The 72,089-nt window shown below is 36.8% G+C and overlaps 1 protein-coding gene across 1 annotated transcript; it reads right to left on the bottom strand.

The window, feature by feature from the left end:
- Positions 1-7,844: 7,844 nt before the first annotated feature.
- On the bottom strand, positions 7,845-29,664 carry LOC114648274 (zygotic DNA replication licensing factor mcm3-like). The gene is made up of 17 exons (XM_028797222.2): positions 29,469-29,664; positions 25,892-26,004; positions 25,600-25,808; positions 24,797-24,927; positions 23,027-23,265; positions 22,809-22,917; positions 21,719-21,872; positions 21,378-21,509; positions 20,017-20,225; positions 17,287-17,461; positions 17,074-17,200; positions 16,821-16,971; positions 16,477-16,617; positions 16,090-16,190; positions 14,217-14,296; positions 9,826-9,910; positions 7,845-8,952 (listed from the first exon to the last, which is right to left on the bottom strand). Exons 1-17 carry the CDS (start codon positions 29,541-29,543, stop codon positions 8,754-8,756), a joined length of 2,430 nt encoding a protein of 809 aa, XP_028653055.1. The 5' UTR covers positions 29,544-29,664; the 3' UTR covers positions 7,845-8,753.
- Positions 29,665-72,089: the final 42,425 nt, after the last annotated feature.

Raw genomic sequence — 72,089 nt, forward strand, 5'->3', positions numbered from 1 at the left:
CAGTAATTGTTAAATTCAGAGCAAACACTACACTAAATTTAGTAACATAACAGTAGCATTTCTAGCCAATTAAGCAATTCTACATTTTCATTTATCCAACAAACAAGAATGATAATTATAACAAAATGTTCACTTTACAAAAATTACTTACAATATTGATATAGTGTTGATGAAACAGGTGCCTCTAGCTCCCTCTGCTGCTCTGTACTGTTCTTAAAATTTTAATATGCCCTATTCACTGGACTAGTGTATGGACTACATGATAAGGGGGTGAGATAAAGTACAAGAGAAATATAATCACTCCAAAAAGGTTTTTTCTCCCTGTACAGAATTGCTAAGGATGTCTTATGGTTTACTATTAAATGTGCACTGCAGGTTTCCATGTTACATACAAAAGGCAAATAACTTAAGTATGAAGAGCCTATACTGAAAGCATTGTACAAAATGCACCAATCATCTTTGGGCATGGCACCAAACACAGGCCTTTCCTATGCACACAGCCACACTTGTTTGTACATGGTTAACCTAATAAGCACATCTGTGGGATGATTACAGAAAAAACACACAGGAACGACAAGTAAATTTATACTCCATACAGACAATGTTGTTACTAATAAAGACACCCTGAAGTCCTGACTTTCAGATTATATAACAATCTTACAAAAAGAAGTGGGGTGATAACTTCTAAACTAAACCAATTTCATCCTTTTATAGCTGCTCCTTACTTGGAGGGAAACTTCAAAAGTGAAATGTTTCCTCACTTAAGTAGTCTAGGTGTTAGTAGCTAAGTAATGTTTACTACACTATCCGTTACATTATTGACCCTTCCTTTGTAAAATTATACTTGTAGTTGCACATAGAGAAATTCATAATTCCATAACCAACCAAAACAGAATGTACCACCCCTCTCAGGTGCCAAAGTAAACAAAAAGAAGAAATACATCACTTCATTTATTAGAAAACAAAAATGAGCCTGCCCTAGGTACTAAACCACTTTTGTTCACTATACATATGCAAACCTTACGTCCAAACCTGCTAGGTGGGCTCATGTAAAATCAAGCCGTGAAGCTGTTCTACATGACATAACACTCCAACATTTCATTGTGGATAGGAATTGTTCAAGTGTATGCATATATGTACTGTATGTGAGCCCTGTCATGAAATGGCATCACATCCAAGCCAAGTTAAGGCTGCTGGAGCCCTAAAACGGCATAAAGCAAGTTCATATAAATGGATGGAAGATTAGATGAATGTTAAAATCCAAGTATAGAAGCATTGTTCTCATTATCCATAACAATTTTATTACCTTAAGTTGGAAAAAACACTAAATTGATTTGAATTTTTGTTCTTGGAAATATGCCCCTTTATTTCTGAATCCTTCCTTGCACAGGTTAATCAGGCATATGACGAGATGGAAAGAAATTAATCATATTGGTAAAAATCCATTTCAAATATGCTTTCTTTAAAAAGTTAACATTTACTAATAGACTCAATATGCCATAAAATTGTGTAAGCACAGTGAAGTTAAATCTATATATACACTGTATAGCTCTCCATCTATCTATATCTATATAATACAAAGTTGAGTCACTCATTCATCAATAAAAACACTATTTTCAGTTTAATTATAAACATGAAATTTGCCAGGATGGCATATCATACCTGTGTTTATCTGGTAAGAAAGGACATTTCAATATATTAATATTTAGGGTTAAACCCACCAAAATATAAAACAGCTAAATCTCAAAAATACTTTGGACCGATTTGATTAAAACTTCGTGACTTTATAGAAAAAAAGAAAAATAACCAAACTATATTGATAGCTACACTTTTTGTTAATACTATGCATTATTATGCTAACATAATTGCTCTGCTTTAGGACAAAATGGTCATTTGCTCATTCTGCTAGGCTTTAGTGGCACACCAGGCCTGTGAAGGCAGATTTAACAGGGATGAAGACATCCAGTTTCACCTTCCACTATTAATATTCCAAACTAAGTGGCTGACCTGCAGTTCATACCAATCTCAGCCTTAGTTAATCTGATAACAAAGGTGTCAATCAGAGTTGAACCAATATCTTTGCAGGGGCACAAACAGACGAGTTCCAACAAAGAGCTATCATTCAACGAATGGCAACTATGAGAGAAGGCACTGATTTTATAACTAGAAGTGACTTTGATCCATCCCAAGAGATTACACATTCATTCAAAAACTAGCTGCACTCGTTCTAGAAAGTTGATTCTGTCATCTGGACACACAATCAACTTTCTAGAATTTCCTTACCTGGATTATTGAGCATGCATCGAGACATAGATGCACTCATCCTCACATTGGGAAATCTGCTATTACTCTACAGAAAAGACCTCCTGCATTCTCTGAAACTCTCCTCTCTGAAACCTAAAAACTGATGAGCCACTTTCTCTTTGGGGAGCTGGAAGCAGATGATCTCTTCTCTTTGTGAATTACAAAGCAGAGAGCCACTCTACCAAGCCATGCTGTGCCAGTAACCGAGCACAATCAGAGAAGTAGCCATTACTTCAAAGGGAAATTCTGGCACAAGATGGTTGGTGCTGAAAGAGTAATGTTTTTCATTGTGAAGTTGCATATGACACAACAAAGGGCCAGAGAAGAATCGCAATCATCTGTGCCTGTAAGCTAACATCCTTCACCTTCATTTTGATTACAAATGCAACTACCTTAGATAACATTCTGGATCTACAGTGGGGCAAAAAAGTATTTAGTCAGCCACCAATTGTGCAAGTTCTCCCACTTAAAAAGATGAGAGAGGCCTGTAATTTTCATCATAGGTATACCTCAACTAAAAATCCAGAAAATCACATTGTCTGATTTTTGAAGAATTTATTTGCAAATTATGGTTGAAAAAAAAGTATTTGGTCAATAACAAAAGTTCATCTCAATACTTTGTTATATAACCTTTGTTGGCAATGACAGAGGTCAAACGTTTTCTGTAAGTCTTCACAAGGTTTTCACACACTGTTGCTGGTATTTTGGCCCATTCCTCCATGCAGATCTCCTCTAGAGCAGTGATGTTTTGGGGCTGTCGCTGGGCAACACGGACTTTCAACTCCCTCCAAAGATTTTCTATGGGGTTGAGATCTGGAGACTGGCTAGGCCACTCCAGGACCTTGAAATGCTTGTTACGAAGCCACTCCTTCGTTACCCGGGCGGTGTGTTTGGGATCATTGTCATGCTGAAAGACCCAGCCACATTTCATCTTCAATGCCCTTGCTGATGGAAGGAGGTTTTCACTCAAAATCTGATGATACATGGCCCCATTCATTCTTTCCTTTACACGGATCAGTCGTCCTGGTCCCTTTGCAGAAAAACAGCCCCAAAGCCTAATGTTTCCACCCCCATGCTTTACAGTAGGTATGGTGTTCTTTGGATGCAACTCAGCAGTCTTTCTCCTCCAAACACGACTTCTATTTTGGTTTCATCTGACCATATGACATTCTCCCAATCCTCTTCTGGATCATCCAAATGCTCTCTAGCAAACTTCAGACGGGCCTGCACATGTACTGGCTTAAGCAGGGGGACATGTCTGGCACTGCAGGATTTGAATCCCTGGCGGCATAGTGTGTTACTGATGGTAGCCTTTGTTACTTTGGTCCCAGCTCTCTGCAGGTCATTCACTAGGTCCACCCCGTGTGGTTCTGGGATTTTTGCTCACCGTTCTTGTGATCATTTTGACCCCACGGGGTGAGATCTTGCATGGAGCCTCAGATCGAGGGAGATTATCAGTGGTCTTGTATGTCTTCCATTTTCTAATAATTGCTCCCACAGTTGATTTCTTCACACCAAGCTGCTTACCTATTGCAGATTCAGTCTTCCCAGCCTGGTGCAGGTCTACAATTTTGTTTCTGGTGTCCTTTGACAGCTCTTTGGTCTTGGCCACAGTGGAGTTTGGAGTGTGACTGTTTGAGGTTGTGGACTGGTGTCTTTTATATTGATAGCAAGTTCAAACAGGTGCCATTAATACAGGTAACGAGTGGAGGACAGAGGAGCCTCTTACAGAAGTTACAGGTCTGTGAGAGCCAGAAATCTTGCTTGTTTGTAGGTGACCAAATACTTATTTTCCACCATAATTTGCAAATAAATTCTTCAAAAATCAGACAATGTGATTTTCTGGATTTTTTTTCTCATTTTGTCTCTCATAGTTGAAGTATACCTATGATGAAAATTACAGACCTCTCTCATCTTTTTAAGTGGGAGAACTTGCACAATTGGTGGCTGACTAAATACTTTTTTGCCCCACTGTATGTTCTTGTCCTGGGCCTACTTGTTTGTGTAGTTTTCGATTGAGGAGACTTCCCAATCACTTCAAATCTTCTCAGAGAAACTGGAACCTGGTAGGACAAAACTTTAAATTTCAATCAGAAGGCTGTTTACAGAGGTGTTAATTTCACTTACCATCATTATCTGCATTTATTGTACTGGAAAGTGTTTGGACTTTTGTCAGGAGTGTTTATTGTTGATTGTTTTTTGCAGTATTAGTTAAGTAATTAATGCCGCTAGGGAAACTTGATGGGATTTGCATGCACATTTTATTAATTGCTTCTTGTCCTCTTTATTTAACATATTCTTTTTTTTTTTTTTTTAATATTTTTATTTTATTAATTTTCATTGTAATCATTCCATACAAACAGATCAATTTATAACCCAACAAATTTGAAGACAAATCAAACCCCACCCCTGAGAAGGAGAGCTTAGCTAAAGGAAAATTGCTTTAAGCTTTTTAATAAGGCAACATTAGACAAAAGAAGGGGAGAAGTAAATATCTATATAAATAAGAGATGGAGAAGGGAGTTAAATGCAATAATAGTTAATTCTCTTATTCTAAAATAATATTGATTAAATCCTGCCAAGTTTTGAAAAAATTTTGTACAGATCCTCTAACTGAAAATTTGATTTTTTCCAATTTCAAATAATATAAAACATCAGTTTCCCACTGACTTATAAGAGGAGAATTAGGATTCTTCCAATTTAACAAAATAAGTCTGCGTGCCAAGAGTGTAGTGAATGCAATCACCGTTTGTTTGTCCTTCTCCAATTCAAGTCCATCTGGAAGGACACCAAACACAGCTGTTAGTGGGTTAGGAGGGATTGTGATACTAAGGCTGTCTGAGAGGCACTTAAAAATTTTTGTCCAAAATGATGTTAGTTTGGTGCAGGCCCAGAACATGTGACCCAGTGAGGCAGGAGCTTGGTTGCAGCGCTCGCAGGTTGGATCCTGGCCTGGAAACATTTTGGACAGTTTTAAGCGAGACAGATGAGCTCGATATATAATTTTTAGTTGAATAATTCTATGCTTTGCGCATATAGAACTCGAGTGAATTCTCTGCTTTGCTACCTTCCACTCCTTTTCTGATATATTGATTAAGAGATCTTCTTCCCAATGTCCTCTTGGATCTTTGAAAGGTAGGGACTCTAATAAGATTTTATATATTGCGGAAATAGTGTTTGTTTCCTCGGAATTGAGCAGTATTTTTTCCAGCATTGTGGAGGGTGCAAGGTGGGGGAAATCGGGCAATTTCTGTTTAACAAAATTTCTAATTTGAAGATAGTAAAAGAAATGTGTAGCTGGGAGGTTAAATTTTGAACGTAATTGTTCAAAAGATGTAAATATGTTGTCTATATAAAGATCTCTGAGCATTTTAATCCCAAAACTTTTCCAGGTATTAAAAACTGGATATACTTGCGAAGGTTGAAAGAGGTGGTTCCCTTGCAGAGGTGCCACTGATAAAAGATTTTCCATCTTAAAATGCTTCCTAATTTGGTTCCATATTCTGAGTGAGTAAAGCACAATTGGGTTATTAGTATATTTGCGATAACTTTCATTTATTGGAGAGCAGAGCAGGGAATATAAAGAAGTACTACAGGATTTTACTTCTATTGCAGACCAAGCCTGTGTATGTGCATTTATTTGTGTCCAGGTTTTTATGGCTTGTATGTTTGCTGCCCAGTAATAAAACTGAAAATTAGGTAAAGCCATGCCACCTTCTGCCTGAGGTCTTTGTAGGGTCGCTCTTCGGATACGTGGGTGTTTTGAGTTCCAAATGAATGAGGTTATTATTGAATCTAACTGTTTAAAAAACGATTTATTGATATATATTGAAATGTTTTGAAATAAAAAGAGAAGTTTAGGAAGGATATTCATCTTAACGATGTTAATTCTTCCGGCTAGAGTGAGATGAAGGGTTGACCATCTATGCAAGTCTTGCTTAATTTTTTCCATACAGACTCCAAAATTTTGTTGATAAAGAGCTTTATGTTTACTTGTGATATTTACCCCTAGGTATTTAAACTGATCTGCTATGGTAAAAGGTAGGGTGTCTAATTTATTATTATATGCTTGTGAGTTCACTGGAAAGAGTATACTTTTATTCAGATTAATTCTAAGACCAGATATCTTTTGAAATTCTGTTAGTGCTGTTAAAACAGCAGGGACAGTGTTTTCTGGGTCCGATATATATAAGACCATATCATCTGCATATAAAGAAATTTTCTGTTCCAGTCCTTCTCTGACAATCCCCTTTATCTGATGAGAATTTCGGCAGTGAACCGCCAGTGGTTCAATAGCGATTGCAAACAACAGTGGCGACAAGGGACATCCTTGTCTGGTACCACGTTCTAGTTTAAAGTAGTCTGAGCAAATTTTATTAATACAAACTGAAGCTTCTGGACTGGTATACAGTAGTTTAATCCAAGCACAAATATTCGGGCCAAACCCAAATTTCTCCAATGCAGTGAAAAGGTATCAGAAGGCTGTTTACAGAGGTGTTAATTTCACTTACCATCATTATCTGCATTTATTGTACTGGAAAGTGTTTGGACTTTTGTCAGGAGTGTTTATTGTTGATTGTTTTTTGCAGTATTAGTTAAGTAATTAATGCCGCTAGGGAAACTTGATGGGATTTGCATGCACATTTTATTAATTGCTTCTTGTCCTCTTTATTTAACATATTCTTTATTAATAATTCATTTGTGTCACTGTGTTACATGTCTCCATCTGTAAGTGTGCGAGCTGGGTCAAGGCTGAGTGCATTGTTGGGATCCCCAAAACAAACTAAACAAATCACCACTTTAGAACGCTGTGAATCTAAACAGCTTGTTACTGCTACATCCTGGACAGGAAAGCACAGATACAATCATGTTTGCTGTGTACAGTAAGATATGAAATGGAAAGAGAAAGTTCAGTGCAGCTAATTGAAGATACAAAGCTCAAAAGGTTAGCAAGTGTGCTACTAACCTTGAGGGCTGGTGCAAGACACTACAGCTGTGAGTGTTGGTGTTGCTTTGCTCCAAGCAAAAAATGCAGGAAGACAGATGGCTTACAATTAAAAGTTAACGGGTCACCCGTGAGCTTCTCCCCCATAAGATACAGCACATTCACATCTATGGACCTTAAAATGGGACTCCCACGGTGCCCTCAAACATTTATTTGCACATCTCATTACTGTGAATGTTGATTAAGGGGCCTTCAAAATTCTTTTCATATAAACTGATCAAAAGAATTAAAGGAACACTTTGAAAACATCAGATCTCAATGGGGGAAAAATCCTGCTGGATAACTATACTGATATGGACTGAGTAATGTGTTACAAACTAAATGATATCACATCGTTTGATGGAAATTAAAATTATCAACCTACAGAGGGCTAAATTCAAAGACACTCTGAAAATCAAAGTGAAAGAATGATGTGGTAGGTTAGTCCATTTTGCCATATTTTCATTGCAGCAACTCCAAATTGTACTCAGTAGCTTGAATGGCCCCCACTTGCTTGTATGCATGGCCCGACAACAAGAATATTACCACACACAAAAAAGGTACAAAATTAACCTTTAATTTACAAAAGCATTAGCATCAATGATGCTAAAAACTATAGTTTAGCTGATGTGAACAGAACTGTGCACAGCTAACAGTTACAAGATATATACAGACCAAGACTTTTAGTCTTGAAGTGATTTAACAGATCACTAAATGTTAAAAAAAAAAAAAGATATATAGGTCAATTAGGTCTCCTTGTACAGATCTAAAAATCAACCAGCTGTTAACTTTAGGAACAAAGAAACCACCTTTTAAAACAGATTAAATAATGTAATTTTGAATGCCTGTGATCTGTGAAGTTCTGAAACAGACAAGCAGGAGTTGACTATGAAATAAATGTTTTTTTACATTTAACATTTTGCATATTTCTGTTTAAGAATGTAAAAAAAAAAAAAAATCCTAACTGTCCACCATACATATCAATGCACAAAGCATGACATAACTTTAAAGAATTATTATAAAATTTAGTCAAAACTGTACATTTTACTAAAACTGGACTGCTTTAATACAAAACCACTTAAATCCACTGCCTTTTACTCAGCTTTTTTTCCTATCAAAGCCTATTTTTTAATGTGCAGATATGACAGAATGATACAGACCTCTCTCTGTAAAACCACATTTTAGATTATTTCAAACTTGAAGCTTACATGAAACCTCTGATTGGGAAATGCTTTTACATTTAAAGCAAACTGTTTCCTATATGAGCCAACTGAATTTACTAACTTGCGGTATTTTTTTTTTTTTCTTTACGTGGCTTGCATTTAACTCATAAGGAGACACTGTACAGTACACAGCACATGACTGTTAATTCAGTAATTGAACAGAATTATAGTAAATGCTGCACTGACTAATGAAAAACAATGATTCCAAAGTCTTAGCATTGCTCCTAGGTAGACAACAACTCCTAAATGAGAAAGATAATCTCATCAGAAACCATGACCTGGTTGTCATCCTGCATGCTTTCAAGGGCCGACTTGATCTCTTCTTGAGAAAACGGATTCAGATTATTCTTATTGATGGTGTCCTTTAAATTGCGCATACTGATGGACTGAGCATGTGCAGCCTTGAAAGCTTCAAAAAGTGCTGCTTTGAATTCTTTAAATCTAAAAATAAAAAAAGACTAAGTTTAGATTTTATCAAAGCATGAATGATAATAAAGTGCTATTAAGACTTAAATTTACACAAAGAAGAATGAACAAAATATTTAAAAAGCTACGCTTAATATCGTGTTGTAAGATACAGGAAATGCAACACAATAGTCCTGTTACACAATTTGATATTAATATCTCCTACGGGTCTCAAATGAACAATTCAAGCTTTGTGGATTCCTAGGAGAAGCTCTGTGTACAGTTGGCAGTGCTACTGAAGGCAAATAAAATATTGGTAGGCATTTACTTTTTAAACGTCATGGTATCCCTGACATAACAGTGTGGTGGCAACATTTTTCAAGGGACTTCATGTCTGCCATAAAGCAAACTCCTCACAGAACTTTTAATACTAACACCAGCTTGCCACAAGCTGGACCTATATTATTAAACACACACAAGTTATTATTAGTGGTCTTCAATGAACAAAGGTTCACAGTGCTTACACTGATTTACATATACAAAAAACAGTAACAGAAAAATATAAACCACACAAAATATTATATTATATATATATATATATATATATATATATATATATATATATATATATATACACACACACACATACACATAATATTATAATATATATATATATATATATATATATATATATATATATATATATATATATATATAAATTGGACATCTCTCAAATGCAAACAACATCCTGCCAATATGACATGGCAGACGATCTTCATCTTTACTGCTTTACTTTTCATTGTTGTCCTTGTACTGGTGAGACACCGACAGCCTTTCACCTATAGCCTCTCAAATCTCCACCACAATTTATTGCCCGTCATCTAGAATTTGCTTCACCACAACACTCACCTTGCATCTGTCATCTTAACTTTGTCGACTTTTTCTGACACTTCCATTTGTTCCTCTTGACGCTCTGGAGTCTTTGAAGCCAACACTTGGGGGGAAGGGGGGGACACACCATACAACATATTAGCAAATATGGCCATTAAATTATTTCATTCAACCTAACAAGAAAACAATGAAGACAGTGCAATATGCTAATCAAATTTCAACACAAAGTAGTAGAGGTTTATTTCAATATGGTGAACGGCTATCTGTGCAAATACAGCATATAGTTTTCGTTTATCATCTTTCACACTAGCCCTCCAACCCAGTTAAAGCATGCACAAGTGGAATCAATTGTACAAAAACAGTGCCTCGTTTGAACTTGCAATAATTTCAGTATTGTTACTTCAGCCATGCTATGCTGCAATACTTCTGTATTTTGCACATCACTTGCAAAAAGCGGTGTTTTCATACTTTTTATTGTTATAAAACAGATAGTACACCCATTGATCAAAAAGCATTGCAGTAACAGATTTTCAACACTTCGCCAGCACCCTAAAAAGTATCAATTTACTCCTGATCCTGTTTCCTTTTAGAATGCATTATAAAAAACAAAAGATAGTTTCCTTTTTAATTAAACATAATGGGGGGGTGCGGGGTTGGGGGGGAAAATCAAACATGGCGATTACAATCACAATTTTAAAAAGCATTTTCAATGCCATGGAAACATTTTATCTACCTCAGCCAACCTATGTCTTTTGGAGGTTGCTGACTTGAAAAATTTCCTAATATACAGAGAAAAAAAAAAAAAAAAAAAAGGTTAAAAGTATTATACTTTTGACTAATCTGTATAGGATTAAAAGAACTCCGGATGTTTTTGTTTGACAACTAAATCCACTCTGCGGTACTTGACTGGCTCTTCATCCTACAAATTTATCAAATCAGGCTGCTCCACCTTTCACAAGCTGCCTTTTTTGTTTTATACTATAACTTATGCTTTTTGTGAATTATTTTTAGACTTTACTGCATATTATTTCTTACTTAGCAACAGATTTAAGTTTCTGGCAATGAAAGTGTTTGCCAAATTAAAAAAAAAAAAAGAAAAAAGAAAAAAAAAAAAAGGAGGAAATACTTTAAGACCATTATAATGCAACATACACTAAAGTAGGGAGTGTGTTTAATGTGTTCAAGTAATCATAACCAATTTTGCAGGGGTTTCACGTAAGGAATTACAGGGATATGAAGTATCCCAGTTCAACTTTTCTTGTTGATCATGTCACTTTCCATGCACAGAAAATATGTTTTTGTGTGTGAAGAAAGGTATTTTGCAATTGAAGGCTGCATCAGTGGACAAGTCATACAGTATGTAAGCGCTTATGCTTTGCATATGTACCATTCCCAAAATACTAAAAATATTAATAAAAATACAAAGGTACATTAATTACAAGTATAAACATTGGCAAAAGCTCCAACTACAACTACATTAAATATATTCTAATAACTGATTACGTTTAGTAGGAGTATTCAAATACTAATTTTTGTATATATTGACAACTCTACACACACTTAAGTAAACAGTTGGCTACTGCCAATTCAAATTGTTACTTAAGCAGTTATCACATTTTTAAAGATTTATGTAGTTTTGAACATGACTTATTGCTAACAGTAATAGAATGAAATTACATGTGCTAGTATGCTACATTTAATGTAGAATGTAATGCTACGTATTTAAAATGTAGTCCAAAGAGGCTCATGGTGGCCCAATAACTTTCAATGACAACACACTCCAATTCAAGTGTAAAAATGGCATTGATTGATGTGTTAGCTGTATAGGAAAATCTTTGACCAAGTAACATTATTGAAAGTTAAAAAGAAAAAAATTGTTGTCTTAAGGTAAAATCGTCACTGACAGCTGTTTGGACCATGATGGGGAGCAGGTCCTGAACTCTGCTGTTGAATTAGTGTTAAGAGAATTACTGACTAATTACAATGTGAAAATGCAGCCATGAGGTTATTTTAATACAACATAAATACCATGTGCACACTGTACATGTTTACTGTATGCTTACAGAGCGACTTTTACATAAGTCCTTTCCTCTTAAAATCACTTCTAATGATATTTTGCATTTCCCCCTTTTATTTCTTCTGCAGTTAAATTACTTCAAGTAGTAGGGGAAGTGAACTCATTTAAAAGTGGCTTTTTTGCAAGCCAGCTTTCTGGATGTTTGACAAACTTATACTGGAGATTCAATTTTGCGGTCAAGAGTGGTTGTTGGATGACTAACAGGATATTTCAAAAGATTTACAAGGTGAAGTAACCTTTGTCAACACAAGTCTGAATCTGTAAATTAACCTGTAATTGAAGCTGTATAGAATGTTTCTCTGCTTTAAGAAAGACTAGTTTGTAAATTTACTTTTCAATAGTAGACTTCATAAGTGCAGCATTTGACACCATCGACCATTCTATTTTACTACACAGGCTAGAAAATGATGTTGGGCTTACAGACACCATGCTGGCTTGGTTTAGTTCTTATTTATCAAATCGATTCCAATATGTACAGAAATGTGCTGCCAGTACTCCATCATTATACACAGAAGTTCAATATGGTGTCCCACAGGGCTCAGTACTGGGACCTTTACTGTTTTCACTTTACATGCTTCCACTGGGATCTATCATTAGGAAACAATGTTAATTTTCACTCGTATGCAGATGACCCCCATTTATACCTTTCATTTAAATCAGATGAAATTTCTCCGATGTTGTCTTTAATTAGTTGTGTTAGCGAATTAAAGGAGTGGATGAATGAGAACTACTTGTCTTTAAATACAGATAAAACAGAGATGTTAATTGTTGGAGGGAATGACGCTGATCATATTTTGTCATCATTTAACTCGGTTGGAATCCCAATTAATTTTACTGAATCAGCCCGCAATCTACGAGTTATCTTTGACTCTAGCATGTCATTTAAAGCACATATTACAAAGTCGTCCAAAACATGTTTCTTCCATCTTAAAAATGTTAGGAAATTAAACCACTTTCTATATAAACAGGATTCTGAGAAATTAATTCATGCATTTATCTCTAGTAGGATTGACTACTGCAATGCAGTGTTCACTGGATGTTCAAACTGTTCTTTATACAGCCTCCAGTTAATACAAAATGCGGCTGCAAGAATTATTACAAGAACAAGAAAATACGAACACATAACTCCAGTTCTTAAATCCTTACACTGGCTCCCGGTTTAGTTTAGGGCAGATTTCAAAATCCTTCTTTTAACATATAAAGCATTAAATGGCCGAGGTCCAGCTTACTTGTCTGAACTTATCATGACTTACAAACCAGAGCACACATTAAGATCTCAAGATGCTGGTCTGCTTATGGTTCCAAGGATTAATAAAATAACAATGGGAGGTCAAGCTTTTAGTTACAGGGCCCCTAAACTGTGGAATGGTCTGCCTGCTACTATAAGAGATGCCCCTTCGGTCTCAGCTTTTAAATCCCGGCTGAAGACTCACTACTTCAGTTTAGCATATCCTGACTAGAGCTGCTGATTAACTACATACTGCATCTCTGTTAGTCATTAGCACTGAAACATAAGTAACATGATAGTTAGAATTGGATACTAACCCTCACCTATTCTGTTTCTCTTCCCGGTACTCAAATGGGCCCACCTGCCAAGTTGTTTTGCCTGCCTAAGGAAAAGTCATCCCTGATGGAGGATTGCAGGAATCGTGTGAAAGAGGGGTCCTTTCATCGGACTGTTTCAGCCGTGGAATGGCCAAATGGGGGAGGCAGCTTGATGGATGAGGTCTCCAGTAGTCTAAAATTATCTAAATCTTATTATGTGATATCATCTACTGTTAAATTCTGCTCCGTACTTCTGAAAAAATTTTAATTTTTTATTGAGGATTTGTTTTGCTCTGTGTACTGTATTGTATTGACCCCCTTCTTTTGACACCCACTGCACGCCCAACCTACCTGGAAAGGAGTCTCTCTTTGAACTGCCTTTCCCAAGGTTTCTTCCATTTTTTCCCTACTAGTTTTTTTTGGGAGTTTTTCCTTGTCTTCTTAGAGAGTCAAGGCTGGGGGGCTGTCAAGAGGCAGGGCCTCTTAAAGCCCATTGCGGCACTTCCTGTGTGATTTTGGGCTATACAAAAATAAACTATTGTATTGTATAATATAAAATACATGTACAGCGCACTCCATTCAAGATATCTAGATGTATTTTAAAAGTTCAATTTTCAATTTAATTGAAAAACAAAAGTGCTAACTTTCAAAAACGTAACCCCCGGGAGCAGAATTGTATCATGTAGGCATACAGAAGGATTGACAAGGAAACAACAGTAGGTGCTTTTTGCATTACATGAGAACAGACCTTAAACAAAACCAAAAAAAGAGTAAGAAAACCACTTACAATCAGGGATCTCCTTTTCAGCACCTGCAAAATCATAAGGATCAAAAGATTCTCCTCCTGAGGGGTGGCGTCTAACAGACCTTCAACAAAATTGGAGGGGAAAAGCAATGAGGTATACATATTGAGTTCAAACAAATATACAATAATAGTATAAAACATCTAAAAAAATGAATGCTCCAACATAATTGCGTTTCTACAATGAAAGGATTAAATATAATGCTATAATATGTGCAAATTTCAAGAAATAAAACTTTTACTACAATTTAGGAAGATCATATTTTACAAGTTATAGCTGTTTCAAGTAGACCGAAAGAAGTGCCTGACTGAAACACTAATAAATTCCTTGTTTCCTACTTGCACTGCTTCATTGTGTCCTAATGTATCAAACACTAAAAGAAGAAACAGATAGAGTGCATTCAAATAATTTAATTTCACCCTGGAATAGGGCAGGGTAATTATCGCAAAATAACTTTTTGCTTAATAGAACTACAAGACATGGTCGCTACAAAGTCAGCAGAACTCATTACATCCATGTTTTGACAGATGACATGAAAAGCTAATGGTAATGAGAATAGCTCCACACCAATCATATGGCTGGAATAGAGTTACAGCCATGTCAGTTTAGGGTGACATACACAGCACTCAGCGTAGGAGCGACAGCTGCCTGCAGCACACATGCTAATGTTTGGGCTACTGCAGCTATGCACACTAGTATGTCAGGAGTGGGAGCAAGATACATTTTTTTGTAGTTTTTTTCTCTTTTTAACAAAAACTCAGGATTTTAAAAAATAAATAAATAATAAAAGAGCATTACCAAAAAAGACACCCTATGGCTCAAAAGACAAGGACATTGTTGAAAAGATGCGTCTGAGGAATTTGGGGGTGTGGAGATATTTTAGCTCTTTAAAGTCCAACAAGAAGCTGGGTAGTATGCACTGCAAATTATGCTGAAAGCATGTTCCCACAAAGACAGGTAATACCACTAATCTTTTGTACCATTTAAAGCAGTGGCATCCTTTAGAGCACACACAATGCAAGACTTTACTGCACTAATGGGGATTTCTTGTGCCTTTTTTTTTTTTGCCTTGGAGCATAAGCCGACCACAGTTGAGCAAATATAGCCATTTTTTATGTTCTGTACTGAAGATATATTCAGAATGTTTTTTTAATCTGTTTGTTTCCCAACCACTTGAAGCAGTTTGAATCTATAAAAAGTAAAGAATACATTATAAATTATTTTTTTTTTTTAATTTTATTTTGTGTTAATATATACTTTATTTGGAACTGGCCAAATTTACTTTGTGTTCTCATGTAAAACTTAAAAGCATTAAGATTTTAGTTTAAAATGTAAGGTCTATTTGTTTGGAGTTGACCAACAAAGTTAGTGTGTTCTCCTGTAAAACGTGAAAGCTTTTGACTGGTGAGAATTTAAACATTATTTTGTATTATCCATTTTATTTATTTGGAATTGACCAAAAAATTTAGTTGTGCATTTTGTGTGTGCTTTCCTGCGACATGTCAGAATTAAGATTTCAGTTTACTACTTATACCTATTTTATTTATTTGAAATACAGTTGTACTGTAGAACATTACACATTTGTCATGATCAACTTCTTACAGAAAATAAAACCAAAAATTAACCTTATGATATACCGGTAGTATTTTCGCATATCATGTAGGAGTAAAAAGGAATCTAACCTTGACAAATACTGATTTGATTATATTGTGATATACTGTATAGCGATATGAAAACAACTGTGAATAGATTAAGCCATACCCTCAAATTATCTGGAGAACAGTTTATACAGGATAGTATTCAGCTTAAATCTCATTCACCACAACTACTGTAGCTCTAGCCAAGATACATTCTTACCTCCTACTTCTTTTTTGGGATGATGTATTTTCTTCATCCTCTTCCTCAGTCTCATCATCACCTTCTTCTTGCCTACGCCGTTTCTTCTCTTTCTCTAAAACCTTGTGTATTTAAAATACAAACAAACAATGAAACACTACAGATTATGCAATCCAAAAAAGTACATTCAAAATTTGGTTTAGATAATAAAAGTAATATAATACTCAGAAATTTTTAAAAACGTTCATAAATAAATTACTACCATTTTGAATAAAAAATATTCCAAAGCTTTTCCAGCTCTTGGTTTTCTATTTATTGTATTTGAAGTCTTATTAAATATCCTCTTAAATGAAAACTTCACATTATGCTTTCTTTTCCACATTATGGAGCATTTGCCAAACACCTTACCTTCTTGAAATAAGCGAACTGCACCAGCTCCACAGCCACTTGAGCATCTTGTAAATCAATAGTTTTACTCATTCGTACTTTAGCATGTGCAGTTGACAGTCGGATAAGTGTTTCCAATGTACGAGCAGTTACAGGTGAGGTCTAAAACACAAAGCATTAGTTATAGTTACTTTTTGTGTATTGATACAGTAAAATGATCTGACATGAAACTTTACATTTCAGTCGTTTTTTTTTTTCTCTCTTTCTTAAATGAGTATTTAACTCAACTTTCATATAGCAATCAGAAAAACTCATTTTAAAATCAGATGTAGTATGTATCTAAAACACAGTAACAAAATAAATACCCGAGCAATTTCAGAGCCCATCTGGTCCTGACTGCGAAGTCTAGAATATTCTTCAGCAATATGTGAGGCTGCTTCTTGTGTTAGGCATGGCTTGACTAGTTTGGCTACATGAATGTACTTCCTCATGAACTCCATACTAACAATCTTTTCCCTAAATAAAGTGGTAGGGAGAAAGAACACAGACATGATTTATAATACTGCCAACAGTCATAATATACTTTTTAAGAAAAGAAGAAAAAAAGGATAGCCATACCTGCGACGCTTGTTTCCATGAAGAAGGTTGTCATGTCTTTCATACACCTGAAGCTGTTCTTCCGCTTCACGTATTAAACTGGGATCATCAGTTGCTAATATATCCACTGAACTTCCTAGAGGCAATGCTAAACAACGCCAGGAAAGCAGAGGTTACATAAAGCTTAATTTCTTTATTACATACCTATAGTTGGGGAAATGAAAACACCCATACCATCTCCATCTTGCTCTCCAGCACTTCGATATCTGTGCATCCTTAAGACATGATCAGAAATCTCACGATCTTGCTCTGGATCCATCTGATCCAACATTATAAAGAGTAAATCAAAACGTGACAGAAGTGAATCCTGAAGTCCAATATTCTCCATGGGTGTTTTATACTGATCATACTAGTAAAGGGTGAGGGGGAGAAAAAAAAAAAAAGTGTTAAACCTTACCACTTTCACAATCCACAAAACATGCTACTTCTATTACAAAATACCAAATACAAAATGAGATCAAAATATGAATAAAATGAAAGACTGTATGTACATGTACATAACCCATTTACTCCAAATGTTTTAAATAATTTCTGTATTAGGGTGTTGTACCATGTTAGCCATTATGAATGTAGAGAAAAGCCAAGCAAAATGACACCTTTTATTGGCTAAAAAGATTACAATATGCAAGCTTTCGAGGCAACTTTGGCCCCTTCTTCATGCAAGATGTAATACAGAAACTGGAGTTCCCTGTTTCTAGATAAAACTAAAACCATGTACAAGATTGCTAACTAGTAGCCAAGCACAAGGTCAGTTTTCTGGTTTAATCCATTATAATCTCTATATTTTATGATAATCTTTAGCACATCACTATGTGGCAAGCGGGGTGGATACATATTGCATGGACAAACACAAGACAACCAAACAGGAAATGGCCCTTTTAAAAGGCAGATTATCTTTACTAATACAAGGCTTAATACCCAGCCATTTAAGTTGTAGATTATTGGGCTGTCTACTGTGAATGATAGGGACTACGTCACCAGAATGGCTGACCCTTTAAATAAATAAATAAACCACAAGAAGGACGCTATTCAATTTCCCAGTGGAACCATTAATCCTTATTAGAGAACTCGGACTAAAACGGAGGTGCTAGAATTTAGACGAGTAAACCAATGGACTTGCATCATTCCTCCATGTTCTGCCCTAGGTATGGAACTGTAGATCAAATTTTGGACCTTGCAATGAAATTTGAAATCTTCAGTTTGCCAACCTACTCTGAAAGCTGAATCCTTCCCGTCTATAACCCCAACTAACAATTCAAAGGAGTGGTTCAGAGCACTGTAAAAACATCCTGCATGAAAATCTGCACATTCACATCCAAAGCCATGGTTCTTTGTCTTCTGCTGTCTTGCTAGTGAGTGTAGGCACAGTGGACTGTCATCAGTTGTGTTACTAAAGCAGTTAAGTGCTTAAGACAAAGTCTATTTGACAGGCTCTACAATGAAGTAAATAAGGTACTGTGATGTATATAAATTAGCTACATAGCGATTCACACACAGCAGTAACTTAGAGACCATAACAAAAGGTCTTCAACCAGAAAGATAAAACAGAGCATAACCACCCAGAATAGTGCACCTACTGTTGTGAAAGGAGAGAAGCTAGGTAAGGATTTGTTTCGGATATCCACCAAAAATGCTGCCTTAGTACCTTCTATGTAAGCTAAGCACCACTTAAAGAAGGACTACATACTGTAGAAAGATTATATCTCCCACCTATTCTAATAGGACCTGGGAGACTGGCTGAGGACAGAGAAATATTGCCTGGCTTGACTTGGTCTGCAAAGCCTTCTTGTTAACCGCATCAAAAATAGATTACAGAAAAACAAAACAACTCAATTAAGCAGAATTGTATATATTTATACTCAGTATTGTAGGTGGACGGGATGCCTGTTCATCCCGTATGCCAGGAGAGGAGATGGTATGGGAGGCTCCTGGAGGACAGACATATATCCCAGCCAAGGGAAAGAAAGGCACCAGACCAGAAAAAGACTTCTCAGGAGGTGAGATGGACATCCCGACCATGAATTCCATACCCGGGCAGGAAGCCCCAGGCAAATGGAAAGGTGTTCTGACTGGACATCTTTTGAGGACCTCCCTAGACAAGATTAAAGAACAGCACAGGGAAGGACCGTCTCCGAAGGGTGTTCATTCCCCCCAGGCGCTAGATGGCAGCACCCTCCATGTCGGCACCCATTCGGGAAGCAGCGGGGAATGCTAGGAAATGTAGTTTGGCACAGAAGCCCTGCTGGGGCCCGTGGGTGCCACAAAAGAATGCTGCAGGGAGATGTACTCACTATTATATGGGACTTCCATGTGACCTGGAAGTACTTCCAACAGGCAACAGCCCTGGCACCGGACATCCTCCTGGGTTCTCAATAATAGGGATCTCACTCCCTTATCCAGGCGAGTTGGAGCTGGGAGGATGGAAGTCAACACTCGAATGGCAAAGGGCAGTGCAGTGGTGAAAGGAAACATATTGAGAAAACTTGTGCTTATACTGAGGTACTTTTGTAATAAACACCCATTTATTTGAACCCAGGAGTATGTTTTGTCTGCTCCTGTTTGGGGCTCACTGATGCCCTGTGTCCATCACAGTATATTGCAAAATGTACTTTTTTGCTAAGTGTGTCATTTGTAATTCACAATTTAATGAATAGCAACATTGTAGTTTTCATGCACAGTGTCAAATATGCATGAAATTAAAGCAATTGTGCATTCAATATCAAGACATGGTGTACATACATTTTGCAGCATAGAGGTATATAATACAAAGCAAAAATGTCTTTGCTTCCTTATTAAAGGTTAAAGCTGGGCATGTAATCTTAATAACAAAATTAGTTCTTTAAACATATGTGAAAAGTAACCAATTTGCAAACATTAAATAATGACTTACAATTGCATACTTACCCTGCCATACACTGGATTGGCAGCAGCCAGGACACTGCAGCGAGCATTGAGTCTAGCATGGATGCCAGCTTTAGCAATAGTGACTCGACCTTGCTCCATAACTTCATGGATAGCAGTCCTGTCCATATCTGACATTTTATCAAACTCATCAATGCAAACCACTCCTCTGTCTGACAAGACCATTGCACCAGCTTCTAATCGGCGTTCACCTAAAAGATGAAGATGTTTAAAAGAATTAACATAAAAGATCACAAAAGCAAAACATACAGTTCTGCATATTAATCCAAAGTGATGAAACTAATGTGAACACTTCAGCCCTTTACCAAATGCTGTGAACTTTGCAGCCTTGACAATTTTTATTAAATTTCCCTTTTCGTTGTTTCAAGGTCATTCTAATAATTACCCAAAATTGCTACAAAGCAGCTCTTCCTAACTTAAATACTTTAAATGACAGTCTTTAAATTATACCCATATTCTTCTCTGAATTCATTTGGGAAAGGCATAAATGGCATGTCCTAGGCAACATTTTGTTCCAAATTCTCTCCTCTTATAAAGGACAGTATCTGCTACATATCCATGCCTTACTATGTAAGCTTAGGTCTATTATCACCATTTGGTATTAATGACATATCCCCTTGCAACACAGGCATTACATTTTCTACCTTCCAAAAATCTTCAGTCATCAATTCAAACAAATTGAACTGATCAACATATTTTTTCTCTTAAACCTCCATAAAATGGACCTGAACTTTGACAAAAATACAAGATGACATGACCAGTCAAATTCTATTAATTCAATTCTGGCAAGATTCATCTTTAAATTTCTTTTCTCCCTAAACTTGTTTTAAACTAAAAATAAATTTTATATGATTTAGTCATTGCATCACCTCCTACTAACACAAAAGCCATCACTTATGAGATATAACACCCATGGTCTAAAGGCAAAAATTTCTAGGGGTGTTACAGAATACATTCTTTAATAAAGGTACTAAAACAACATTTATTTCTATAGCACATTATACATATACCACAAAAGAGAATGAAGCTCAGTGTCAAAAAAATTTTTTTTACCCAAAACATTACAAATTAGGTAAAATTACAAATGGACTAAAAATTTTGATTACAGTAATATCTTCTTTCCTTTCTAACAAACTCCAAAAGAAATGAAGGGTACTTGTGAGACAACAGTAGGAATTTTTACAGTTCTTACAAACAGTTGTTGAGATGGTAGATGTGAGGCTTGTATATTATGTCATTTAAAGCTATTCAATGCATATACAGTAACTGTGTAAATACTGTTAACAAATAAGTAAAAAAAAAAAAATTTTTAAAAAAACCAACACCACCACCATATAAATTACCTGTCTCATGATCAGTTGTAACAGCAGCAGTCAATCCTACACCAGAGGAGCCTCGTCCAGTTGTGGCAATAGCACGAGGTGCAGTATGCAGAACATAACGAAGAAGCTGAGACTTGGCCACTGATGGATCACCTATTGGATGTGAAATAAAGATCAAGATAAAAAACAAGCAATATGCATGAAAGTTTAACCTTAAAAAGAATCAAACCTTACTTAAAACAATACCTTTCATAATGAGCTTGTTGAGAAGCAAATACATGAGGTCAAAAATTTACAAGGAACAGAGAACGTGTAAATATCTGTGCCAAAGAATTACAAGACAATCTTTTAAAGAAAATTACCTATAAGTAGTACATTAATATCCCCCCGGATACGAGAGCCATTCTCCAGAACTTTTTCAACTCCTCCAAGCAACATGCACAGTATAGCCTTCTTAATGTAGTCATGTCCATGTATGCTGGGAGCTAAGGAGCGAGACAGCTGGTCAAAGACATCCTGCAGTCAGAAGCAAAAACATTGTCTCATTCACAACCTCATTATATAAAAGGAGTCATCCAACATATCAGATCAAAGTTCAAATGGTTAAAGAAACACCACCAACAATTGTGGAAGCCCATATACCAGACTGTTTCAATGTTAAGATATTAAAAACCCTACTCACAAATTGCATGTACACAACATTCTCTTACTGTTCAGCATTGGAATTAATTCATAGTTAGCTTCCGTATTGCACTGGTTAATCACAAGTGCACCAAACCCAAATAAAAAGTTGACTTAAGAATATTTCTTCCAAAGAAGTGATAAGCTATTTACTTAGTTTGAGTTATGTTGTGAACTCTTACAACTACATAAAACATTTTACAAATGTGTATCAATCAGTTCCTTGCATTTTACAAATTATTATGCATACAGTATAACTAAGCTGAACCATCTTTCTCTCTGAATTAACTGGACTGGAAGCAGTTATCACTGTGCTTCCCACAGCGAACCACAATAATTATTTTCAATCAACCTTTTGTATAATGTAACTATAGCATTTTTTTTCCTTAATTGACAAGAGAATGTACAAGACAATAATAGTGCTTAGGCTTTTTGCCCTCACATGCGAAAATGTTATACCAATTACAGAATTTCTCTGTTTAATTGCATATAAACATGTACACTACTACCCATCACAGTAGAACTTCTAATTGCAGCACAACAAGTAAAATAAGTAACACAGCCTGTCTATAGGCTATTTATATTATTTTAAAAAATAAATAAATAAATAAAACACAGTATATTAATACCTACTCTTGCGCCAAATAAAATGAATTAAAACCAGTTTTTTTCTACCAAGTTAAGCTTGCTACGTTTAAAAGTTTGAATTTTATGGCCTGCTATATCAGCTCAGCAGCTCACATTTTCATGACTGCTTGACTAAAGACTCACTTTGAAATGGGTTTTGCTAAATTTCTTTATCTTGGCCACATCATCAGCTGAGAACAATGGAGTGATTTCTTTGCTCATCTGCTTCACATGGCAAGCAATCATGATAGTCCTAAAACAAAAACGGATATTAGCACCTTACTTGATATTCAAAAAACACATTTGGACTTCTGATTAAGAAAATATTACAAAGTACAATTTTTTTTGTATAACTGGTTTACCTAAAAGTGCCAGAAGTGTACCCGCCTTTCTTGGCAGGCAAGCAGCGGTAGGTCCCAATAACCTGAACACGGTCACCAGGCTTGACTGTATCCACAAGGTCATTGTCTAAAACAATGTCTACTGATCGTGGCAGCTGACCAGCAGGAGCTTTTTCAGGCATCTCTTGAATAGAGATAGTCTGATGATCTTTATAAATTGATAGACCAAACTCTGTTTCCAGTGGATTGTTTTCTTCATCCTGAATTTAAAAAAAAAAAAAAAAAAAAATTTACTGACACCTTAATTGTCCAAGTAATTAGCTCTTTTCATGCACAACTTTCCAAATTGACTTAAGACCTCAGGATTTGACTTTCTCCTAAAGTTGTGCATTTCGTTTGTGTCTTTTTGGGTAAAGTTATCTAGGAACTGAACTGGTGTTCATTCACATTTCTCGGTCAAGTCAAGTCAGGTTGGTGAGCATGCGTTGGCGCACCCACCAAATGATAAAACAGCTCCGAGTGCTGGTTGGCAACCCCCAGGTAGACACACAGTCCAGTCCCACCTCCCGGATATGGCCATCTATCTGCCACAGCCAGATGTTACGTGGGCATCCCCTTGGCCCGGTCCAGCCGCTCAGGTCCTCAACAATGAGGATCCTGCAAGCCAGCTCACCCTCGGGAATTGTGCCACATGGCCATAGTGCTGTAACTGACACTCACTCACAATGCGATGTGGGGAACCTTCCGTGACATTTCTCAAAGCATCAAAAAATTTCCTTTTTTTTCTTTCTACATTTGTCCATTTTCTGATTAGACAGTGCTCCATACTGATGTTCATCTGGTTTATACCCTTTTCTTTTGGTGTCAGCAATTTCTGTGAGTACAATGTAGGGAGCATATACAAATCTGCAAAGTAAGCTTACAAATGCAAATTGTTTCTTTGAGTATTTCAAATTTTGTGTATTGTTTTTATCACTGCTCACAAGTCTTATAGCATCTGGTAGCAGTATCCACTTTTATACTCCTAGACTATGGGTACTCAGTTATAGTTCTGGAGGTTTACAGTAGCTACAGGTTTTTGTTTTAACCAGTTACTTGATTAAAAATATTAGTAAATAAATAGCTTCTAGACTTCGTTAGCTTGCTTCTTACAATTGTGAACTTTTAACTGCTTGTTTTAGTGTTGAAACTGCTACACTTAGTTTCTTGTTTTCTTAATCAGCCATCAGTTAATAATAAGGTGCCAATGACAAAGGAACCACCAGTTCTCCATGCTTCCATTTAAACCTGTGTGCATGCATCATAAAGCACGTGTTAATAAAAATGTTTTGAAACAAAAGAGAAAAGGGCAGCCACAAACCATACTTATACAAATTTTAGAAAACAAAAATATACAATTATTGTCTTAGGAAAAATGAAAGAATTAACAAGACACAATATTAAATACCACGTTTCATTATCCGTTAGGCCTGGCTTACAATTACAAAATTAGATAGAAAGAAAACTTGCAGCCACTGCGCACCTCCAGGGCGTTAACTGAGTACACCTGTACTAGCCTTTACAGAATTTGTTAATTGTAATTGTACATATTTTTCAGTTCACCTTCCTTGTTAGAATTATTGGATACTGTTCATATTTGTAGCATTTTTTGGGTTGACATAGCTCAAAGTTTTCTCCTTTAAGTACTGGTCTACAACACCACTGACCACTTCATAATAAAAGTGGACCATTGAGTCACAACTGAAGCTGCTATATACTGAAACAACCCAGATCTAAAACACTTCTACATACCTTAGTAGGATAAATAGCACTGGATGGGAAGGCATCTAGTGAGGTCATATCTGTATACTTTCTCTCCATGGTTTTTTTTGTAGCAGGACAATAGTGAACACTCCGTACAACCTTGGGTCGGACAAGGGAACCTATAAGAACACATTAAAGGATATGAATCGATAACAGATTTGCTATAGTAAACATTTTAGCATGATATATATCACTTCAAAACTATGAAAATTAGTTCAGACAAACTACTCATGCAGAAAACTGAAAAAAAAAAAAATGAATGCAATTTACTCATTTCTGCGAACACCACTTTTCATATTTACATAATATTCACTGCTCATGAAAACAATGTATATATAGAAGACGTTATAAACATTCTGAAGACTGGCAAATAGAAGGTGGTAATTGACACTGAGTGGTACAAAGCTATTAAAAATAGGTTATCAAACAAATTATTAATGTATTTGATTCAGCTTTGGGTTAAGTTGTAGGTTGATTCTTCTTTCTCACTTTTGGCTCAAATCATAAGGAAATAGATTTTCTCAGAACATGTTTGGGGATGTTATGTTCTCACACTACCTAGAAAAGCCAAGAACTATGCTTCTCTACTACAAAATTATTGAAACAGGAACAAACAACAAAGTAAGGTCAACCAATAAACCCCTAACTGCAACTACAAAATAAACAAAGACTCCAGATTTTTACACCGCAGATAAAAGTATTAACTCAGCTCATTCACATAACCTCTTGCTTAAAGAATATTCTACGAGATTACACAATTGCAGGTGAAAAGTACTTAAGACAGCACTCACACTTTGTGACAATTCCTTCTACACAAACAACAGTGCCCAGAAAACTAGAGGCAAGGGTGCGTGGAGTTACATGCTGTTTTCCAAAGCTTCCTTCTAACCCAACATAGAACTCTTCATACTGCTTGGCATATGTTGCATCAATTGTTGCTACAAACTCTTTGAGGGCACGCTGGAAGGCCAGGAGCTCCATTACCGAATTGTCCAATAGCCTGTTGGAACAAAATTATAAAAATCAGTTTTACAGACATTACATGGCTCTAAATTAAACTGTAAAAACAAAGTTAATACTCACTTGGCAGCCCGGCCTGAATTCCTTTGGCGTAGCTCATTGATATTCACAATAAGACGACACCGGTTGTCACTGATCATATCCCTTACTTTACTCTGGTAAATACCTTGATCTTGCTATAGGAGAGAAAGATTTGTACAATTTTTATTAAAAAAATAAAGCACACAAACCAAGTTAAAAAAAAAATTCTAACACATTATCAGGATATAATTAAAAAAAAAAATCAGATATAACAGACAAGTCTTGAAAAATCTTACACATCAAGAATTGAAATCTTGATTCACTAATTAATGTGGAATACAGAGAAATGTGTCAGCTAAATCAGATTTCTGTAAGTTTGTACAATATACCAGTATTGAAAAATAGTACAGAAAATCTAGTTTTTAAAACAGTATAGTACCAGCATTTCAGTAATTGGGTGCTGGAAGTAAACAATAGTTTTCAAAGACACTTGTACTCAGATCTTTGTTCTTCCTCTCACTGATGTGCTGTACACTCCTCAGAGGACAAAATGTTTGATACACTACAGAATTCAAAAAAGGAATCACAACTTGCAGAAAAAGGCAATAAGGGGTGCGGTTGACTCTGGGAGGGCCAATCATCCCCAAAGACTCTTTATAAATACTGTGTGAAGCCGCAACATTCACTGCAATACAAAGCACATGCACCGTCAGCAACCAAAACACATTCACACTTATTGCGGCCAATTCAATTGGTGTATTGATATTCTTGTAGTCATGAGGTGACAGTTTTTGGTCAGTTTTGCATACCTAAAAATGTCACAGTAGAGGAAATGACACAGCTGATGGAAGAAGAGTTGCACTCACTTTAAAGACAAGAAAGAAAGGAAAAGAAGTATCCAAAAACAGAAATAGGAGAGCAAGAGTAATGTTCTGGTGTGTGGGTGACCTACATGATGAACAGATGCACTTGAAATATTATTGCAGGTCTATCTTGTGCTTTAGTGACCTGTTACATGGGTGTCAGAATAGGGACTGAAGGGTTGAGTATGATGTAACAAGCCGATCCTCAAAACTTACCACTTTGGATACATGGTGCCATGTCTACATCACAAAGTAGTTAGAAAAAGCTCCACACATAGCAAAAACCCAGTACTGGCATGGTTCTGTGTCTGGTGTAATTTTCACCACACTGCCCTTGCACCCAGCACAGACACATCCATTGTAAACCAGCCTTTAGCCACCCCGATTTCTGATGTGTTTTATACTCTGGTGGATTTTTTTTTCTTCTTTATTTCGCCTTATACAATTTCTTGTATTAAGAATTTGTTAGTTTGTTTTCGCATACCCCTTGGGGTCAGGGCGCAGGGTCAGCCATTGTACAGCACTCCTGAAGCAATTACAGGTTAAGGGCCTTGCTCAAGGGCCCATCAGAGTAGGATCTCTTTTGGCAGTGACGGGGATTCGAACCGGCAACCTTCAGGATACCAGCGCAGATTGATTCTTCTATGAAATCTGCAGCTGTTCAATGCACTGGAGGCCACCAACACACTGAAGAAGTCAAAGTGGAATGATAGCGAGGTACTAAATTATGTGGCACAAGCATTTGTGTGGCGCATCGGGTAGGAGCACGAGTGTGTGGTGGGGAGGAGGTGATGTCGTGTTATTTGCTTCGGTACTGTTAAAGTACTGGTACTGAGGTCCTAAAGCTGATATCAATGCCAAAGTCATAACTTTAATACCAATCCAACACTACCACTCAGATTCCAGGTGTTTAATAAAAAATAACCCCACAGGTCACAATGTCATAATGAAAATCTGTGGTTCAACAAATTAATCGACTTTAATAGGCAATTGTCTAACTCTTGTAACCAGTAACACAGTTCATGGATTTTAACATTATACATTTCTTAGGACCTAAACAAGTAGTTAAAGATTGGTAAATTATAAAATTAGAATTTGTAAATTAACAAATATTATATTTTTGCTACTGACACAGAGTTATATGTTAAAATTCTCGACAAAAATCATCTCGTACTATTAGTAATTTTTTGCTAAGACGGTCAATTGGTAAGTTGATCTTTGAGCTCTGAAAGTTCACACCCTTGAGTGGAACTGTATGTTTGATAAGAAATTTCGCTGAAATCACAAAGGTGTAGTTATGTGGATGATATCAGACCCAGTACTGTGAAGTGAAGCAAACGTGGGTAAAGAAACTTGCAATTCACAATTAATTGTAGTCTATCACTATATTGAGTTATGCTTGTAATCATTCAGATGAATGAGTTTGCTTTATAGACTTCACTAAACCAACAGATCATAGATGTATGCAGCTAGTTTCTACCCCCCCATTATTCACCAATTATCACAATACCTGTGCATACAGATGATTTGCCCCTATAAAAAGAGCTTCCTCATAAAATGAAGTCAATGTGTTGCTCTTGTGTGTAATCCAGCTATGCCAACCCACTAAATACTTACGAAAGTTGTTCTATGTATGCTTTAATAGATGAAAATACGCCAGTTATTGGTAATGTTTGTATAGCTTAGTCCTAAATAAGGGTTTCAGGATCCCAAAACATGTCAGCCTTTTTAAATTGAATTACCCATAAGCTACACAATGGGACGGCATCAAGTTACTCGAAGGGATTGAGTGTTTCAAAAACGTTTTCTTCAAGGTTTAAAAGGTGCTGGTAACACCTGTATTTTTGCAGTATCTAAATTAATCTCTTACTCATAAGCTCTAATGAAACAAGACCTTAGAAGAGTCGTATGTTGGTGTTAACACTTCCAAGTAACGTTTCTCGAAACAAATATTGAGACGTGAAGCTTTTCGGGACATTCTAAACAAAGCTCTGCGCAAAAAAGCTTCACATGTATTTATTTTTTGCTTCACGTAATACCAAGTCGCAAATTACTGCATGGGATGGAAGTGTGCGATACTCCATTTTGTCTTCATTTACGGCGCATGCTCATGACATCAGCAGATTGACTACTCGTATGGTCACGCCCACCAATGGGGCACTGCGAGGAAGAGGAGGTGTTCTACAGAACAACATACAATGAAGTTTTAGTAATTAGGAGTTCACAAGTCTCGGGGAATTAAGCAAAATGTGAAAACTAAAAATAGGAAAAGTAAACGCGGCAAAGACATTCGACAGTTCAAGGCTTCAGAGTACAAACAGTTTCGAACAATCAATTAAGCAAGCTGCGATTTTCTCTGCATATTGAGAAAATCAAAGTGCTAGCATTCCAAAGAGATCCCTTCCAAAAGTTAAGAATGTAAAAAAAAAAAAAAAGTCATAAAGAAAAAAATCACTTTAACAAAAAAATCATTACAATTCCAATCAATTTTAAATCTTTAAAGTCGTATGTATGGAGATACTACATATTACTGTATTGTAATATTGGGACGCTACACGTTTTAAGTATTAAAAAAACACTCGATTGACGTGCTTGCAGAAAAGCTGTGCTTCGTTTTGACAACCACAGTAGCAAATACACAACGAAACCAAATGGGAATGCATTTAAACCACTTTACCATTAACAGTATACCATCCCAGGAAGCACAATACGCTAGAAACAAGCAAATATCTCTTCATATATACAAGTAAACTTACTTCGTCGTCTAAGAAATCGAGATAATCCCGCTGTGCCTCTCTCATTTCTCTATCGTCCACGACTTCAAACTCCATTGTGTTAATGTATACTTTTTAAATAAAGGCGAACGTAGCAATGCTGCTTCAGGAGCGTGCAAACCGCTAACTGTGTGGGACACCCTAGTGGCGCGAAATGGCCGAAATTTCCCGCCAGTAGTGCTTTCGTCAACATCGTCTGTTAAGCCGATTGGCCCAATGAAGAAGAACACGTTTACGTATACGACTTGCTCGCCCGCCCCTTTTTTGCATGCTGGCCACGGATAGGCTAAAAGAGCGGAAATGCTGTTCATTTTTCTCCAAGAGGCCGGATTTCATATCCATCAGACTCAAGCTGTTTGCATTTGCTAGGAAACTGAGGTCGGTTTGTCTGTCAGATAGCTACAACGGAGGGAGAAAAGAAAGACAGTAGGGAAGTTATAGAAAGTAAAGTGTAGTCCGGTGAGGTTAAAGAAAAGCGAGTAACACTAGTGATTTGGAAAATCATGGGGAATGCAAAGAATCTTAAATTAGTGTGCTTGATTAAAAATATTTTTTATTTGATTTTTTAAGACTAAAATGTACATTGAGAATTAACAAAATTGAGTTGTTTTGTTATAACAATCGCGACCGTGAACTTATACATTTCAAAACGCAGGGCTGTAAATACAAAAACTGCAACATTAATCGTAACATAACTGGCAGATAAAAAAGTAATGTATACATCTAATATTCAGAAGTAAAAAGACTTATTCCATGAGCATAAGAAATGTGTACATTAAGAAGGAATATCAAATTAAAACATCCATCAATTCTCTGACCCCACTTAATGTTAATTTAATTTATTTGTTTATCTCCGTATACTTGGCTGAAAGTTTCGGAACGGGCTCAGAACAAGGCACTCACCCATGCTCATTTGCACAAAGGCCTATTTACAGACCTATATAAAACCAACGTTTCAAACTATAAACAAAGCAAAATGACACATTTTATTGGCCAACTGAACAAATATACAATATGCAAGCTTTCTTGGCAGCTAAAAGACCCCTTCTTCAGGCAAGATCATTTTGCTTGACTTCTGATTGCATTCATAATGGCTAACACAGTGCAACACCCTACTACTGCAAACTATAACCTTGTAAAGAAAATGTTTGAAATAGAACTAAGTTGATCGGGAGAAGCCGTAAAGAAAATAATGCATTGAATCTCCTCATTCATTTTCCTTGTTTTTATTTGTTGATGATATAACTGTAAAGGCCTCAGAAATTATGGAAACAGTTCCATATGAAAAAGGTGTCATTAATTATACCTGACTGGTAAATGGATCAATTTTACTTGAGATTTATAGTGGACTTAGTTAAATGAACAAAAAAAAATTCTGAAACATTTCAATAAAAACAGAGACAGGATATCTTTGGATTTTGGTGAAATTGTTGAGCAGCTACAAGCAAAAAAGTTTTCTTAGATCCACCAGAGAATGAGGATTTTTTAACGGAGTCATGTTTGAAACCAAGTTCCCAAGTGCTGTAAAACTTGCCACACCTACTCTAAATGCTGTTTATTATTATACATTTTACCAGACATCTTTTTGTTGGTTTAATTCTGGAGAATGATTCAGTTTAACTGTTGTTTAGGTGCTATATTTAAAATGCTTCTTATATTGTATTATCCTGTCTTTACCTAACCATATGTTCAGAATCGTCTAATGTGTTACAGAAGTGTTTAGTCTTGAAATGTTATAACATAAAAATGAGCCTTTCCCAGCAGTTCAGTTCACATGCTGCATGAAAACAGAGGGATGAACAGATTCACTTGCTGTTTTCTAGAAACTAATTACATCAGTAGCAAACTTAAGGCAACACATTTTTGTTGTGCTAAAACGTTCAAGTGTTTCTTTGGAAGCATCTGCAGTAAATACATTTTCGTTTATGGCATAAAGCAGTGTTTTTTTACAGTACTTCAGTCCTTGAGCACATTCTCGGCTGCAAGTTTTTATTCCAAACAACTGGGAAATCCCTGTATCATTCTTAGTTTTATTGATCTCATTGTTTAGTTGTCTTGTCTCCAGATATTTCTAAGAATTATACATATTTGTATTTTTGCCATAGTATACATTTTTTTGTTTCTTTTACTTTGTTCTTTGTAATTTGACATTTTATGGAAAGTTTGCCCCTTTAATTAAACCTAATTACAATTACTTCGCCGCCATTTTCACTCATCTGCTCACTAAAAAACATTTCTTGCAAATGAGTAGATGACCAGTAAGAATGATACACTGATTGTGAAACTGCTTAGAATAAAAAAATTGCAACCACAGAGGTTCCCCAGGACTGGACTTCATCATGGTATAAATTAGTAAAAGTAGACTGCTGTAAATGAAAGCCACAACTGACATTTTTTAAACTTTAAAATAATTCCACAAGAGGGCGGCAGCAGCCTGTTCAATGTATCTTTCATTTTTACAAATTTTTATAAATCACTTTTTTTAAATGAATGTGGCAGAGAACAATCATGGATGCAATCAATACTACTTCCCTACATATATGTATCATATCACATGAAATCTCAGCAACCCTTCTGTATCCAGCCTAGAGAGCTGAGCTTTTGAACTAAAGCCTACTATGAAGAAGTCTCACATACATATATAACAAGGCATCAGAAAAGTAGGTCCAGCTTGTTTATTTAGAAAAGTACTGATAAATATTTGATAAATTCTGAAATGTCACATGTTTGCCAAATTGTAGAAAAGGTTTGTACTCTCATATAGCTGTTGTTTTGGGAAATTTTAAATAAAATAAGATGCTCTTTTCCTATTGTTCCAATTGAGAAGGTTGACAAGTGAGTAGCGTAATAATACATTTTATCTATTTATATAGCGCCTTTCCCATGCTCAAGGCACTGTAATATAATATGTCTAATAATAATATGTCTAATATAATAATATGTCTAATATAATATGTCACATTTGACCTTTTTGTGATGAGGTGTTGCCCTATCTGGTGTTACTCTGAATAATGCAAATAGAAATTTTGGAATAACTCTCTAACAAAAAAGCAGTTTTTTGGTTTTTTTTTTCACAATATAATCTTACAGTAGAACATTCCCAAAACATAAAACCAAGTGAGGAAAGTGACTGATGACACCCATTAAAATACCTGAATTGTCACAGATCTATTTTAGGATCTGTTTCTATGATTCCTGTGCATTCATCTGCCATGATGCCACTTCTCATAGTTAGAAGCTAGTTAGCCAAAGGTTGATGATCAAAAATGCAGGTAAAGCTAACTGTTATAATATCCATCCATCCATCCATCCATTTTCCAACCCGCTGAATCCGAACACAGGGTCACGGGGGTCTGCCGGAGCCAAGCCCAGCCAACACAGCGCACAAGGCAGGAACCAATCCCGGGCAGGGTGCCAACCCACCGCAGGACACACACAAACACACCTACACACCAAGCACACACTGGGGCCAATTTAGAATCGCCAATCCAACTAACCTGCATCCATAACTATAATGATAAACTCCATACCTAAATAAATGTCATATTCAATCTGCAAAAGCAAAAATCATGCATTAGTAATTCCTATAGGTGTAGGATTAGTTGCAGAAAAGCTATTCTGTCCTTCTTGATTGTACTTTCTTCTATCGTATTTTCAGTCAGTCATTTTTACATTTGGGCTTCAGCATCTTGATGCCATTCTAACCCTTTTTTAAACCTGTTGTTTCTATTTACTGTAAGTTATGCAGAGATTCACTGCTTATCTGCACAACATTGTAATAAGGGTACAGAATGCCCAGGTGTAAGATGTCACTTTATCAAAGAGCGCATACAGCCGTGCACTATTTGCCCATTCACTTAATATGAAGATTTTTATCTTATTATCTTATTTTTACGTTATCATTGGACCATAATTTAGAGACTTAAAAAACTATTATATGCAAAGACTCTGCTTCTCTTAATTAAACATCTATCTTATGTAAGTGTGTATTATTTATTTTTGTATACTATCCATCCATCCATTTTCCAACCCGCTGAATCCGAACACAGGGTCACGGGGGTCTGCTGGAGCCAATCCCAGCCAACACAGGGCACAAGGCAGGAACCAATCCCAGGCAGGGTGCCAACCCACCACAGTTTTTGTATACTATGTATGCATTATTTTTATCGATTTTACTTTGTGTTTTTTTTTTTGTTTTTTTTTTTTTTGCCTGTAACTGCTCTTTTAACATCTTGTAAAATACTGTACAAACTCCATCATTTGTATGTAAACGTGCTATAGAAATAAATATTGTTGTTGTTATTAGGACATAGCAACATGACTAGAAATACAGCTTCACAAATCCATTCATCATTTTTTCCAAGTTTACTTATTCTACTACAGAGTTATAGGAAGTGAGAGCCCTTACCTGTAATAGTAAATTTACTATGGAACAAGCAGTTTCTTACTTGAATATGTAATAATATTCAGATAATGAATGTATCTATAAACTCATTGTTAAAGGACTAGACCACACAAGATGCAAAGATCACTGTATAAGTACTGTATCTCTGTCATTATAGCAACACTACCCTTCAGTCATGGCTCAACTGTACAGAATTTATAGCTTTTTTTCTAATTCACAAAGTCATTTTGAGATACTTGGGAAAGGAAGGAGAAGGAATTTAGGAATTCTGGGTAATTAGTGGACTTGAACTATTTGCTAGTGCTTTTTGAACGCTCATCAAAGCAGATGCTCTGGATGTAAAAAAAAATCTGGCAGCATGGCTGGTTTATTTCCCTTTAAATTTGGTGGTGTTGCTTAAATTGCTACAAACAAAATGGCCTGAACCACAAGAATGTTGGCTTCCTTCCCAGTTTAACTAATTGGTGCAACTATGCAGATCATTCCTATCATTTCTTATAATTATCAATCTGTGCATTCAGAACACTACTCTCATTCTTTCTCTTTTTATCTTGCTTTTTGCAGACACAGTGTATCTTCAGAAATAGCCAATGTGATGCTGCAGCTGAAGGGCAACCTTTTGTGTAAGGAATAAACATATCTCTTCAATGAAACAATCAGTGGGCTGCATCTGCAAGGACTCACAAGTATGTGTCATTGAAAGCAGCTTTGGCAAATTCTCACTTCTGCCATATATGATGTTTCAGAGGCACACATCAATTTAGTTTTGATTTCCACTCGTTATTACATTAAATAATTAATTTCTATCACTATTCTGTTTTTTAGATTATATAGTAATAAACTGCAATATAAATACAATTATCGTAACTAATCTAACTATGGTTTTATTGCCATACTGTGTAATTTCTACCTGCAAACAGTATTTGTTTTTATTTCCATAATGATTAAAGGATATGCTCGGTATTTTTCAAGTTAGATAGATAGAACATTATCCCCCCCCCCCCCCCCCCCCCTTCCCATGGGGAAATTTGGTACTTTACAGAAGCTCTTTAGATAGATAGATAGATAGATAGATAGATAGATAGATAGATAGATAGATAGATAGATAGATAGATAGATAGATAGAGAGTAAACTTCTGACTTGGTAATCACAGTCCCAGTGAGGTTTTGTGCAGGTGGTGTCTTGACACACTTCTGCTGAATAATGAATTGGCTGAAAGTACTCAATGTTAATGTGTCAAAAAGTGTATAACATTGTTTATAATGGCACTCAGTTTTGTTTTAATTCTTCCTTTTAATTAGCTTGTTGATTTGGTGGGCCTCTCTTGGAGTGATGTTACAAGCCCTGCGTACCACAGTATACAAAACCACACTGGCCATCACAAAGTTATAGAAGAGGTGAAAGATGTCATTTCCCACATTAAAGGAACACAGTCCCTTAAGGATGAAGAATCTGCACTGCCCTTTCTTACAAAGTTTCTCTGTGTTCCGAGATCAGTCTAACCTGTCATTGATGTGGACCCCCAAGTACTTGTAGGAGAACCCCACCTCTACATCCACTCCCTAAATAGTGACCGGACATATGGAGTGAAAGTCAATAACCAGTTCTTTCTGTCTGCTGATGTTAAGGTGCAGACAAGTTTCTTTGCACCAAAACAAAGTTCTCTACATGACTTCTATACTCAGTCTTACTCCTGTTATTAGTTCACACTTTAAGTGCAGAATCATCTGAGAAGTTCTACAAGTTACATGACCTGGTGTTATATTTATATTCTGAGATGCACAGAGTGAAAAGAAAAGGAGACAAGAATGTTTCTTTTGGTGCTCCACTGTTACTCACATCAGTATCAGAAACACAGTCCTTAAGTCCCAGAAACTGCAGTCTTCATTAAAATAATAAAACAGCGAGTATGTGATTAGTCCAGTCATTTTTACTCATTGTTTACAACTTCTGTTGGTCCAATTTTATTATGCCACCCCTGAAAGCAGGAGTCAAAAGGGTTTATCTTACCAAAACCAATATTGATTGTGATGGTCCCACTAATAACAAGTCTGCTTTCCATTTCCAACATTCTGACAAAAACAACTGTAGATTTCCTAATGCTATAAGACTTTATTATGATTCTTGAGGGATGTCTGAATATCTAGGGACCATTGCTCCTCATACTGGCAAGATCAGTTAAGAAGTGCTGTATCACATTAGAAGGAGTAATGCATATTTTTAGGCTAATAATGCATATTTTCAGAAGAGCTAGATAATATTTGGCAAAAACAAGCCTAACCAGAAAACAAACTTTAATGTTTTTAAGTCTGTTTTTTGAATTCCTAAATGTATGACAGTGAGAGCTAGCCAGCTATGGGGAATGAACTTAGCCAGCCTAGATGTAGTGTGCAGTTGGCAGTAAGAAAATGCTGTGAAAGGATAAGAAACAAGCCTACTAGAGGAGAGTTGAACAAAGGTCTGGTGCAACAGAAACTCGAAGAAATGAGCAGAGAAAGAAAACCAAGACATTATTTTGCAGGCAAGGCATGTGGGACACCAACCTGTGGGAAGACCAAGCATGACATATTGGATAAAATCTCAAAATTTGCCACTAACAGAAGAAAGTCATTGAGTGAGCTGAGAAAATTGGCATAGGACTCGTGCTGGTATCATATGTGGATTCAGTTGCTCCCCACTATATTGTGAGGATGACATCCAGGGGCTGATGAAAAATGTAGAAGAGACCATTTGAGACCATTAAAGAACATAAATGCAGTACATATTGACACCACAAGATGTAGCTCTAATAGGTAATGCAAAGAACTTATGCCTTCAACTTGTAGCAGCAAAATATTTCCATGGACTCTTAATAATTTAGGACAAAACATCACCTCCAGCCATAGCTGACAAAGACTAACTATCATCACTGTTTTCTATTTATTTCCAAAGCTAACACTGACTATAAGTTCACAGTAAATGTAAATGCCTGTGTATGTACAGTAATTGATGTCACTTAAGCTGAAAGTAGACTTTTTAAATGACAGGTACATCTTTAGCCTTTTACATTTTTCTTTCTCCAAATATAACAGAAAGACCAAGGCTGTGATATCAAAAACTCCTTTTGCTAAGTTTGCTGCTGCTGGCTTCAGCACCACTGTGAGTTTAGGACGTCTGTTACATCACACAAACACATACTCACAAACACAAGCTATATTTACAATAAGAAAATTATAAGCAAGGCAAAAGTTTACCAATGTAACTGGCTAACAAAAGTATTTAAAAGCCTGGCCAGAATAAATAATATTTCTTGGGAGATTGTTTGGACAAGAATTAAAAACAAACCAAAAAAAAAAAAACAATTCATAAGTTTGTACCCTCTTTACAGAAGAAAAAGAGTTAAAGAAACCCAGTTATTGCATTTATATTCTATAGTGTTTTGTTCATTGTCTTTTGTGTGTATATGTGAACGAAGCCATCTTCTATTGCCTAATAATTTCATCATGTATACATTTAATTATTTTGTTTAACAGAGCCAATGTGATTGGATTATCTTTGCATTACAGTCCAACCCAAATGTAAAATTAGTTTATATGATCCCTTACTGATTTAGGAACAAAATTTATAAATGTAAATACATGTCTCCACACACTGGGCCTTATAACTAAGGTAATTTACCTTCTCGCTTTCCAGATTGTCCATGGGTTTTTTCCACTGTCTGACAAGAAGAAAAGTCCAGAAACTTTTGTTCTTAATAAGGAAAGTTTGTTCTCAGTAATTACTATACTCGGGTTATATTTTCAGAGCTGCATATTTGAGTGTCACTGAATTCTAGGCCAGAGCTTTAAGTCCCAGCTTGGGAGCTCATTTATTTTAAAGTAACCTCTTATTGCCTTGACCCCTCTTGACTTTGTCAAAGATATCACCACTAGGGGCCACATATCTGATAATGCATTCTGTAAAATGTCTTTGGTAAGTACACACACTTCAGCAGCTCTCAGCAAGATGCCATTTTCTTTAAAAATTATTTTTGTTTCCAATCCCTATCTTAAACAGACTCCTTTGCAGCCTTTAGGCTAGTGATTCAAGTAGATTCTGTTTACACTGATTTGAATAGGCAGTTGTCATCTCCATTAAGCTTCTGCTATGAATAGGCTGCCTCTGTAGAAAACCGTAAAGCAGAGAATCCTCAGCAGAAGAGCACAAATAGCTTATATTGTTTTTTGTCTTCTGTTGAGAAATATTGCAGTTTGTATACTGTTCTCAGCTCACTCTGGGGATTTAATGGTTCATACCTGACTTTCCTCTCTTTAAAATAGGGTTAAAATGATAAATATTTAACAAAAGTAATCATTATTAAATGTCTGATATAATCTGTTGAATTTAAGCTTTTTTATTTACATTTTAGAAAAGTACACTTGGTTAGCTTCCTGAATGGTAATATGTGCTAGTCTCAAAGGAGATTTCTCTGTATTTTGTTTTTCTTCTCTCCCTTATGAATTATCATCTTCTTCTTGGAGGGTTTCCTACTAATCAATCATGAGGTGTCTGACTAGGGTAGCCTTTGGGAAAGTTCCAAAGACTTTTACTTTGTGACTTGGTGTCTCTTTATTCTTTCAAATAATAAAATATTACCTCATGATTTACTCAACATTTTCTGCTTTCTTAATGTCTGGTCTTTGTCTCTTTTCAGAGTTGACTCTCAGCAAAACTTTTGAGCTAATCAATTATTTGTTTAGTTTTGTGGTTTTTGAATCTGGTGCTTGTTTAATAAGTACTGTTTTATTTTGCACTTTGGTTTTATTAACTCTGTCTTTAATATATCAGACCTTTCTTGTTCTGACTACTTTTTGTATCTTTGTTAAAGATGTATTAAAAAATGAAAAAATTAATCTTCTCTTTCCCTCTCTTTTTTCCATTCTTCAACAAAAACTCTTATTGTTTTGGTTCTATACCAAAAAATGTAAAACAGGCCTGAATTTTTCAAGCAGGCCTCATGCCTACAACCTCAAAAGATCTGAGGTCTATTAAATTCAGTTAAAAGAGAGGGGAACTGTTTAAACACCCCTGGTGCAAAGAACACAATTTCTGTTTCTCAGTATATTAAGGTTTATTAACAAAAAGGTCCAAAAATACAAGGAACACTGTTCAGTAAAATCAATCAAATATATGTACAAAATATGAGAAATTATAATTGAAACCAAAAGTCAGGGCAAAATTTCCAAAATACCAATAATTCAAATGGGAACTTACAAAATTTTCAGTCTAGTATTAAAATAAAAGTTCTGGTCTAGAAAGTATAAGTGGACATCTGCTTCACTTCTCTGTAGAGCAACACTCTCCAATATTTCATTTTTTCCTTGAGATTCCTCTGGATTTAAAGCAGGTACCCAGCCTCTGGAAACTGTAAATGTTATTCCAATAGCAAAAACTATACACACAAAAGCAGTAAGTGACTTCAGAACAGCAGCCTTAACTTCTCATATCATGAAATCCTTTGAGAAGTTGATTAAAAGTGAGCTGCTAAACAAAGCTGAGGCCTATCTGTACCCTTACTGATTTGCAGGCAAACCAAAGAAGGGAGTGTAGGATGCCACAGTAACACCTCTGAGCACTTGGCAGAACCAAAAAAACATTTAAGATTGTTGTTTATAGATTTCTCATCAGCTTTTAATACAACAGAGCCCCACTTCTAGTTATCAAAGTAATTGATCAATTCTGTTTCGAACCATTATTGGTGGGGTGGATTCTGAACATTTTAACTAACAAAACAGAAACAGTGAGAGTGAGTGTTAATGGCTATTTCTCTGATAGTCATAACATATCCATGGGATCACTTTAAGATTGCTCGCTGTCTCCTCTTCTGCTTATCTTATACACAAATGACTGCTGGAGTTCACACAAGAGCAGACATATCCTGAAATCTGCAGATTGCTCTGTCATTGTGAGTCTTCTACAAGATAAGCAGGACAGTCATGGACCTGTTGTTGATGAGTGTGATCGTTCCTTTTGACAGCTCAATATCTCTAAGACAAAGGATATGGCTGTAGACGCCTCCCACTCTCTCAACAATAATAAAAAGAGACAATGTGAACATGGTGGAGCACTGCAAATATCTGGTGTCAATCATTAACAACAGGTTAACTTTTTATCTGAATACAGAATAAATTTGTAAGAGGGAATAGAAATGTTTTTTTCTTTCTTAGGAAACTAGATTTTTTTAAACTAGGCAAAATCATAATGGGATTTTTTATATGTTGTGGCAGAAGACCAGGGACCTTGCCCTACTGGGACGCCTGGAACAGGGAAGAACTCAGAGAAGGGCAATATATTCCCCTGGATGCAAGAGGGCAGCCCCCCTGGATTCCATCAGGGCCACGGATACGGCGCTGGGAAGCTCAGCCCTGTGGGGGTCCGTGGCTGCAACCAGGGGGCGCCTGGATGGTTCCTGAGCCAAAGACAGCAGCACTTCAGTCACACCAGGAAGTGCTGCAGGAAAAGAAAACAATGTACAGTATGCCCAGAGTGCTTCCAGGTGTAAGGCCAGCACTTCCATCACACTAGGAAGTGCTGCTGGAAGACCATCACGGAGCATCTGGAGCACATCCGGGGCAGGATAAAAGGGGCAGACTCACTCCATTCGGGGAGCCGGAGTCGGGTGGAAGAGGAGAGAGCTTGCGAGAGAGGAGTGGAGGTGGCAGAAGGAAAGTAATGGACTGAGTAATTGTGAGAGTATTGTGGTGGTTGGTGTTGTGTGTGAAGAAAAGAAGAATAAAAGTGTGCTTTTTGGACATCTGGCTGTCTCAGTGTCTGTCTGTGTCCGTGCTTCTTTTACAATGTCTTTTATTGAATTTGATTTTATATAGTATGCTGATTTGGCAGCTTCAGGATTAAGAATATAAACTGTCTTAACAACATTGTAAAAATTAATAATAATATTATTATAGCATCACAAAGAGGTTATAAAGAAGGCAGACTCAATTCTGTCAGATAACAGCCATCCTCTTTTTTTAGGTTCCCAAGGGTGAAGAGCAACATATTTAAGAATCTTTTATTCCTAGAGCTATAAGCATTTTGAATTCTGTTACTTGCAGAGATGCTGTTGAACTCTGAATTATTACTTTGTGTACTGTTAAAGGTAATTGTTCTTCTAATCTTGAGTGTGTGTACCTACATCTTGCCTGAAGAAGGGGCCTGAGTTGCCTCAAAAGCTTGCAATTATTTTAGTTAGCCAATAAAAGGTGTAATTTTGCTTGACTTCTCACTATATCCACAATGGCTAACATTTTACAACACCTTAGTACTACAAAAATTGGAGAGAAAAGGCAAATTATACAGAATAATTAATAAACAAGAAAATATAAAATAAAAAACAATCCAGCAAGAAAGAAAATAAAAAGATTCTAATTAATATAATTCAAAATACAGCCAATACAAAAGAGAAGAAATAAATAAATAGGATAATAACTAATAGTATGAAGGAACCCTTTGCTAAAACATAACAGTGCGAGAATCAAACACTCTATGAGATATCATTTCCACCATAAGGTAGCTTAGATGTGTGTCAGGAAGAGACTGCTACAAAAAAAATGGAAAAAATGGCAGAGGCTTGGCAATTGGAGAGTACCTAATCTTCATTCTCCTGACAAAACTTGGACAAGGATTAGATTAGATTAGAGACACAACCATCTGGCTGTTTGATAACAAACAGAACTAAAAATGACCATTTAGAGCTTACAAACATTTCAGTGTTGTAGGGACATCATTAGACTAACAGACTCTAGTCTGTTACAATGGTTGGTCAAATTGTAATGTCCACAATTCTGAGTGTATAGTTGGGAGGTGAGTGGGGGGCAAGGCCTCCACTGATGTGAGAGGACAAATTCAAGCAAAAAAGGTATAGGAAGTGAGAAAAAGGGTCTTTTTCTGCACAGTACTTTGAAAGTAAAGTGGACCAAAAGAGCCCACCCTAGTAACTAACCTGTTTTGTTATTGTTTATTTTTTTGCTTTTGTCGCTCCTTTAGTTCATTCCTTCCTGTCTGCTTTATTTGAAGAGTTATTATCATTTCCTTGTACTTTAAAAGGAAAAGGTAAGATCAGAATGCAATATGATATATGATATAAAGACTTACATGGACAGAAATCTGCTGGTGCTTACTTGGTGAGTGAACTAAGCAGTTTCAGACGGTCAATTAACATTATTTTGTCCATTCCCGGTTCCTCCCTGTGTGGATAGCGCTTTGAGTACTGAGAAAAGCGCTATATAAATGTAATGAATTATTGTTATTATTATTATTATTATTTCTGAACAGCTCAATGCCTTTCTCCATGAATTGCTGTGGAATAAAACAAACATCTTAGGCATTCTACTTCTACACTGTGATTTGTTTTAGTAAACAGTACAATTTTCAGCATTTAACACAAGAGTTTCTGACAGATTTTGCTTAGTCATGATGACTCTTCCATTTAATAGCCTGATCATAAATGGCAACACAGCAACAAGTAGGTTGGAGAAATGCTGCAGCATCACCCTCTGTAGTGCAGGTAGAGAAGAAATATTTGAGGAGCATCTTCTTGACATCTGTTGATCATTTGATGACTTCCTTTGGTGGTGTGGCAACTTTTTTTGTCCAGGCCAGAAGGGTGGAGATTTTACAAACTGCTGCCAAGTCAGAAATATTACATGAATGTCCTGCAAAGCTGATATTTTACGTCAGACAATTCAGAGGAAACAGTGCTACCCAAATTCACCAGTTGTGTTGTTGACCTAACACAATTCTGTTGCATTAAGTAAAAACTATAACCTAGCCAGCCAAAAATATAGTCAAATTGTATTTGGGGCAATGCAGTACACCTTCAACACATTTACTTTGCTCTTTATTTTCACAGAAACTATGGTTTAACTTGAATTACTTCCAGCACAACCTCATGTTTCTCCCAAAACTCTGAACAGAAACACAGACAAATGCACTAAAATGAAAAGTTGGATATCCAAAAAGTCTGATATCATGTTAACTCAGTATTCTCCCAGGCAGTGATCTTACATTCTAAAAATGAAAATGGAAACTGTGTGAATAATAATTCCTCCTCCCTACTACATCCCTGGTGCCGCAGTAAAATGTCCCCCGTAAGTGACTCATCATGCTTCAGTGTTCGCTAAAATGTACCAACATTGCCGTCTATACTGTGTCTACGTACAAATCAGTCATCTGTTTACATCCAGCTTAACATGGTAATTCACTTCTTTATGTCAGTTATGATGTTAACTAAGGGTGCAGATTAATGTTTAAGACCAAAGACACACATCCATAGATGTGGTACACAAAATGTCTTTCCAAGTATCAACAGCAGAAATGAATTTTCACATGTCTAACAACTTCATCATACAGGAATCACATTACTGCTAGTGAAATATATAATTAAAGCAGAAAACCACATATTAAACTACAATCTAAGAATGGTTCATGCTATAAAATGAATGCTTATTCACTGGTTGGGTAAATACCATAAACTATTAAAATTAATATGAGTATACTTTTTGATTCGCCCTTATAACAAAAAAAAAACTGCGTACTTGGCACTAAGCTCCTGTAATCCCCAAACCTCAAACATAATAGTGAGCAGAGACAGGGGAACAACAAAGTACAACAAAAGAAGAAAATAACACACACCTCAGCCAAGAGCAATAACTAAACAGCAGTAACCCCAGATACTCTATCACGTATGTTCTCCCTGCTCACCTTCCATCATTCTGACTCTTCTTTCTCCTTCTGGTGAGTTGAGCCCTTGTTGCCAGCTGCCTCTTGACTTTACGCTCACTGGATTGAGTGATGGAAGGTCCTTTTAAAGTGGACAACATACTGTACTACATCAGAGTACCCTGCCATTAACACTTTTAGAGTCCCAGATAAAATTATCAGTCCCTGATGTTGTACAGGCAAAATTTTCTCTAGCGGCACCAACTGTTCCTGCAAGTTTTCTGTACTGGAGAGGGCCAGTTACTATGAACTTTAAGATTTTCAAAGCTGAAGAAAATATAATTAAAATATTTTTCACTATTGCAGTTTTACTGGATAGCTAGCAAGTGTATCTTACATTAACTAATAATCACCTTAAAATATAACCAAATTCAGTGCTCAGAAAAAAAATGTATCAAATCTGCTTAATACAGTTCAAAGTCACTTAGGGCAGGGAGCAGAGCCTATCTCACCAACATCAGGCATATAGCAGGAACCTTTCTGGATACCCACACTTCTCCTGAGGCTCACTGTGTTGAATCCTCTAAGACAATGCCTAAAAATAACAATAAAGAACTACTTAGCAACATTGTCTATTAATTATATATCTAAATTATTTAAGTGTGTATTATTATTTTTGTATGTTTTTTATTCATTATTATTCTTATCTCATTTTAATTTGCTTTTCTTTGTTAGTAACTATTTCTATGAAATTTTGCAGAGCAGTTTCAGCTACATCCTGTGTATGAAAATGCATTATACAAATAAATGTACTTGTTGCACCCTGAACAGGCTGCCAGTTCATTACTAAACCCATTTTAGACTCACCAATTAACCTAATTAAACCCAATTTAGAATCACCAATTTAACTAACTTATATGTCTTCAACCTAAAGCCAATGAAGAAGCATCTAGAACATGCAATCTTTTTGCAGACAATAAGTGCAAGATTCAAACCGAGAAAGCTGGATCTCTTAGGCAGTGGCTGCAACCACTCTGTCACGGTGCCATCCATGCTCAAAGATATAAAACCTTTACTATGTTAAGTCAGCAGACGTGAACGAATAAACTGAAGTAAATACAGGTAGTTAATTCCAGGCATAAAATTTTATACTCATGCACTTTTGCAAATGTAATCTATAAAAAAGATTTTTTTAAAAAGAAAATGGAGTATATAGATAAATGTCTTAGAGTCACATATTTTTTATTAAAACATAAATCATATGATACTGCTTGATTGATTTAAACTGGAATTAATTTAATCCACATTAAGCTTTACTTTGCTTGACTCAACAATTTATACAAAGTAATGTAAATAAGAGTGTTCATTATATGCAATATGCATACATGCTCTGAGGTTCAGGCAGAGTCCAATTATGTATGCTTGTGATAATGTATTGTCTCTCTTCCTGGCTGCATTGTCAGACTGGAAACTTTAGCAGTGTCATCATATTGTGCTGTCTCAGGAAATACCGTGGAATCCATCATGGGAACACCACTAACAACCGCTGCAATGCTGGAGGAATTCCCATCAATTAGTGAGATGAATTTTTGGACTGTTCATAATTGTAGTGTTCTTTCTTCCTTTACAAAGATTTCATTGGTTATAATTTCACTTGATAAGATTATTACATTTGTACTTTAATGTAAATTATCGTAAATGAAAATAAAGAAGAAAATATATGCATGGTATAACATTCAGGAGCATTTGGGGACTTAGTTGACTATTTTGAAAGTTGGACCATTTTGTTGTTTTTTCGTTACTTTATTTTGGTAACAGTGAGTCATTTTCAACAATAACAGTGATAACAGAATGTCATTTCATGTGTTAGCAGAGTACATAAAATGAATGCTTTTTAATAGCATTTTACAATGTCACATACTTAAAAATGGATCATGAATAGGTTTGTGGTGTCTCAGAAAGGTTTTATAGATGGTAGAGTCCGACTAAATGGATGTCAAAATTTCACTTTATGTAGTATTGTTAGTTGTTGGTTGTGGAGAGTCGATGGTTTGCTAATTTTAGCTCAGATGTCTTTAAACGTGACATTTTGAAAGAAGTACCAGATGGTGAGTTAAATTCTATGTTGAAGTCTCATACTAAATATGTTAACTTCTTCAGACCATGATGAACAGTAAATAATTGTGGCACATTCCTGATACAACATAGTGTTAGAAACCAATTCAATTGTTATGATCTGCAGATAATGCAGCCATGAGGTTGTTTTCAGTGTAACATAAATACTAAGTCATTAAGTCTAATTCACTATACATTATGCATATTGCATCACTGAACCACATTTCCCCTTCCATTCATTTTTGATGAGTTGCTGGCTTTTTTATCTTTTAGGGTTGTAAAGATCTTCAGGCATCAGGACAATTGGCTGGTATGACAGAGGTTCACCCCAGCCACTGCTACAGCTCCAGCAGGCAGCATCAGATAGAAGCAGCACACATAATTCTCCAGGAGTTTACCAATAGGAGCAGCTGTCAGATTAGTAAAAAGAAATGAAAATACATAAAATATACAAGCTGCAAAACAAATCATCAAAGGTAAATATAAAATGGTGAAATTTGTACTAACTGCTAATTGAAGTCACACCAAATGTTTCTCAGTTTCATAAGAAAATTCACCAAAGCTTTTGTTTTTGAGTTTCTGAAATTTCAGAAAATTGTACAGCATGTTCTGTTCAAATTAACTAAATGAAAACTAAATAATCCTGACAGATTTCCTTGAAGAATAAATGTGCCAAATTTCAATCAAATCAGTCCACAGGAAGACGAGTTGCAGACAGACATGTTGATAATGGTAGTAAGTGCTTTTCAAATTCTTTGCAAATGATGCTAAAAAGACATATACTGCTATAATTGCAAAATAAAACAAAAAATAAATGTACAATATGACAACAGAAATAAATAATCAGGAATTCTTTATTAGTTATAAATGAAAAACTTAAGCTTCATATAATTTCTATTGTGATGCAATAATCCACCATGCCATATGGAAAATTGCTATTTTATATTATTCTTTATATTATGTAACATATAAAGGTCTCCCAAATGTTCATTTTTTACCACATTTAACAGAGATTTAGTGAGCCCATACAGGATAAGTATCATTTAAATCTGTGTCAGTGTAAATGCTGTTAGGGAGTACTTTTTATATTTAATAATAGCTGATAATCTATAATTAAAGTGTCTTGGTTATCTTGTTGTTAGATATTAATTTGAAGGTATATATTTAACAGCATTTCTGCAGTATTTCAGATGAAATTGAGATTGTTATTTTAAGTGTTTTACTATTATAGTGTAACAACCTATCATGTGTATAGAAAGAGAGAAAGAGTATGTGATTGTTAAAATAATGAAAAAAAAATAGAAAGGTTCCTTAACCATCTGTATTGTAAAAACCCATCCCGGAGAAGCAAACTGTCCCATTGTGACTAAAGACCCTTGAATACTAACTCTTCCTGTGCTGCCTCCTCCCAACTAGGCATGTGACCGTCTTTGAGCCAGCTGCTCATCTTTTGAACTTCTTGGTCTGGTGCTTGCCACACCCCCACTCTAATCACTCGTCTGTCAAAAATGTGCATATCAAACATGCTCTTCTTGTCATGTGCTGTATATATTTACAGTTTGTTTCAAAACAGGGGTTCTGAGAGAGCATATCTGCCTTGTGGTGTTGTTCCCCTCATCTTTGTTGCATTAAAGTTAAATTAAAGTTAAATTCTTGTGACCATTCAAACCAACGGTTAATGAGACCTTTAGGTTCCTTAAAGGACAGGAACCACTGCAGGGCAACATGCTCACTCTGAAGTGTGAAAGGCCCCCTGCCAAGGTAAAATACAATACAATGCAATTTATTTTTGTATTGCCCAAAATCACACAAGGAGTGCTGCAATGTGTTTTAACAGGCACTGCCTTTTGATAGCCTCCCAGCCTTGACTCTCTAAGAAGACAAGGAAATGCTCCCAAAAAAAACCCTGGTAGGGAAAAAATTGGAAGAAACTTTGGGAAAGGCAGTTCAAAGAGAGACCCCTTTCCAGGTACGCTGAGCATGCAGTGGGTATCAAAAAAAGGAGATTAATACAATACAATACAATACACAGAACAGAACACAAGTAATCCTCAATACAATATAATAGTGCAAAAGAAATATTATAAGTACAGAGTAGAATTCAACAGTAGATAATATTACATAATATGATTTAGATTTGTTCAGAGACCTGGAGACCTCGAAATCAAGCTGTCTCCCCCTATTGGCCATTCCACAGTTGAGTCAGCACTGGGCCAGCCAATCCGATGAAAGGACTCCTCTACCTGACGATTCCTGCAATCCTCCATCAGAGATGACTTTACCCTAGGCAGGCAGAACAACTTGACAGGTGGTACATTTGAATACTGAGAAGAGAAACAGAATAGGTGAAATAGAATTGGTGGTGTTTAAAGTGGCGAATGGCCTGTACAATGACCAGCCATTTCTTGCAGGCAACACAAAAATTTCCCTCCACCTTTCTCAATGTTTAGCTAAAATAGGCACTAACCTTGTGGGTAAACTTAGGACAGCACAGCTCCAAGTATCCAGAACGTAAGGTGTGCTGGTTTAGCCAAAGCAATCACAGGGGTCCAGGCACAGTCAATCTTTTGTCACCTCCCAATGAAAGAGTTTACACTTTTTTTGTGAGTTGGTATAGATAACTAGCCAGGGTGGCAAACTGAGGTACACACTACCAGTAGTAAGAGACTATGCCCAAAAATCCTTGTAGTTGTCTCTGATTAATTGGGACTGGCCAGTCTTGGATGGCTTGTACTTTGGAGTCTTTATAGGCTAGGCTGTCACCGTTTACCCAGTGACTGAGGTAAGTGACTTCTTTCTGTAACAGGCGGCACTTGCCCGGGTGCTGTTTCAGTCCAGCTTAAGCAACCTCTATAGCACCTCTCGCAGTCTCTCTTGGAGGCATAACTTCAAATCCCACTTCTAACACCAGAGTAGTGTCCTTTCATGTGGCTAGGGGAAGAAAGGAGAAAAACAAGTATTACTGATATAATTAAAAAAATAAATAAAATATTTCCTTTCTTATTTGCAATGGTGATGTACAGGTTGACAGACGAGGTTAGACAGGAGTCCCCGTGGACTATGATGTTTGCTGATGATATTGTGATCTGTAGCGATAGTAGAGAGCAGGTTGAGGAGACCCTAGAGAGGTGGAGATATGCTCTATAGAGGAGAGGAATGAAGGTCAATAGGAACAAGACAGAATACATGTGAGTAAATGAGAGGGAGGTCAGTGGAATGGTGAGGAAGGAGGGAGTAGAGTTGGCGAAGGTGGAAGAGTTTAAATACTTGGGATCAACAGTACAGAGTAATGGGGAGTGCAGGCAGGGGGGGAACGGGTGGAGAAGTGTCAGGAGTGATTTGTGACAGATGGATATCAGAAAGAGTGAAAGGGAAGGTCTACAGGATGGTAGTGAGACCAGCTATGTTATATGGACTGGAGATGGTGGCACTGACCAGAAAGCAGGAGACAGAGCTGGAGATAGCAGAGTTAAAGATGCTAAGATTTGCATTGGGTGTGACAAGGATGGACAGGATTACAAATGAGAACATTAGAGGGTCAGTTCAATTTGGACTGTTGGCAGACAAAATCAGAGAGGTGAGATTGTGTTGGTTTGGACATGTGCAGAGAAGAGATGCTGAGTATATTGGGAGATGGATGTTAAGGATAGAGCTGCCAGGGAAAAGGAAAAGAAGAAGGCCTAAGAGAAGGTTTATGGATGTGGTGAGAGAGGACATGCAGGTGATGGCTGTAACAGAGCGAGATGCAGAGGACAGAAAGATATAGATAAAGATGATCCGCTGTGACAACCCCTAATGGGAGTAGCCGAAAGAAGAAGAAGAAGAAAAAACTGAAAGGTCTATTCTTCTTAAGACTTACAATGAAATTACAAAGGAATATCGTCTTTGAGTGGTATTACCATAAGAAAAGAAAGCTATAATTAATTTCATCCTGACTTCTAATTCTTTGTTGTTATGGCCATGGAGAATGCTCTGCCTACCATTCTAGTGTTTCATTAAAAACTGTGGTAAAAGCTAGGTAAATATAAACACAATCATTCAGCACAGGATCATACTTTAGATTAGGAAAGTTTTTTTTACTAATACTCTAGCCAGCTGGATATCATCTGTATTCTGTTTCTGTCCATTATTTTAAAGTGGCCTTAGAGTGCAGGTCATTTCTAAGTATTTATCTAAAATATTCCTGTAATAACATAATTTTTAAGTGCCAAACATCATTTTTAAAAAGGGAAATTTTAATAATAGAGCCAAACTTAAAAGACATCTTTACTGTGACATTAAACATATAATCAACCTGATTATGTTGCAGTATTCATTTGAAAATCTACAGCCTAGTCATTTTAAGCCTGTAATGTCCAAGATAAATGATAGTAGCTAGTGTCAGGTTCAGCCCTAATATTCCACTCATCAGTTAAGAATGGGAAGTGACCCTCAGTTTCTTAGCCCTTCTGTACGTCAGCCACACAAGTAATCTAGTTGAAGATGTACTTTAGCCTGCTACAACTACTATAATTATCTGAACTTGGGATATCAAAGTTATTGTAAAATGTATGTTGAAATTAGAATTGAACCCCCTGGAAACAGTAGAAACGTAAGTTTTAGGAGACACTCCTCACCTTGTACTCCCCTAGACATAAATGAAGTCACCATGAACACAGTGGAATGTTTTAAATTTCATGGTGTAACTATCACTCACAGTCTGAACTGGGATGGAAAATTATCTGGTCTTATCAAAAAAGCTCAGTAACATGTATTCTTCTCTGCCAACTTAAACAGTTTAACAAGTGTCAGTTAGTGTTGGTTTAGTTTTAGCAAGCTGCCATTGAAAGCTTCCTCAATTTCTCTGTAACAGTCACTAGAAACATAACCTTCAGCATGATATTAGGACAGCAGAAAATATTCTATTCTGAAAACTGGACTCCATTGAGGTCCTATATACATCTCAAATCAGGGAACAAGCTGGAAATATAATCAAAGGCTACACTGTTGGACAACCATCTCTTTCAGTGACCATTGAGGAAATGTTACCGGTTGCAAAAGACAAGAACTACTGGACATATAAACAGTTTCTTTTCTACTGTAGTCATATCTTTGTTTTTCCTGATTTCTGTACTCCCCCATTCAATACAAATTATGCTTATTTTGTGTTTGTTTTATTTTGGACTTACTTAATGTATTACTGGGCTGGAGTGCAATTCTACTTTATATTTAGTTTTATATATTTATTTTTTGTGTTTTTTAGCTAATTTATATAATGATGTGATGGCGACCTGTGTTGAGTATTGTTATTTAATTCTAAATATCTTATGTGAATGAATTTATCACCAAAAGAAATTCCTAGCAACTATATTCCATCCATTATCCAACCTGCTATATCCTAACTACAGGGTCACAGGGGTCTGCTGGAGCCAATCCCAGCCAACACAGGGTGCAAGGCAAGAAACCAACCCCAGGCAGGGCGCACACACACACACACAACGGACAATTTAGAATCCAATGCACCTAATTTTTGGACTGTGGGAGGAAACCGGAGTACCTGGAGGAAACTCACGCAGACACGGGGAGAACATGCAAACTCCACACAGGGAGGACCCAGGAAGCGAACCCGGGTCTCCTAACTGCGAGGCAGCAGCACTACCCACTGCACCACCATGCCGCCCAGCAACTATATTGCCTAGCAAAAATGTTCAAGGTCAAGTTCAAATTGTATAGTTGGATTAATGAGGGTATATAAATAAAATGGTACCCAGTAAAACTGTTTTCTCCAAAGTTAAGTTGGCATTGTCAGTACAACTAAGTAAGACTAGCAGTTTCGTGTTTATAGCTCTGTGGTTTGTTCATTTGTGCAAGTCCACAGCACTACACATTGCACATGAGCTGTGACAAGCATTAAGTGTTTCTACAAGAATTGCCTGATACAAAAGTTACCACTTTTCTGTATTAATGTGTTTGACTAGATGGCCTAAGTTCCCTCAAGCAAAGCATTGCAAGAAGAATTATTCAAGCTTCAGATATTTCATTCTTAACGCAATACCAAAGGGTCGCATTTATTTTTAAACTGAATCTGGAGAACTTTAGAAACTGAATTGAATAAACAGATTATGGAAAATGGATTATTTGACTTTGATCTTTGTTGGCAGTAGACTTTGTGAATTGTGTGTCATTTCTGTATGTACTTTTCATTATTTCACCACTATCAACCCATCATGCAGATTGTAACTTATTTTCCCTTTATAAAGTTTGTTGCTACTTTCAAAACCTTTTTTCTCTTTTTTTTTGATTTATATATGGTTTCAGTGCTATTCATTTTTGTAATGTCTGTTGGGCTGGTGCAATACAATCTGACAGAAAGTGTATTTACTACTTTCGTAGGACCAATTTAAAGCTCTGTGTTAAAAGCTTAAGCGTAGAAGTGGAAATTCTGCCTGAGCCACATGCCAGCCCAAGTAACACTGAGAAAATCAAAGGGTTCAATATGTTGTTAAGATCGTCGTGCTGGATGGAGGGGTTCAGGTTTAAGTCCAGTGGGGTTCCTTTCAGAAAGATTTGACCAATACTTTACATTACATTTGAACAGGAGAAACACAGTTATATTGGGAAGAACAGATTCAGTAAAGGCTGTTTAAACTAAGTAATCACGGACAGGCCATGTTTTCCAGTTTTAGTCTGTAAAATTAAATAATAGTAAGAAGAAATAGAAACTAGATGATGGCATAAGATAATATAACATTGTGAAACCCACTTTTTCTAATGTAGGGTCTCAGGGGGGCACAAGACAGAATCCAGCACTGGGGGGCGCTCACCCATCACATATTAGGCAATAAAATGAAATATACTTTTAAAACATGGCAATGCTTAAAATAGTTGTTGAAAATCTGAATTAATGTTTTAGCTGAAATCAAAGCCAAAATGAGATTCTTCGCTCTTAAGGCCAGCATCCCAAGTATAAACACGCCTGAAAATGACAGAGCTTCCACATCGCAGTTTTATCAGTTAAGAAAACGAATAAATAAACTAACCCAGACTACAGCAGACAGTCAAAACATTGCTCATGTAAATACTGGTTACTTTCATCTTAATTATGATTATATATTGGCATGTTTTATTGATAGTTCAGTCAATCTAAACTAAAGAAGCAATTATTAAAGCCAATTTAAGAAAGAAACACAATTAAAATCTAGAATACAGTAGGTGAGCTCAAGAACAAACCTGAATTCAAACCACTAATGTACAAAGCCAGTGCATATCTTAGCACTCTTTACAGATTAGATGCTTCCATTTAAATCCCACAGCATGTGTATTTTTGGCCTGTGGACACACTGCATTTTTAATTATACTTTGAAAAATTACTTTGTGAAACTCAATGTACAGCACTTTCACTTAAGAAAGTAGGGTGTTGACCACTATCCTATATAAAATCTGTGAACTGACAAAAAGAGGGCCACGCCCGGAAGATGCCCTTTCACTGAGCTTAAATTTTTCTAATAGTTAGAGTGTAATAAAAGTACAAAATCAAAAGGTGCTAAAGTGATAGAGATCTACCCAAAAGGACCTTTTGCTGTCAGGTCAGGTCAGGTTGGGGAGCATGCACTGGTACAGCGTGTTGTTGTACCCACCATATGATGAAACAGCCTGGGATCCTGTCCAGCAAACCCCAGACAGACACACAGTCCAATCCCACCCTCCGGAAACGACCATCTATCCGCCACAGCCAGGTGTTACAAGGATGTCCCCTTGACCTGGTCCAGCCACTCAGGTCAGCAATGAAGACCCTGCGAGCCGGATCACCCTCAGGGAATCGCGCCACATGGCTGGAGTGCTGCAACTGATGTTCCCTCACAATGCGGGTAATGTGCCTCATTCGGGACTCCATGAGCAACTGCTCATTCGACACAAAGTCAAACCAGCAGTAACCAATGATTCTCCAAAGAGACACAGTACCAAAGGAGTCCAGTCTTCATCTCAGGTCACCGGATAGCATCCATGTCTCGCACCCATATAGCAAGACAGGAAGCACCAGGACTCCAAACACTTCGACCTTCATTGTTTTGCATAGATACCAGGAGCGTCCACACACCCCTTTCCAGTAACCTCATGAACCCCCATGCCCTCCCAATCCGTCTACTGACTTCATAGGAAGAGTCACCAGAGACACAAATGTCACTGCCGAGGTGAGTAAACCTCTTAACAAGGTGAACACTCTCTCTGCAGACAGACACACTGCTGATGGCTGTGGCTAAGAGACCATTAAAGGTCAGGATCTTGGTTTTTTATCCAGGACACTCGTAAGCCCAGACACTCAGACTCCTTGCTCAGTCTCTCGAGAGCCCCGATAAGAGCCTCCATTGACTCCGTGAAGATCACAAAAGTCAAAATCAGTGAATCTTTCTTCACCAACAGATGCCCCACAGCCATTGGAACCCACAACCTTGCCCAACACCCTGTCCATTCAAGCATTGAATAGAGTAGACGCAAGAACACGCTCCTGACGCACCCCAGAATCAACTGGGAAAAACACAGAGGTTCTGCCTCCACTCTGCACAGCACTCACAGCACCAGTGTGCAGGCCGGCCATGATATCCAGCAACCTTAAGGGAATCCCACAAAGTCTCAGGATATCCCACAGGGCAGCTCGATTAACTGAGTCAAATGGTTTATGTGAATCATCAAAGCCTGCAAAGAAACTCTGCCGATATTTGCGTTTGTGCTCCATGAGAAACTTCAGTGCCAGGATGCAGTTGACTTCTTAGGCGTAAAACCAAACTGCACCGGTTGCTGGTAGGTGGGCAAGTGATCACGGAAACTATTGAGGATGACCCTAACAAGGATCTTAACTGGCACCAAGAGCAATGTTATCCCCCTGTATTTGCTCCAATCCCGGCGATCACCCTTCCCTTTCCAGATAGGAACAACAAGTCCTGTTTTCCAGTTAGTTGGGGACGCCAGCGGGCAACGCCTCAGCACCACACCAATTCTGATCCCAGACAGGCCTGATCCCATTGGCACTCAAGCAGTTTTGACTCTTCCTGGTATGGGGCTCTTGAGGGCTTTCCCCCATCCACTTCATAATGTGAGCAGCTTTCGGGTGGCTGCAGCAGAACTACTCCCACTGAGAGCAGAAAAGAGTCATGTCTGTCGTCTCAGAATTATAAATATTTGGACAGAGACAACTTTTTTCTAATTTTGGTTCTGTACATTACCACAATGAATTTTAAATGAAACAACTCAGATGCAGTTGAAGTGCAGACTTTCAGCTTTAATTCAGTGGGGTGAACAAAACGATTGCATAAAAATGTGAGGCAACTAAAGCATGTTTTTAACACAATCCCTTCATTTCAGGGGCTCAAAAGTAATTGGACAAATTAAATAACTGGAAATAAAATGTTCATTTCTAATACTTGGTTGAAAACCCTTTGCTGGCAATGACAGCCTGAAGTCTTGAACTCATGGACATCACCAGATGCTGGGTTTCCTCCTTTTTAATGCTCTGCCAGGCCTTTACTGCAGCGGCTTTCAGTTGCTGTTTGTTTGTGGGCCTTTCTGTCTGAAGTCTAGTCTTCAACAAGTGAAATGCATGCTCAATTGGGTTAAGATCAGGTGACTGACTTGGCCATTCAAGAATTTTCCACTTCTTTGCTTTAATAAACCTCTGGGTTGCTTTGGCTGTATGTTTTGGGTCATTGTCCATCTGTATCATGAAACGCCGCCCAATCAATTTGACTGCATTTAGCTGGATATGAGCAAACAGTATGTCTCTGAACACATCAGAATTCATTCGGCTGCTTCTGTCCTGTGTCACATCATCAATAAGCACTAGTGTCCCAGTGCCACTGGCAGCCAAGCACGCCCAAGCCATCACACTGCCTCCACCGTGTTTTACAGATGATGTGGTATGCTTTGGATAATGAGCTGTTCCACGCCTTTGCCATACTTTCTTCTTGCCATCATTCTGGTAGAGGTTGATCTTGGTTTCATCTGTCCAAAGAATGTTTTTCCAGAACTGTGCTGGCTTTTTTAGATGTTCTTTAGTAAAGTCCAATCTAGCCTTTCTATTCTTGAGGCTTATGAGTGGCTTGCACCTTGCAGTGCACCCTCTCTATTTACTTTCATGCAGTCTTCTCTTTATGGTAGACTTGGATATCGATACGCCTACCCCCTGGAGAGTGTTGTTCACTTGGTTGGCTGTTGTGAAGGGGTTTCTCTTCACCATGGAAATGATTCTGCAATCATCTATCACTGTTGTCTTCCGTGGACGTCCAGGTCTTTTTGCGTTGCGGAGTTCACCAGTGCTTGGTTTCTTTCTCAGGATGTACCAAACTGTAGATTTTGCCACTTGTAATATTGTAGCAATTTCTCGGATGGGTTTTTTCTGTTTTCGCAGCTTAAGGATGGCTTCTTTCACCTGCATGGAGAGCTCCTTTGACCGCATGTTGTCTGTTCACAGCAAAATCTTCCACATGCAAGCACCACACCTCAAATCAACTCCAGGCCTTGTATCTGCTTAATTGATAATGACATAACAACGGACTTGCCCACACCTGCCCATGAAATAGCCTTTGAGTCAATTGTCCAATTATTTTTGAGCCCCTGAAATGAAGGGATTGTGTTTAAAAAATGCTTTAGTTGCCTCACATTTTTATGCAATCGTTTTGTTCACCCCACTGAATTAAAGCTGAAAGTCTGCACTTCAACTGCATCTGAGTTGTTTCATTTAAAATTCATTGTGGTAATGTACAGAACTAAAATTAGGAAAAACTTGTCTCTGTCCAAATATTTATGGACCTAACTGTGTATATATATATATATATATATATATATATATATATATATATATATATATATATATATATATATATACAGTATATATATACAAAGAAAGAAAAATCACAGATTAGAAAAAATCACAGATCTAGACCTGAAGCCAATGAACAATGCAGTTTCCTTATAGCTTTTGAATGACTTAAAAAATCAAATAAAGACTTTTCTGACATACAGAATGTCACCATATAGAAAGTTTTACCAGCATAACACCATCTCTACTGTTTTTTGCTGTATCAACCTCCTATATCTGAAATGAGTTTTCTAAAAACTAAAAATTCTTCCAAAGCTTCTCCTAGCAGCATAGGTTTTTCATCCTCAACAAAGCCAAAGTTCAGTTCTGATCATGTCTCTCAGGTTCATGGATGCCAGTTTTTCATGATTCTAATAGCTCAAACTCATTTAAAGTCATGAATGAACATCTTGATATCTGTAGATCACAGAACAACGTCATTAAATCATCTTCAGCAGTCTGTAATGCCTTGTACCATATTTCAACAAGTAATGCCATTTTTTCTCTTAGTCGCTGCACTTCAGAGAAAATCAATGGGTTTTGGCTAATTCTTGCTCATACGTCTAACCCTTAACCTAATTGGGCATCAAGCAGCCTACACTTCGATTTGATTTTCTTTGCCATTCATGCACAATTGAACTCTTTTTCATGTTTTTGCACATATTTTGCCTTTGTGAGTTAGTTTCTACTGTTTCACATACAGTACTACAATTTTGCCTCTCGAGTGCCTCTTTGGAGTTGTCTGTCTCTTATAATGTATCCATATGAGATGACTCTGCTGTGAGCTTTTAATGTTCACCATGTCTTGCTAAGACCTAGCAGTGACACATTGCTGCCTTCTCAGCCATAAACTAAAAGAATGTCCATTGCCTCTTTGGCATATAATAGCTGATTTGAGAGTGGGGTCATTGTGAACCCAAATGTTTTGGCCCTATTTAACAAGGGGAAATCACCTGAAAGAACATTTTAAAGGAAAGATCTGGGTTAAGGAACAGAAAAGCAACCATGTGTCATGAACATTTGAGCTGCTAATCACCAGCATTTAGCAACTACACAGTGAACACTGATCTGACATGCCAGAAATACACAGAGAACTCACCAAGCGCCAAAAATAAGGCTATACCTTATTTTCTCCCAGGAGTTGAAGCAGAAAGTCAAATTACGCAGACATCCCAAAAAGTGGCAGAAATGAGCAGAGTTCATTAGGTCAGCTGGAAATGAAAGCCTGAAAGTGAGCAACTTGTAGCAGGACACAGCATCTTTAAACTTAACAGACAACATGGCAATTCCTTCCATCCATCTCTACCAGTTAAAGCGCATAAAAATATTGTGTGTCCTGTCATTTTTACAGCTTAGGTTTTTCTGCCAAAAGTAACAACAGTTCCGAGGTCACTAACTTGGATCCACAACCAGTACTCAGCATTCAAAAGCATATCTGTTGAGGCTGAAATAAGACAATGTTCATATTTCATGATTTCATAGTGTAAAATGTTAGAACTCCAAACTATGCAAATCAAGCCATTAAAGCAAAGGCTTCTGATATTGAAGCTAAATTGATCTCCCTGTTTGATAATGTCTAAATTAATACTGCATGTTGGCACTAGCAATACCCTTATATAGCAATCTGAGGTATTAATGAGAAACTTCTATTCACATCAAAACTAATATTAAATCTTGAAACTTTACAGCGTTGGCACCCCTTGCTAAAATTATATATACTGTACTTGAAACACACAGACCTATAATCCTAAAATAAAATGCTACTACAAGCAGTCATCTCTCTGTTGTTTACAAATTTAAGAATGTAAACTTGATTATGAATTCTGAACACATATGTATCATGTTCTGGGGCATTATCAATAGATGGGCACCAGGGACTGTGCTTTAATTACAATAACCTTTTCTGCCTACCAGGTTGTCGCTACCTAAAATGTTTTAAATTTCCAGAGCATATCAGGACATATGTTTTCAATTAAGACCAAGATTAAGGTTCTAGCCCCATTAGTTTATGAGTAATCACGTGGTAGATCGACAGACATTAGCATTTTATACACATACGGATGTGGGGAATGACTTGTAGTAGGCTGCATTCACTTAATTGCTGGCCAGAAACATGTAGTGCAAAGCAAAGCATACCCTTTGTAAATAATGCATGATTTTTGGAAAAGTTTAGGATTTTCTAAGAGCAATGTTCTTCATCCTTACTGGAGGGGATCTTATATTTTATCCCAAAATGAGCCAGCAAACTTGACAATCTGACTGATCAGAGAACCATTCAGGCCTCTTGCTTGTGGTATTAAATTGTAAGCTGTTTTATATCCAAATCTTTTATTGCTCTGTAGGTGTTACCCAAATTCCCAATACTGAGGCATTTCAAAAATTGATTTATGTGGCAAAATGTAAATCAACTGATAGCCAACAGACTGAAAAGGAATTTCCTGTGATCGGTCTGTCAATGGAAAAGAGCAAGGATTGGTGAGGAATTACCATCTTTTGAGCCTTTTAGCTGCCTCCCATGCGCACGTGTGTGACACTATCTACAATCCAGTAAAGGTTCCAAGAATTAATAAAATAATATTGTGAGGTCAAGCTTTTAGCAACAGGTCTCCAAAGCTGATGAAATGATCTGTCTGCTTGTCCAAGAGATGCCCTATCAGTCTAAGCATCTAAATTCAGGTAGAAAATCCCTAAGCAAATCAAGATAGACCTGCTGATTAGCTCTTCTTATGGCAACGCTGTTTGATAGTCTTTTGCACAAAACTTTTAAACTTGAAAATAACGACTGCCCTTCCTGTTTTCTGTTTCCCTACTTGGTATCTTGGTGTGGCAATACTACCAAGGGGCTTCTCTTGCCCATGAGACTCAAGAGATACTGGTAACCTTGGATTACAAACACAAAATAATTCAATCTTCTTATCTGATTGTCCAACACAAACTTGTGATGTTAAGGAATGCCCAGGAGAGTCAGGAGGTCTCCGGAACTGTGCCAGTGTCTAACGTTGTCTCTGACATTGTCTGTTATACTGTACATGACTGTGGATCATCCGATAGAAGTATATTATCTCCAAGAATGCATCTAACTGGAATTTTTGTTTTCACTTCTTCCATTGTGTACTGAATGTTAATGAGACTGACACTTGGAGGATATTGAAAATTAGGAAAAAGATCACTGATCAATCAATAAAAATAAACAAACAAAAGGACCAGGAGAAAATGTAGTCAGAAGTATCGATGTCAAGGTCAGAATTGTAAGGAAAAGCAAAACTGAAAAATGTAATTTGGGGGAAAAACAACACGAATGTTGAAGCTGAAAAACAGCATTGAACCTAAGGACATGAGGGCCTCAATGGTGAATCAAAGACTTCAAGCCATTGGCAAAATGATGTTATAGTTTGCATTCTTATTTCATTTTTTGCTGATCTATCTATGTCTTTCTGTATTTTTCCTGCTTACCATGGGGGCTTGGTGACATGAAGAGTGCATTTTAGTACATATTATTAATATATTATTTAAAAACATTAAAATTTGTTTACATTTTATAATGAGTGATTCCATTAAGGAAATCTGTTTAGCTTACAGTTACAATGGTTATGTTTCTCAGAATTAGTTTGGAGTAGGTGGTATGTCGTTGACATGGTCAGTGAAAAGATCATTCGAAACTGTGAATATTTTAAAACAAAACACTCTACGTATTTGTGAGTTTTTTTTTTATATTTCTGGTATATATTTTTGACTTTTTGTTAGCAATTCCACTGAGAGACATCTATAAAACTGAATTCCCACTTATGATGTTTGGTTTGGGTTTATGTCTATGCCTTGGTCGCTACAATTTAAAGTAGCCTGCCTTACAGATGGAAGAACAAATGAGTTTGTTCATTTCTAATAATTGCAGTTGCTATGCCAACAAGCATGGGTGGAGTGAACAGGATTAAACTGTAAATAGTGAGTAAGGTTGGGAGTTATCAATTTACCAAACTAATACAAAAAGAAGAAAGTGAATGTCACAAGCCCTAGACACAAAAAGCACAATGTAACTATTGAACGACTAAATTCAATAAAACATTATTAAGTCAAAGTAAGAACTTGAAAGGAAAATAATACAAAGAATAAATGATGAAAATCTGCTTAACTGAACACAAGAACAAGCACAAAAACAAAAAGGTTAACATTAGAGAGTATTAATCATGATTTTCTCCCAATATCTATGCAAAATGACGAAGGTCCAAGTCTTTAAAGTCCTGGTGCTTCCTGTCTTGCTATATGGTTGCGAGACATGGACGCTATCCAGTGACCTGAGACAAAGACTGGACTCCTTTGGTACTGTGTCTCTCCGGAAAATCCTTGGGTACTGTTGGTTTGACTTTGTGTCAAATGAGCAGTTGCTCATGGAGTCCCGAATGAGGCACATTACCTGCATTGTGAGGGAGCGTCAGTTACAGCACTACAGCCATGTGGCGCGTTTCCCCAAGGGTGATCCAGCTCGTAAGATCCTCATTGTTGGGGACCCGAGTGGCTGGACCAGACCAAGGGGTCGCCCATGTAACACCTTTCTGCAGCAGATAGAGGGTCATCTCCAGAGGGTGGGACTGGACTCCGTGTCTGCCTGGGGGGTTGCAAACCGAGATCCCGAGTTGTTTCGTTGTATAGTGGGTCCGGCAACACACGGTACCAGAGCGTGCTCCCCGACTTGATTTGACTTGATCATTTCTCTCTCAATTCAGCCCCTCTATCTGGGTGCTCAGAAAAATGCATGATATTACACAATATGTCAATGTGTTCATGGTCTTCTGGCATTTTCTATTTTTATTTCTGTTTATTGATTTTTATTCTAATTTAGAATTGTTTTTATTTTCTTACATGGTAGTATGCATTACGTTATTGCGCTTATTGTCTTCTGGCATTTTCTATTTTTTTTCCTGTTTAGTGATTTTTTTTAAAATTCTAATTAAGAACTTTTATTTTCTGAATTTATCTTTAATTTGGAGTTTAATGTTTGGTATTAATTGTATCTGGTGTTCTTCCTGTGCTTTATTTCCTGTTGTACCCTTGTCCTATTGTAGTAGACAAATCTATTCTTGTAATTTTTTAATGCTCCCACCATTACTTGTAGCACTCTTGTCTTGCCATACTAGATCCTGCTGTTGTCCACTTCCAGGTACGATGCTGAGCTTCTAGGTCTATTTCAGCAAGACATTCAAATCATTATGTCCAAGAACTGACAAGATTTGAGAAATGGTCGTAAGAAAAGATGAGTAGCTGAAAAGGAACAAAACCGGGAAATCCAAAATAAAAGCGTCAAAGACAAAACAAGAGACAAAAATTGTAGTAAAAAAATTCAGAAAACTTTTAGAAAGAGTGTAATGAAAAGGATTTTGTATCTACAACTCATGATAAGGAAGTAATTTCCTAGATGAGCTTTTATTTCATCATGTTTCCTCTGAGTACACTCACCCAGCAATATGTGAAGCGGTCCTGACAATGGGAACAAAACATAGAGGCAGTAATGTGAAATAAAAAATAGCAAACAAAACAGTTCAAAAAAATGACATAACTTTTTATGCGGTTGGAATTTCCAAAAATATACATAATAACCATAAACAAGAGCTTCAAAAACCCCTAGTTTGAATGTTTGATTTTTGAAACCTACACAAAAAAATGTCTAAATAATAAAAACAAACTAAAACCCTAATACACATCATATGTAATGGCTATATTGATCAGCAGTTTGATTAATGATTCTTCTTCTTCTTCTTGTTATTATTATTATTATTATTATTAAGCTATTATTCTAGGATATGGAAAGAGATGTAAGAATAATGAGACCAATAGCATTAACTGAAACAGAAGCATCATATTGTTATTAATCAAAAATTATGGATCCCATTATGTGCCCCTCAATATTATAGAATGTCTGAAAGGAGAAGTGATGACCATTTGGTCATCTTAACTTTATTTATGCTTAGAGCTTTACCATCTCACCCTCCATTGCCAATTAGTCATATATTCTGCAGTTTTCATTATTACATTTTTAGGCAAAGTTTAGTAATTTATCTTTTAATATTTATTTAATTAGATACTGTATGGGTGCTTATGAATAGACATATATTTATGTACTTTCAATTTCTTTGTCTTGCTTGCAAATCCATATATTTACTGGTCTGAAGCTCTTTCAAGAATGTTGGAGGCAAGTATGCTGGGAATCTTTATCTGGAAAGCTTCAACAGTAGAATGAAGACATGCATCAAAACATTACAAAATAATTTCCTGAAGTAGTTGTCCTCCAATATCAACACTGTTTCTTCAGGGTATGAACCTTTCCTTATTTGAACTTCTAGTCCAAATGATATAATTTATACAGCCTTTCATATTTAAACAGATAAAGGTGGAATGTTAAACTCAATGAGTAAAAAAAATGTGGGAAACTTTAGTAATTACACATGATGTGGTTCTCAATTGAAACAGAAATGCATTCAATCATTTTTTTCAGGTTAACCCTGTCTCTAAGAATTTTTAAAGAATTTTTGATAGTGTCTCAGTGAAGTCATTTATGACATTGTGATGTATCCATCCATTCATTCATTCCTACGTTTAATTCAATTGTGAGGAGACAAAGCCTATCTCAACAGAACTAGATACAAACGAGGAATCGGCCTCGGATAAGAGACATATAAATGTGACACAATACAAAACAAATATGCCATATGCTGTTATTTCACATTAATTCTCCAGTTTGTTTTAGAAATGAGCCATTGACCAGTGTTGGCCACAAACCTTACAAGGAATGTGTGTACTATTCAAGTTCAAGTTCAAATTTATAGTCACGTGTACCTTGTACATTCAAATTTATGCTTGCATTCATCCCACAAACTAATGGTGATAATACAACATCAACAACAGGTAATAAATACCTCATTCTACATTAAAAGTAACGTCAGATGACATATACATTCACGTACAAGAGTAACTCCTGTCATTTCCAGAGTGCACTGGGAAAAGAATTGTCTGTGGCATAGCAGCCTAACAAGTTCTTTATTTTTGCCTTCAACTCAGTAGACCTCAACCAAACAAAGACACCATGATGTCATTATAGCCCTGTGTCCTTCACTACTTCTTTCAATTTAACTGACATATCAATGACAATGGAACAACTAAAGGGCATCACTTGAAGACCAGTTAGGGATCAAGACAGATGTGTTGCCACCCTAAGCTTTTTTACTAAAAGAAATCGAGCAACATCATCATTGAAAGGGGTAGCATGTGGAGCCCCCAACCTGCATGAGGTCTTGTCCTTGTACGCAGTACCTATGCATATATGTAAATAATAAACACTCATGCACTTTTCTAATATTTCATTCTGGATTTAAACTAATTTATAACTTGAATTTCTACAAAAAGTCATTCAGTCATCTGCCTTAGTTACTATTGTGTACAAGAGGTTGTAAACTCCTCCATGATGGCCACTTTCTGGGCATACTGAATGTTCATCCACTGTTACTACCAGTACCTCTCCTTTAACTGAAACTCAATACAGTGATGTTGTCATGCCTTCAGTGGCTAGTCGATGTGATCCGTGGTTCCATCTTTAGTGTGTTCTGAACATCTTGGCAAGATGAACAATTTCTTCTTTAATTATTTGTTGAAAACTGCCCATATGTGAGACTTTCTTTTACCTGAACAGCCTTGCAATAAGTCTGTCAGGACTTTTTCCCCTTTGGTTAGTTTATTGGACAGAGTTTTGCTCATAAAATAGAACTGCTTCCGGCATAGGGCAGTATTCACCATTGTTGTAAAATCATTTCAAAGCCTTGCATTTTTAATACTAGCATAGCCTGCTCATCATAATTAAGAGCACTCCTGAGAGAAGATTCTCTGGGTCATTTACACTTACTTCGTTATATACATTCCCTGAATTAGGACATTTTGCTTCAGAGCCCTTCTTAACATTCTAAAATACTTTAATGTTTGTCATACTTACAGTCTATCCTTTCATTAAATACTTCTGTATTATTTGTCAAAGCTTTTAGGGTTGCTCTGCTTTGACTCTGTCAGGCTCACTATGGGTGTGTGCAAGAGAGAGCCCCCTAGTGCAGTGGTTCTCAAGTTCATCCCTGGAAGCCCTCCAACCCTACAGGTTTTCATTCCAACCAATTTTGTTTTAGTATCAATTCAGAAATTACAAACTGATACATTCTTTTACTGAATAAACCTGTAATTTAAATGTAAACAAATTCTCTTTAGATTTTTCATCTTTTTTTAATTTTCTGGTTATTTATTACATTATTTACTAATAAGCACACATATGGCTAATGCTGAAATAGCTGCCCTTTAGCAGTGAGTGTTGCTTGCCCTGGTGACTGCTATGCTTGTCATAAATTGTCAGTATTCCAATTTAATTAAGATAGCAAACTCCACAGAATAAGTGAATTAAAAAAGAAAATGACAGAGCTAAGATATTGCAAAAAAAATGGAAATATTTCTTGGTTTCATATAACTGCAAATTTAACAGTAATTGACTTTTCTGAATGCAAACTAAGATAAATAAAAGGGCTGGAAATTAAAAAATGGGATTGATTAAAGGTAAAAATGACTTGTTCGGTGTGAAACTGGTAGGAACAAAACCATGCAGCCACACAGAGGGGTCCAGGACTGAACTTGAGAACCTCTGCTGTAGTGGGCTCACGCTCCTTTTAGGAGTGATTCATGTTTGCTCCTAATCCTGCCAGAACCTGTCCTAACACCCTATGACCTTTATTTTATATATAAGTTAACTGTTTGGCTACATGGTTTCATCTCCATACAGGTCCACCTATGAGATAACTTTTAAGGAACATTTTTAAAACACATGTCTGAGACTCAGCAGGTCCAATATTTCTCCGGATTTATTTTATGTGAACCGCTTATTCCTGCATGTGTATACATTTTGCTTCTTAGTTTTGCAGCACTATGGATTTTTGTTTCCTATTCAGAGTATTGTGTAATGCTATTGACTGTTGCTGAAGCTCCACAATCTAATTTTCTGCATCAAAATCAATCATCTTCTGTTGTACTGTTAAATATGTTCTGTTAAGAAGGATTTTTGGAACCACTTAGCTACGGTATGTAACAAGCACTTCAATCTATCATAAAATTTGTCAGTTAATTTATTACAGTATTTAAATAGATTTTTGCCATTTTTTAATAGTGTTGTATACCAATCAGCCACAACATTAAAACCACCTGCATAATATTGTGTAGGTCCCCCTTGTGTTGCCAAAACATCTCTGACCCATTGAGACATTGACTCCACAAGACATCTGAAGGTGTCCTGGGGTATCTAGCACCAAGATGTTAGCAACAGATCGTTTAAGTCCTGTAAGATGTGAAACTCCATGGATCGAACTTGTTTTTCCAGCACATCACACAGATGCTCATTTGGATTAAGATCTGGGCTATTTGGGAGCCAAGTCAACACCTTCGACTCTTTGTCATGTTCCTCAAACTATTCCTGAAGAATTCTTGCAGTGTATTGGGCTACATTATCCTACTAAAACACACCACTGCCATCAGGGAATACCATTGCCATGATGGGGTGTACTTGGTCTGCAACAATATTTAGGTAGGTGGTACGTATCAAAGTAACAGCCACATGAATGCCAGGACACAAGGTTTCCCAACAGAACATTGCCCAGTTGATCTCACTGCCTATGCCAAATTTCCTTCTTCCCACAGTGCATCCTGCTGCTGTCTCTTCCCCAGGTAAATGACACACATACACCTGGAAGTGCACATCATCTAAAAGAAAATTTGATTCATCAGAAAAGAATGCTTTCTTCCATTGCCTCACAGTCCAGTTCTGACACTCACTTGACCATTGTTGGAGCTTTCCTTGGTGGACAGCATGTGTACTCTGCATGTGGACAGCATGTGTACTATGTCTGCAGCTACACTACGAACTGTGATACACTGTATGTTCTGATGTCTTTCTGTCATCACTAACATTAGGTTTTTCAGCAATTTCTGCTACACAGTAGCTCTTCTGTGGGATCAGACCAGATAGGTTAGTTTCACATATCAATGATCCTTGGGAACCCATATCCCCCTTGCTGGTTTACTGGTTGTTATTCCTTGGACCACCTTTGGTAGGTACTAACCACTGCATACCAGGGATCCCCAACAGGATTTGTCATTTTGGACATAATCTGACCCAGTCATCTAGCCATCACAACCTGGTCCTTGTCAAAGTCACTCAGATCCTCACACTTTTCCTGCTTCCAACACATCACCATCAAGAACTGACTGTTCACTTGCAGACAAAAATATCCCATCCCTTGACAGGTGCCATTGTAATAAGATAATCAATGGTATTCACTTCACCTGCCAGTGGTTTTATGGTTGTGAAGAATTGGTATATATTGAGCAGTTGTTTTGCCTTCCTCCAAATTTTTCTTGTGAGCCTTGAATTGTTGAATGATGATTTATAATTATGAAGTTAAATGTACTTTGAAAATTTTAATAAGTTATAAAAGAGACAAAAGCTCAGAATCATTAGAGTTCTTCAGCACAGAGATTATTATTCCTGAAACCAGTAAGTCAAAATCAAGATTTACAAATTACTCATAATTCCTATGTTGCAATGCTTTATATGAACAGTTTTGACAAGAATGGTTTATTGGCAATCACTAGTCACCCAAGTCTTGCAAAGTATCATCAGGTCACCACTTGAAGATCTTGACATCACTGGGCACAAAACAAGAACCACTATTCCATTACAGGACACCTTCACTCATACTGGTACTAGTTTTAGAGTCACCAGTCAATCTCACCTGTTTAGATGTGGGTCAAAAAGTTGAGATCTTGGAGAAAGTCCACACATATATGATAGACACTGACAATGCTGGTATAATCTCACAACAGAAAAGTGGCAAAACAAGGTAAAAAAAAATAACAGAAGTACTGGGAGAAAACCAGAAATCATTAACCAAAAAAATCAAAAGTCAGAAGATTCAAAGATACCTTGAGCAGTTGAATTTTTCCAAGGTCTCCAAACTTCTGCAGCTTTAGCTTACTTCATAAAATGATTCAGGCAGTAAATGTGATGCACATTTTAGGAAAGGTTTGCTTAAGGTTTATACATCTTGTTACATTTCTTTAAGTTCTTATCCAATTTTTACTGAACAGGGGTCTGGACATGTGCTCATGCTGTCAGATGTAAGCAAATCCAACAGTAAGAGCTTCTTGCAGAGAGACTACATTCCCAAATGGCAAATTAACATTCTGTTTTTACAGATATACATGTTACCTTATAGGGGGTAAAATATTATAATATAATCTAAGTAATTATGTGAAACTTATATTCTGTTCAAATTAGGCAAGCACTTATGAATTTTAACATTAACATTAGCTAGATTGGCTCTTACACCAAGCTTTGCATGTCAAAATGCTAATCAAGGATTGTTGATCAAAACAAACAAGTCCTACCTCCCTAAATAGAACTGAACTTTTTTGTCACTTCTTAAATAGAAGTGGCTCGATGATACCACATGCAGCGACTTCTGGAAAGCATGTGGTGGCTACATTTTACACGAACGTGACTTTTAAAAATCACACTAAAACGTGGCAAGTATGCATGAAAAAAAATAAACAAAATGTCAGTGAAATAAAGTTACAAAAATGACAGTAAAGAAATCTGTCAACTAGTATCACTAATCACTGCACCACCCACAGTTTTTATTTTATGAGCTTGTTATCAAATTCTGGTTTCTAGCAACAATGAAAGGGCAGTGGGGAGAGCAAAGCAGAGAAGAAATGATGTTCAGGCAGGCAGCATTCCGAATGAGCTAGAGCTTTCCGATTACAATATGACAGAAGCTCTGCCAACAATACTTTGTAGCATTCCAGGGTACAAAAAAACTATTTTATTTCAGTTCACGTCAGCTGAGGAGTACTTTTACAATATAGCGTGACACAGAGCACAAGATTGGTAAATGACTTTGACAGCTAGGAGTTTAGAGGATTTAACAATGTCACTGTAATTCATATATCTTCTGAAAAATTTTGTATACAGTTTTGACAAGTTTTACATCTGAACATTTCAGTTATAAACAATTCTGTAATTTCATGTGAAAAGGTCAGAAAGCTTTGAATATTGTTCAAAGACATGGCTTGTTTACTTTCAGCTTGAACAAATAAGCAGAAGTCACTTTACCATCATATTGATTATGTACAAAGTAGCAAAGGTTTTTGAGGATTTTCTGATTGCATAGCTACTGGTCATCAGTCTGATGAAACATCCATCAAAAAAGAAAATTTCCTTGACTGAATGTAATGTAACATGTCTTCAGTTTCTGTCTTAAGGTCATGTCAGCCACTTCTAGGACAGGACCAATGCACTCTAGTCCTGTTTCATATAAATAATGCAGTCGATGGTCACTCCTTGCTTGATAGCACTATAACTATAAAATGGGATCAAGCAAGCTGTAGGAGATGGCATTGCATATTTGACATAGGCCTTTTGGGGCAGCCTAGAAGTATATCCATAGATGACATTGACCTCCAGTTTTTATGTTGCAAGTTACAATGGCAATATGTGCACAAAGACCACACTGGAGAGAAGCCAGACAGGAACCACTATGGAGTGGAAAATCCTGGAAGTTAAAGGATTAGGCAGTCTTTAAGAGAAATGGAGAGAGAAGCACATGGGATGTGTTATGAAGTTTTTCATACCCACGTTTGGTTTTGATGTGTGTAGATTTCAGCTTTGATCATGTTTTTCCATTTTTCAATGTATTTAAAATAGTTAAAATATTTTTGCTTTTTATGTTTAGGATAGGAGCCACCAATTTGGAAAACTAGTTGCTGTACTGTTCCTAGGGACTCATGCCAGGAGGTTGCCAACCATTATGTCATCAGTGCAATGGGTTAAAGGTCATCATGATGGATTTTGTGGTATCGAAAGTTGCAGATCCCTTCCTTGAGATTTTGTGTGCAATTTCTTCTAATTCTTCTTTGGTAAAATTACTTAGTTATGACTTCTTTGGTTTTGGTTTTGGTTTTGATGATAGTGTGTTTTGATCTGCCAGTATTGACCTTTGCATGATTATTTTTTTGACTGTTTCATTTCCTGGCCCTATTCTGTTTACTCTGCCCTCTCCCCTTTATGGCGGAGCAGGAAGGAGTGTAAGAAGATTCCTGTAGGTTGTAAGAGGAAAGGGAAACCAGCTGGTGCTAACAGTATCTGATTATCCATTTAGAAGGAGGGAGTGAGTCTAAAGAGGACCAGGAGGTGTCCACAAAACACGAGGGGTGGCAGTACAGCATGTCTAAAGGTTGCTACCTTGAAGACAGGGAGGACCAGCAGGAGGCCAGTGCTCTCCTGTCCAGCTACTGGAAGGCAGACAACAGTCCAATTCCCTCTGCCCATATGGTTCTCTCTCTTTTTGGCAATTCCCTTAGAACTTTTATAATTATCTTCACATTATTGTATGTAGATATGCAGGCAGTTTTGGAGTCAGTAGTGGATTGGTGGCAGTTAGACATTATCCCAGCATGTAGAATGCCAAGCAGGAACCAGTCCCAGATGAGATGCCAATACATCACACATACTCATACCAGGCCAATTTGGAGTGCTTTGGTTGAGTTTTGGGAATTTGACAGAAAAATAAAATGTTAGTGAAAAATTAAGAGTTTCAAACACATAATGAAGAGACTAAACTGCATATAACTGTAGTGCTTCAGGCTGAGTATGTGTGAGAAAACAAATAACTGCAATCACTTATGGTCTAACCATCTTTCTCTCTGTCCCTCTCTTAAATTAATCTCATTGGCTGTTCGCATGGCAACAATATTTGTCATTTTTTTAAATAAATGTTTGGTTTTGAATGTTAAACGGTTACTTAACCCATTTTCTTCTTGCTGTGGCAGCTACTGCAGTTGATGCATTGACCAGTTTAATTCTCCTGACCATGTAATTGCCTGAAGAAGGGGCCTGAGTTGCCTCGAAAGCTTGCATATTGTAATCTTTTTAGTTAGCCAATAAAAGGTGTCATTTTGCTTGACTTTTCACTACATCCATAATGGCTAACACAGTACAACACCTTGGTACTCCAAAAAAACACAGAAATATAGATTTAAACATTAAGCAAATTGAGACCCACTTGTTATAACTAGGAGTCTCAAAGCATGTAAGTCCCAAACACCTCCAAAAATAACCACTAGAATGGGAAACCCCATCAGAAACCCTGGATAGTCACAGAGGGCCACATAGAATCTTTATAAATAAAAAAGATTTATTAATACAAAAATGCCGTGAACAAAACAACTTCATTTAGCACAAAAGGCGAAAACACCAGACAATCCAAACAGACAAAGTCCCAATATAGAAATCAGAGCATAAAGTCAAATCACCTCTCCCTAGCACATTCAGATGAACTATAAGGAACTGTGGGCCTGTTGGGGGACCACACACAAACCACAAGGAAAACAGTACAGGCTTTTAAAATAAAGCTGATGAAGAACCAAATTAACATGGACACACACCAACAACTCAAAAGTGGACAAAAAGATAAAAAAACAAGACTTTAAACCTCAGTTAGGGAGGAACTGGGGGTGAAACAAAACATCTCGCAGCCTCACACTGCTCAGGAAAATCTGTTCTCTTTCAATTGCCTAAATTAAAACAGCTATACTTTAGGAAGTTTAGAATTGAAAGACTTTAAAATGAAAAAATGACCACCAACAAGAACTTGGACAATATGCTGACTACACACACACACACACACACACACACACACACACACACACGCACACACACACACACACACACACACTGCATGACCTGAACACAAGATTTTGAAGTTGTCCAGTAGCAGGCCTTATCATCCTAGAGCCAGGTATTTACTAGAGAGCACTGGGCCACAGACTGCTGAAACAACTATTACCTACATTCTTTCTACACCAGGACAATGAAATTCTTTTAAACAGGGCCACTTTTCCAGATAAGTGTTGTCATTTGTTGGCTCCTCGTATAAAGAGGAAGGAGCTGACATGGCTTCCTTAGTGTTTTTTTCATTTACCGCTGTCTTGCACAGGGAGATGTCCTTCTTGACATCAATGGTAAGGGATGATCAAAAGATGCTTTTCAGTCCCATTCTGATCAGTGTAATATCTTGTGCTGTAAGCTGCGGTGTCATAGTGGCAACTGTACATGCAGATATACATGATCTAAGTAATGTTGCCATACCAACAATATGATGTCAAATACAGTAATTAAAAATGTATGAAACAGCATGAAAATTCACACAAACAACTACACAATCTAAATGTATGCCCCTTTAGTCATTGATCCTTTTTGTATCTATTTTTGAAGTGGGACTGGTGTCTTTCCCAAAATCATGCGCAAAATAGAAAACTGTAATTGACAGGGCACCCATTCCAAGGAACAATCACAAATGTATTGATATTTAGTTGTTCCGGGCAATTTGAAGTCTTCAGATAATAAGTACAGTAATCCCTCCTCCATCGGTGAAAAAAGGTGAAAATCCGCGAAGTAGAAACCACATGTTCATATGGTTCTTTTTATATATTTAAGCCCTTATA

The sequence above is a fragment of the Erpetoichthys calabaricus genome, chromosome 3 (assembly GCF_900747795.2).
Source record: "Erpetoichthys calabaricus chromosome 3, fErpCal1.3, whole genome shotgun sequence".
In the NCBI taxonomy this organism is placed as follows: Eukaryota; Metazoa; Chordata; class Cladistia; order Polypteriformes; family Polypteridae; genus Erpetoichthys; species Erpetoichthys calabaricus.

Coding starts and splice junctions, on each gene's coding strand:
- LOC114648274 (XM_028797222.2), bottom strand. CDS start 29,543: ATGGAGTTTGAAGTCGTGGACGATAGAGAAATGAGAGAGGCACAGCGG. Junction 26,005..29,468: donor TCGATTTCTTAGACGACGAA/GTAAGTTTACTT, acceptor TCTCTCCTATAG/CAAGATCAAGGTATTTACCA. Junction 22,918..23,026: donor TACACTTCTGGCACTTTTAG/GTAAACCAGTTA, acceptor TTTTTGTTTTAG/GACTATCATGATTGCTTGCC.